This window comes from Gossypium arboreum, chromosome 5 (assembly GCF_025698485.1).
Source record: "Gossypium arboreum isolate Shixiya-1 chromosome 5, ASM2569848v2, whole genome shotgun sequence".
NCBI classification, from domain to species: domain Eukaryota; kingdom Viridiplantae; phylum Streptophyta; class Magnoliopsida; order Malvales; family Malvaceae; genus Gossypium; species Gossypium arboreum.
In genome coordinates this window covers 30,061,673-30,133,761 of record NC_069074.1, presented here as the reverse complement: position 1 = coordinate 30,133,761, position 72,089 = coordinate 30,061,673, and the positions used below count along the sequence as shown (strand labels likewise).

The following is a 72,089-nucleotide window of genomic DNA, read 5'->3' as shown; positions in this document are numbered from 1 at the left end:
TTTCTCTAGTAAAGGTTTTGTAGTGGAACCATGGTACTGAGGAAGCTACATGGGAACCCGAAGAAGCAATCCAACGACTGTATTCGTATTTGTTTAACACGGGTACAATTTCAAGACTGAAATTTCTTTTAGGGGGAGAGAGTTGTAATGCCTTAAAATTTTAGGAGTTTAATTTTGAGAATATGAAGTAATTAGATTTCTATATCACTAGTTCTGTGCTCTGGTTTTAAATTTAAAGTCTAGAGTTCGAGTTGCATTGTTAAAAAGTTTTGTGATTGTTTTTAAAACAACCTTCATCCACACGTTTCATAGTTAAGTTCAATTCTATGTAAATCAGTGTTAAGAATGAGCCTGCTAGTTCACTGGTTAAGCATCTGTCTGTATTTTGTCTAGTCCTGTAACAGCCTAATTTCAATCAAATCAGAACAGTGGTTCGGGACCACAAATCCGAGCTGAAAATTAAATTTATTTTTATTTTATTATATGGTCTGTATTATGTAAGAAATTCCATGTGAAAATTTTAAAAAGAAAATTTTATCAATTATGTGTTTAATTACGAAAAGGACCAAATCGCATAGAATGCAAAATTTGAATTCTAGTAGCTATAAGAATTAAATATCTATGGAATTCAAAACTTGAGGTCCTTATATGGTAATTAGACCATTAAAGAAAATTATGTAGATATTTTGGTGACTCATCCATGTAAATTTCGACAAGGGGTAAGAACTAAATTGGAAAGTGAAAATATTTATTTATTAAAAGATGATAAAAGAGATATCATCTTATTTTCTCATCTTCTTCCCCAAAATAATACATAGAAACCTTAGGAGCGAGAGAAGAAACTTTCATGGCCAAATTGGATAAGTTTCCTTGTCTCGTTTTTAGTAATTTGATATTTTTGAAACCGGGATAGCTTAATCTATCTACTTGGGGGATTACTTTGAAAAGTTATCAAAGTATGGAAAATGGGTCATGGATGAATATGCTGAAAATTAGAAATTTATGGTAGAAAATGAAAGGTTGTTGAAAGATAAACAACTTTTACAATGTGATTTTTAATGAAAACATGATTTAGGGACTAAAATGTAAAGTTGTGAAATTTAATGAAAAATGCTGAATTTTTATGAATGCGTTTGTTGTAAATTTTGTAATTGGATTCTTTTTACGCTTGGAATAGGGAGTAAATTGCACAAAATTTATTTTCTGAGCCTACGGACGTAATGGAAATTTATGGAAAAGTTAGGAGCGAAATGGTAATTTTGCCTAGGATGACACTTAAGTCCACTTGAACGTGAAATATAGTAAATTGATATTAAATTTACTTGTATAGATTCGGATAGACCAAATTCGGAGCTAGAACGATGAAAGAGGAAAATGTCGGATTAGTAGATTTTACATACACGAACATTGTCGAGGTAAGTTCGTGTAACTAAACTGTATATGTTTTTATGCTTGAATTAAATGTTGTGTTTGTGAATTGTATAAATGCAATAAATATGTGAAATGATCACATACACATTAAAGCCCGATAAATAAAAATGCCCAATCAATTATAATACCCGGCAAATAATAAATGATAAAAATGTTAATTTTATACTTGAGTTGATTGTGAGCATTTGAATTGCATAAATGCAAAAATGTATGAGATTGACCACATGCTTGATAATGCTTGAAAGATGCTAAATTTCGTTTAAATTAATGGAAAATTCGATGGATATGGGATTTCCCAAAATGAAAGAGGTCTTGCATTTTGTTGCCAACGGGATTTAGCCCGGATAGGTAATCCTGATATGAGTCCTCTCGAGCATATGTTATGGATTAGATTTAGTCCGGATGGGTAATCCAGATCAAGCTCTTTAGAGTATATGTCATAAAAAGGATTAAACTTACACTGGTAATCCTGTTGTATACGTGTGTGGCTCGAGAGTGTACTCTCTGAAATAGTACCTTATGAGTACCATTGAATATGAATTGATGAATTCTGATTTGTACACCTTGGGTGTACTACATGTGTATCCATCAATGTTCTAAACAAATTCAACCGATAAAAATCTTAACATGAAAGAACATGAATACGAAATGAGTTATTACATGTAGTTGTCTGAAATCCATGAAAATGATGCTACATGACAAATGATATATGAAAAAGTAAGATGATGGTATTTGTTCATGGACTTCATTTGATGAATATATGTTCATTCTTGATTATAAACTTGTACACCTTAAGTGTACTAATCGTGACCTTGATATTTCGAGTAATATGAGTAAAGTTTTGATATGAAATAATTTGAAGTTCTGATATGAAATGATTTGAACTCAAAATAAACTAGTATGAAATTATACTTGAGATATAGCAATGTGAATTATACATGTTGTGAAAAGCATATGTGCATGGAAACTTGATTGTTATTGAACCCATACATGTTTTTGATGTTATTATGGAATATATAGCTAACAAGGGCGATGAGGATATGTGTAGGACTTGAGGTCAAATTGAATGAATGTGCCTTACATAGTTACCTCAAAATAGAATGAATGGTAAGTTAAATACCATGTTATACGAACTTACTAAGTATTTTATGCTTACTTAGTTTTATTTCCCTGTTTTATAGTAAATTGGAAGCTCGTTGGATTGGAAGCTTGGCAGAGATAACTGACACTATCCATCGGCCCATGTCGGTATATTATGGTAAATCAATTGTGGTTGTAATGGCATGTATAGGTTATATTGGCCATATTGGCATGTAAATGTAAATGATGCTTGTAATCTAGCCATTAGAATGGCTAGTAATAGTTTGTTTTGATATACTTGTAATGTCAAACTATGGTAGCTACATATATGTTAAGTAGCTGATCAAATTATGTCTAACTTGAGGACTTAACTAAGGTAAGATTATAAACATGTATGCACGTAATGGTATGCCATGATGAATGATGGAATTTGTTTAATTTGAATGCTTGCAATGGTTGGTATTGGATGTGTGCTTCAAGTGCAGGTCATGGGTGGGTTTTTGGGTGAGAAATGAAGCTAGAAAAGGCTTTATTTTGTCCACATAGGCAAACACACGGGCATGTGTCTAAACCGTGTGTGACACATGGCCGGGTACATGGGAATGTAATTAGGATATGTGTCCCTTGTACCCTAAATTTTGAGAAAAAGAATGCTCAGAATTGAGCATACGGGCAGAGACACGAGGGTGTGTCTCAGCCGTGTGTGTTACACGGCCTAGAACACGAGTGTGTGTCTTGGCTGCATAAAACCTGCACCTAAATTTTAAATTAAATTAATTAACCATATGGCCTAGCACACGAACGTGTGCCATAGCCGTGTGCACAAGTCAGAGAGTTACACAAAGTCAAACACGGCCTATAGTATGGGCATGTCCCAGGGTCACACAGGCGTGCCCCTTGGACCGCACCGTTGTGTGAGCCTTGTAACTTGAAATTTTTTTTGAAATGTCATGAAAAATTCTTAGAGTTCCCGATTAAGTCCCGAATCGTTTCTAATGCTTGTATTGGACCTCGATGGTTCAATTAATGGACGTTTTAAATGATCTCGGTTAATGAAATGTAATTTACATGAATTATTTGTAAAATGTTCTGAAAGTTCCAGTAATGCTTTGAAACCCTGTTCTGACGATGAATACGGGTTAGAGGTGTTACATTCTGAGTTTGAATCCCATAGTATGCATTATAAAATAATTTTTTGCAATTGTAGGAAGGAGGTGGTTAATTTTAAATAGTCTAAAAAGTTTCTGTCGTATCTCTTTCCTTAAGTTTTTCTCTAAGTTTATTTTTTTTCAATTCTTCTTCTTTTCTTTTATTTTTCCTTCTTTGGTAGTCAATTCTGCGTTAATTGAGAGTTCCTCGTTGCCTGTAAGGTCGACTGTGCGATTATTGTAACAGTCCGGTTTTGACCCTAGTTGGAATAGTGGTTTTGGGACCACAAATTCGTGTCTGAAAAATATTTTAATATTATTTTTTGTGTCTATGATATGTGAATTTATATCTGCGAAGTTTCTGTGATTTAATTTGTCTGTTTCTGTGCTTAATTATGAAAAATGATTAAATCGCGTAAAGTGTAAAAGTTGAGTGCTAAATGTTAAAGCACCTATTTGGTTTGGCTTTTAAAATATGGGTCCTTGCATGTCAAATTTACCATTTATGTTAATGGTGGACAATTATGGACGTGTTAGGTAAGCTTTAATGAATTATAACTAAAGGGTATTTTGGTCAATTGTAAATTAAACATATGTTAAATAATTATAACATAAAATGGTATTCATTTTTACCATTCTCTTGGCCGAATGAAGCAAGAAAAAGAGTCAAATTGGGGTTTTGATATTCGGCTAGCTTAATCCTTAATTAAGGTATGAATTTTCGTCTGTTTTTTTATAATTTCTACGTTTCTGTGATCGTTGCTTTGTGTTCTTCAAAACCCATGTCTAAATTTCTATTTCTGTTAAAGACTTCATGAAATGCCAGTATTGCTATCATGAGCTTTGTGATGTTTTTGGATGAATTATGAAGGCTTGGTAAATGATTATCATGTGAGCTATTTGGGCTAAATTGTGAAAATGAGGTTTTGAAGGACTAAATTGTGAAATAAATATGTTATTTGGGCTTGTATGGAAGCCATGTATATTCGGCCAAGTTATAGTCTTGGTGAATTTTGCATATTTCTGATTTTGTGAAAAATAGACTAAATTGTCAAAGTGTGAAAATGTAAGGGCTAAAATGTAAAGTGCCCTAAATATGTGTATATGGATTAAATTGAATGAAATGAATGGTTGAATGGTTGAATTTGTATTGTATTAGATCAAGAACAAAGAAAATCGGACTTAGATCGGGGGAAGTCCAATATAGTTGAATAGACAACTCGTTTTATCCGAAATCCGTCCGAAGTAAGTCAAATTACAATTACGTGTTAATTAAACTAAATTCTGCACATATAAACTGTAATCTGTATTGGATGGCCATGAGTGCCTGATGTATATCTTTGGAGTAAAGTATGATAATATGTTAATATCTAAAAAACTCTATATGTTCTTAAGTAAAGTTGACATCTGTCTGAGACATCGTGTAAGACCGTGTCTGGGACACAGGCCTCAATTGAGATTTATGTATAAGACCATGTCTGGGACATCGGCATTGTATTTCATTTCGTGTAAGACCTGTCTGGGATAGAGGCATCGATATTGAATTACATGTAAGACCAGGTCTGGGACGTCGACATTGTACTTGTTTATAAGCATCTGTATCGTTTCTAACCCATCTAATGATGGCGTACGAAATCTGAGATTGAGTATATGAAATGTATAATCTATGCAGGTACATTTGTATCATACTAAATTCTGAATATGAAAAACTCTGTCTCTGCGAAATATGTATGGAATTGGAAATGAAGCATGACATATATGCATACAAAGGAGCATGTTTAAGTTTATGAATCTATATGGTTGAATTGTATTTGACTTACTAAGCTCTTTATAGCTTACTCTGTGTGTTTACTATCTGTTTTATAGTTATCGTAGCTACTGAAGGCTCAGGGATAGTCGAGAATCGCCACCACACTATCGATCTCATTTTAGTACTTTTGAAAGTGTAGATATATTTTTTTTAGTATGGCATGTATAGGCTAGAAAATCTATGTATATAAGTTTTCCTATGTATATATATATGTTATGCCATGTGAATTGGCTAACAAATGATAGTATGTGTATAGCTTTGGTGTATATTCTAATGTGTTTTGCTCATCTTTAAGCTTGGAATTGGTTGGAAAGTTTTGTAACACCCCCTAACCCCAAACCGTCGCCAGAACGAGGTTATGAGGCATTACCGGACATATTAGACAACTTATGAATAATTTACAATTAATAGAAATTTCATAGTATAATATAATAATTAAGTCCCTATATTGGACTCTCGAAGTTCAAACACGTATTAAAACTAGAACGGGACTTGTTCGGGTATTTCGGGAAAATTTTTTTTTATAAAAAAATTCGGCAGCATTTCTCCTTATTTTTACCTAAAACCCCCTGCAAATTCAAACCAAAACAACCAACACCAATGTTTCACATTCATATAACTAATATTTATATCATTAACATAATTTTTAACTTAATAACTATCATAGCATCATTCTAAATTGATTAAAAACTTCATTCATTTAACCATCTAAATCTTATAATTCATCCTTCACTACCCAAAGTAATATACATATTCAAGTGACTAAACAACACCTATGTACATGCCACCTTTACCCAAAAGAAAATATACATCACCAAATTTGTGTTAGAGTCGGGATTTTTCGGATCTTTGGTAGGGACACTTGACTTCTACTAACTGCATTACGGAAACAACCGTGCATTGAGTATGGATATACTCGGTGGTATTACCATAATTCAAAATATATCATCAATAATAAAAATATAGATATTAAAATACATAACAATTAATTTCTTAAATACTAATCCATACTTTATTTTTATTTTTATTTTCATCATTTCATAATAACAATTCAATTTAATTATTCGTCAATCAATGTATTTTTCACAAACTTGAATTTAAAGCACTTATGAACATTTAGCTCATACTTTTCTCTTTCTATCACAATTCCAATTTCTATTCATAATTCAATTTCTTTTCTTCTTTTTTTCTTTTTTTTTTTATTTCAATGCCTTAAATTCACATTTCAATTTTTCACCCTATTAACGTAACTCGGACTTTGGCGGATACACGGATCCAACCAAACACACCAATATGGCACCTAGTGCTTCATCGGATAGTTCGAAGTAATAGTTGACACCCAGTGTCTCATCGACCTAGCCGAAGTAAAGTTGGTACCCAGTACCTCATCGAATCTATCCGAAGAAATTTAGTGACACCCAGTGTCTCATCGACTCGAGGTCGAAGCATCCCTGAACACTTCTAATCCTATGGCATGCCAACTATATCCGACTCAGCCCAACTAGTTAATAGGGTATTCAATTCACTTTCTCAATTCTATATCACTTTCAATTCACATTTCAAATCACCATTCGTTTTTCAATCAATACACTTTTCAAATAATCACATATTCCATAATTCACTTATCCTATTCAATTTAATTCAATTTGCATCACTTTCATTTTCACTCAATATTGATATCAATTTCACATACTTACCTCAAGTCTTACTTACCATACATAACAATTAAAAATTCAGCAATCAATAATAATTAAAATTGAATTATAGTAATACACAAGTAATTCTCCGTTTTAGTCCTCGATGACTTTCTCCTTTCCTTTCGATCTTGATGCTTCAGGTTCTTTGTTGGCTACAAAATAATAGTAATTTACATTATTATTTACAACATTAATTATAATAAATAATTAAATTTCTAAACAATTCCTACCTTATTCCCAATTTAATCCTAACTAAACTTAATTATTTTCTTAATCCAATTCACTCTCTTTTCTATTCAAATTTTGTCTAAACTTATATTTAACTATAAAATTTCCTGCATATTTCCCTAATTTCGAAATTTCTTCAATTTAGTCCCCTACAACATAAAACTTACAGCCTAGTTTACAATTTAATCCATTAATCAATTCTAACTTAGAATTCATTCAATTAAATCCCTAATTCCATAATTTGTCCAACATGAACCATATTTGGAAACATATGAACTCTTGAACTATCAACTTAATTTCATCAAAATCTTGTTTCAAAGCTTCTAAAACATCAAGATTAACTAAAAAGGACTTAATTGACTTACCAAATTAACTCCAAGCTTCAAATCCTTAGTTTTCTCTTTTCTTTTTCTTTCCCTTTTTCTTTCTCTTTTTCTCCCCTGCTTCCCGTTTTCAATTCTGTTTCTATTCCCTTTTGTTTCTTTATTTCTCTTTTATATTTATTTGCTTTACTTTTTTAATTAGCATATATTATAATATATTTATTTTAAATATCTATTTTAACATCATTTACATATTTTACAATTGTACACATATTTAATTCTACATTTGTACCAATAATTTTATTACATTTGTCATTATTTAATTTGTTTCTCAAACAAAAATCTCATAATTTAATAATTTAATTATTTAATTAACAAATATCTTTTACTTAAATTAAGTAATTTAGTATTTAAATTAAAAATGTACCAATATAATTTTTACACATGTATATTTTATTACCATATATTTATCAACTATTTAATTTATTTAAAATATAATATTCATTAAATAATCATAATAATTATAAAACCATAATAATAATAATTTTAATATATATAATACATACATTCAAGAAAAATCTTGATTTTTCTTCCATTTGTCACTCAATTTATGTAAATGGCTTAATTGCCATTTTGATCCTTTTATTTTCTATTACTTTAGAATTAAACTTTTATCCCTTTTTCAATTTAGTTCTTTTTCTAATTATTCTAAATTAAGCTAATTTCACCTAATTAAATCCTAATTAGACAAACCACTAGGCTCATAAATATTTTTAATAATTATTTTCGAACTTATTTCACTAAGACGGAGGCCCTATAGCTCACTTTTCCGGTGCCCTTGGATTTTGGGTCATTACAAGTTTGGTATGAATGTTGTATATTATTGCTTGAAGGATTGGACCCAAAAAGGGGTGGCAAATTTGGCTTAAACCAAGCCTGCTTTGTGCTGTACGGACAGAGGCCACGGGCGTGCCTGGTGGCCGTGTTAGTTTGGCAGTAACCTCATAAAATTTACACGATTAGGGAACCCGGGCGTGCCTTATGGTCGTGGGCTTAAGTCAGTAGCTAGCTAAATATCACAGGTCATAGCAAACGGCCGTGTCTGTTGGCCGTGTGAAAAAGTCATATTGACCTTTTTTTAGCACGGTTGGATCACATGGGCGTGGCTTATGCCCGTGTGAGTCACAAGGCCTAGTCACACGGGCGTGTGACTTTGGCAGATTTAAAATATTTGGTTAAGTTCTGAAAATTCTGAATGAGTTTGGTTTAATCCCGACCTTTCCTAAATGTATGTTTTAGGTCTCGTAGACCATATTAAAGGTTGAATTGAGGATGAATACTTATGTATTGATATTGTATGATATCAGTAATTTTGTAATGTTCTGTAATGTTCTGTCTGATCGATGACGCCCTTTACCTATTCCGGTGACGGTTACTGGATAGAGGTGTTACAATTATTGAGTAAGTTTTGCTATTACTTTTCTCTCGTTTTACAAGTTTTATCGAGTTAACAATATTATGTTGAAACATGTTTTGCTCAGTTGTTTGAACACTTTGTTTAACCGTTCGATTGGTTACCTTTTTAGGCAAATATATTATAGAGACGTTAACCCACCGTGTTAGTCTGATTTTCCCTGTTTCATACGAGGAGAGTGTACGAATTAAGTTGGGGTTGCATCGAATCTTTCGACATGTTTTTGACAGTGGGTTGATTTTGCTAAATTATTGAAATTGATGGTATAATTGATTAGTAAATGATTATTTAGGTTTCGGGTAGTCTTACTAACGTTTCTCCATCAAAGCAAAATTAGATGCATATCAAAACTCCTAATGTTGTAAGTTTTGGTCACCAGAAATGGTGGCTGCTGACACCACACGGCCAGGCACACAGGCATGTGTCCGGGCCATGGGGGTGACTGTGTAACTCACTATTCATCGATTTAAAGCCACAAGGGCAAGGCACATGAGCGTGTGTCCAAGCCGTGTGTAGCCATGTTAGTGCAGGATTCACACGGGCATGGGATATGGGCATGTGTCTACACCGTGTAACTCACTGTTTGTAATTTAGAACCACACGGGTAAGCACACGGGCGTGTGCCCAGGCTATGTGAGTCATGCGAGCAAGGACGTGACCGTGTGTCTAAGCCATGTAACTCTCTGTTTACATTTTAGAACCACAAGGGCAGAGGGCATGGGCATATCCCAGGCCATATAAGCCACACGGGTAAGGACATGACCGTGTGTCCAGGCTGTATGGCATAGTAAAATAGGCCCAAAACCATTTTTTTAAGCCGTAACTGTTGTTTGTGACTGATAATGATTTCCCCATTGTATGAATAATCTGAATTTGACTGAATAAGAACTCTCTTATACTTTATAACAGAGGTATGAATATTATAAATGTAAACGTATTGTGGATAATTGTACTTTGTATTTGCATGGGTTAGGATGTTATGAGGAAGGAAGTAATCTACTCTGATTCAGTGGTTAAGCCACCATGTGAATTGTTTCGATTCTGGCACTTTGTCGCATTACGATCCAGCAACTAAGTTGTGTTACTATAAACATGTCAAACAGGCACTTTGTAGTGTGTAGGGTTGTATGGGCACTGAACGTCCTTAACAGTGAGTTGGGATGGTCGAAGATGGTGTGTAGTGGATGAGATTTAGGAATATATGCATCTGAATCTGATCTGCAATATATATATGAGTTTGTATATAACTGATCTGTTCTCAACCTGAACAGTAAATAGTTCTATATCGAATCAAATATCTGAATTTGAAACTACTTTACAGATGAAAATTAAATGAATAAACTTATTTTACGCACTGATTCCCAACCTTGAATGGAGCAGCGCAGCGGATGCTCGGTCAAGCATTTATCTTTCCTTAAGTAGAATATTAGGACTTTGGTAAACAATAGTAGTATGAATTTGGAAGATTATAACTTAGTCAGTTTTATGATAAAGTTGTTATGAAGCATGCTTTAACTTTATCGTATTGTTGTGTGACATTTGGTAATTGATAATACTTTAAAATGACATATTTTTATATATTAATTATATGTTTATTTTGAGTATGATCCTACTAATTTGAGTTATTTATGGTCATTTATCTTTCGAGAACTAAATTGGAGGCAAAAGGAAATTTAAGGGAAAAAATTGTGAATTTGAAGATAAAATGGGCCAACATGCAACACAGGGAAAAAGGTGGTGCCAATAATGCAAGCATGGATGACACAAGGACTAGAGTGCAAAAGAAGAGATTTTATATCACAAGACTCTATTTTAATTCCAATTATATTAGGATAATTATTAAGGATTATTATTTAGATTTATTTTTAGGATTTATTTTATTTAGCTTTCTTTATATTTAATTATTTGTATTTATCTTTTGGAATTTAAGTAGGACTAGACTATCTTTCCTAGTACTATAAATAAGGGATGGAGTAACACAAGTAGGAAGACTCATCTTTTGCTGTAACACTCTCTCCCCCATAAATTTAGTCTTTTTGTTCTTTTCATACTTCAATAAAAAATTTCCCTTTCCATTATTTTTTATTTTTCCCCAAAAATCATGAGCCACTAAATCTAATCTAGCTGAAGGCTGTCAAACTTCCCCTAAAAGGGTTTATTAGACTTAGAATCCGCGCTTAGCCTTCTCAACGAATATTCATCGCTTCTCCGCATTTTAGGGCTGACGCTTCCGTCCATATCCTTTAATAAGTGATATTTTCAACTTACGCAAGGAACGGTCATTTTGTACAATTTGGGAAGATTGCACAGTCGGTTCGTTGGCTTTCTGTATCAGAGGTTGGTGAGCTAAGAGACAAAATGGCGTGATATTCCCCATTGGGAAGTGATGATCTAGTAGAAGACATTCCCACAAAAGCGATTATTGGCTAAAGTCAGGATCCGCCAAATCTTAAGTATAAAATTCTAGAGCTGGTGGTTGTAGGCATCCTTTTCCACTATAACTGGCTTGTTCTACTTAAGAAGCATCACTTAAAATACAAGGATTAGACCCAAGGCGAATCGAGACAACCGGAGGCTGGAATCTCGCCAAAAAAGAAACTTTCTCTTTTTCCAAACTCTGTTTATTTTTATATTCTCCATTTTAATTTTCTCAATTTATTTAATTTCGTAATTTCAATTAGACTTTCAATTCTGTTTTTATTTTATTTTTCCAAATCAAAACTTTTAATTCTATTTTTTATTATTTCAGGATCGCAGGTTTTCTTGGGCACGATTCTGTCCAAGATTTTGAAAAAAAAAAAGCATTCGTGCAATCCGGTCCCTGAGGATTTGACCTTACTTCCCCTTTACTGTTCTTTTTTATTATTTTGTAGGAAATAGAATATTTTTGGTGCTCTCAACGACCGCATCAAATTTTGGTGCCGTTGCTGGGGATCAGTAACGTACTAATCTTGTTGTTTGTTTCTTATGTCCAGATTTGCTCCAGGTACTCTTGCGTTTGATTCGGAGATTGAAAAGACTGCGAGAGCTAATCGCAAGGAAACAAAGCTAAGGAAAAAGTAGTCAGCGGTGGTTGGGACTCAATGTAATCCACCGCCAGAAATTGGAATCGACGACGATGTAGAGTCTAGGCTTAATGAAAACCCTACTCAAAGATTTGAAAGCGAAAAAATAGAAGTCAATTCCCTAGAAGAAGTGCCTAACGCTAGGGTTAACGAAAACTTTACTCTAGCACCTCAACCTATGGCTCAAATCCGGTAAAACAACTGCCACTATGCATCGCATATCCTACTATAGATACTGATTTTGAATTAAAGTCAGGCTTAATCCAGCTACTACCAACTTTTCGTAAGTTGCAAAACGAAAATCCCCACAAGTATTTGAAAGAGTTCCATATGGTTTGCCTTAGTATGAAACCTCAGAAGGTAACTGAGGATCAAATTAAATTGTGCGCTTTCCCTTTTTCCCTAGCAGATTCAGCTAGGGAATGGCTATTTTACTTACCTCCTGGATCTATTACAACTTGGGCTGTTCTTTCTCATTTATTTTTCAACAGGTTTTTTCTAACATCACGAGCAGGTGAATTAAGAAGAGAGATCGTTAGAATAAGAAAAAAAGAAACAGAGTCTCTTTATGATTATTGGGAACGATTTAAGAAATTGTGTGCAAGTTGCCCACAACATGGTATAATAGAACAATCTCTCCTCCAATAGTTTTACAAAAGCTTGAAACCCATAGAGATGAATATGGTAGATGCCACTAATGGAGAAGCGTTGGTCAACATGACTCCCTAGCAAAAAAGAGACTTGATCTTCACGATGACTGTAAATACTCAGCAATTTTGAGCCAATTATGAACCCCCTATGAGGGTTCACCAACTAAGTAATTCGACCTTAAAAGATAAGGTTGATAGAATTACTAATATTTTGAATTTTTTTGTTGCAGAAAAAGTAAAACTAGTCCGGCTATGCGGAATATGTGCTACACCTAAACATACGACATATACGTGCCTTAGCTTGTGTGATAATACTATGGCCCATTTAGATGCTATAGGAAATTTTCCTGGGCCACCAAAAAAGCGATACGGCCCTTACGCTAACACCTACAACCCATGATGGAGGGACCACCCTAACTTAAGTTATGGAGCCAATCCACGATATAACCAGCCATACCAAAATTGGGTTCCACAACAGCCACAAGATTTAGGTAATTCTCTAAAAACTTTGGTTAATAAATTAGTAGCTAATATGCTTGATTTTCAACAGAAAACCAAAGCATCTATAAGAGAATTGACCATATCAATTGAGAAATTGAACTTTCAAGGGAAATTTCCAAGATATAACCAACCATACCAAAATTGGGTTCCACAACAGCCACAAGATTTAGGTAATTCTCTAGAAACTTTGGTTAATAAATTAGCAGCTAATATGCTTGATTTTCAACAGAAAACCGAAGCATCTATAAGAGAATTGACCATATCAATTGAGAAATTGAACTTTCAAGGGAAGTTGCCGCCACAAACAGAACCTAATCCAAGACAACAGGCAAATACAGTGACGTTGCAAAGTGGAAAAGTACTGTAACCAATTCCTAGTAGGAATCTTGGCCAAGAAAACGCACAGGAAAATCTGAAAACAACAAACAAGTCCAAGCGAATCCTCCATTGTCGAAAATACAACCTCCATTTCTTGGACGATTAAATTAGTGTCAGAAAGGTAAAGAAGATACGGAGATCCTCGAAACATTCAGAAATGTCGAGATCAATTTACCACTGTTGGATGCCATTAGACAAATTCCGCAGTATGCCAAGTTCCTTAAAGAACTCTGCACCAACAAATGAAAGTTAACAAGTAATAAAAAGGTAAGTGTTGGTGAAAATGTATCTGCAGTATTACAGTGGAAAATGCCAACAAAATGTAAAAATAGGGGCATGTTTGCAATACCATGCAAAATAGGTCATTTAGGTGTTATCATTCAGTTGGAAGATAGGATAATTGTGCATCCTGAATGAGTCCTCGAGGACGTATTAGTCAAAGTCAATAGGCTTATCTTACCTGCAGATTTCTATGTGATAAAAATGGAGGAGGATAACACTCTGGGTCTTCAGACATCTTGTTGGGGTAACCTTTCCTTAGTACTGTGATAAACCGTAATTTATACATATTTTTATCCCATGCTTAGCATATTTTATGGATTATTTCTCCTTAGATTTGGTGAATTCGATGCTCCTAATCTTTTAATTTCATATTTTACACTTAGATGAGCATAGAAGAGTAAAATGATAGAGAAGCGGGCCAAAAATGGAGAAAAATGGGCCAACATAGGAAAACAACACGCCTGGACTTCCTCACACTGGCGTGTCACATAGTCGTGCCAATTTGGCAGGATCAAAGCAAGACTTACACGAGTAGACCACACGTCCGTGTTTATTTAACAGCCTTAACCATGGGCTGAAATAATCGCATACGGGCATGTCCCTACCGAGCCCAAGTTGAGTCCTATTCAGAAAAGGCCAATTTTGAGGGTTCTTAGGCATTCAAAAGCCTATTTAAACACCTGAGGAGGCACTTAAAAGGGGGACGCGGAGCAGGAAGCAAGGAATTACTCGAGGGAAGCTGATTGGTCCATCTCAAAAGCTGGATTCATCATCAAGACTGAAGATCTCCCTTCAATTTCCATTCAGGGGTTTTGGGTTTTCTTTATATTTTGTATTCATTATTCTTCTGAGATGTTTTCTTTTATAATTATGAACTAAACCCCCTGAATATCTAAGGGGAATGAAACCTAAGACGGATCTTATTATTATTATCTGAATTGTACGATAAATATTTGACTTGTTCTTAATTATGTGATCTAATGCTTGTTTTAATATTCCAGGATATTGATTCAAGTTAATGCTCTTATTTAGAGGAGGAATAGACCCTTTATAAGAGTAAATTTGTCATAATTAAGCGGAGTTAATTGCGCGCCTAGAGATAGAGTGACAAGATTTTACTGATTAGGGTGAAACCTAATAAGGGAATCCATAGATCGAGTTAATGCAATTCTAGGGTATTAATTAGAAAGAGATTTCAATTAAACAACCTAGGGTTAGATGTTATTAGTCTCGAGAGAGATAATAATATAACTTAGGGATTTCTACGGATCAAGTCAAATGAATAAATAAATGCGATTGAGTCAAATAACAAGTGAAGTCTAGGTGAATTTTTACTTAGGTATTGTCTTAATCAATCGAATTTTCCCAAAAGTATTTTCCCAAATTTTCTTTCTATGCACTCTTAGTTTAGTAATTAGTTTAGATAACCAAACCTTTTAATTTTTAGGCTAGATAATAAAAAGGAAGTAAATACTAGTACTCGTGGTTCCTTTGGGTTCGACAATTCGGTCTTGCTGAACTATACTACTATTCGATAGGTACACTTGCCTTAATCGTGATATTAAGTTAGTCTCAATAACGATTCATTTATAAATTTTTAAAACCTGTCGCGAATATCACATATCATATTGCAAATACTAAGCTTGACGTACGAAGCGGAACCCTCACAATGGAGTTTGACGGGGAGATCGTGAAGTTTAACGTTTATAGCACTATTAGTCACCTAAGTGAAGTCTTGGACGTAAACCATGTCGGCATAATTGACTCATCAGTAAAAAAAACTTTTGAGTCATCTTATGGAGATAAATCTAAAATGGTGTCTGATGATTTTGAATCTGTTAATAAATTATTGGCTCCTATAGATACTAAACTTCTACCTTCTGTTGTTCAGGCACCAAATCTGAAATTAAAACCACTTCCCGAGCATCTTAAATTCACATTTTTGGGGAATGATGAGACCATTACAGACTTAAAAAGGATCAACCCCTTATAGGAAAATATGAAACCAAGGAAAGAGGCACAAGGACGATTAAATCTAAATATAGTGGATGTGATAAAAAAGGAGAAATTCCAAACCCATACGAACAAAAGAATTCAACTGGAATAGCCCTAATACTAGTCTAGGCGTCAAGCTAGCGACGTTAAACAAGCGCTTATTGGGAGGTAACCCAATTTTTATTTTTCTTTATTTTTATTATATTTTTTTATTTTATTTTATTATTTATTTATTCATTACTTTATTTTATTTTATTATTTATTACTTTATTTTGTTTGGGTGATAATTAATTTCTCTTCTTTTATCTAGGTACACCGACGCGAAAATAGGGAGAAAAAGGAGAAAAACTAAAAAAATTGGCATGAAACAGCCCTTATTCTATCCCTATTCAAACAAGAATAGCGCATCCCTATCACTGACTACCTACAACCTACAAGCAAACATTAACCCTTTAGCCAAGCAGTCCACCTATACACCTCCAAACCCTAAAAACTTATCTCATTTTTCACCCAAACTCCCATCAGCTGCCGCATCTTCCTTCTACCCCCTCCACCGCCGATTTCTCCAACACCATGGTAAGAACTTGAAGCCGAGCCGCCGCCGAATCATCCTTCACTGTGAAAAGATATCGGCGTCAATTCCCAGCGCCCCAACACATCAACTTAGCCGATGAATGCCTTTCCCTCCTCCACGCGACGTCAAACCTTCTCCTCCTTGCATCTATGCATACAATATAGTGGCGACATGGGCAGTGTTCTAAACTCTTTTTTTCAGCTTATTTATTAATATTATTTTTCACATCGAGGATAATGTGTTTTAAGTAGGGGAAATACATTCCTCATTATTTCTGTCATTTTATCTACTGATTTTCCTGTTGTGTTACTGTTGTTGTTTCCTTGTGCTCGTTTCCGCCCACATTTATTTTTTTAAGAATATTCTGCCTCTTTTCATACCCAAGATTTTTACCAGGAATTGCTCACTGTTTGACTTACAAGCATGGTTTTTGTCTTTTGAGAAAATTATGATTTTGCTATAATTGATTTCATCTCCACTGTTTTATTTATATTATGTTAAAATAATTATGATTAATAGAGTTAACCCTATTTTACTTTTAGTAAATTTGATTAAGTCTAAATACAGAGAGGACACTTAATACAATTGTATGCTTAAAATATGTTCATGACTATTAAGGTGGTTGCTGAAACTTATTTTTGACACTTGATTGTTGGTCCTAAGTCCTTCAAAATTAAATTTTCGTTTACTAATAATAATGTTTCTGTGGTTATGAGTGCAGCTTAAGACGTGACTAGCTGAGTCCAGGGTAGGGTGCTTGGGTTGTCATTCTACTTCGTCTCAAAAGGTTGTGTGACGTGTTAGGTAAAACTCCGCTAACCCGATATGTAATACCTCGAAAATTTTTACAGTAAAATATTGTCCGTAATATAGTAAAATAAAGAAATAAAGTGACAAAAAGGGAATTTTTGAGTTATGCCAATATTGGGAAGTATATTATGATATATTAATTCAATAAAGGACTAAATTGCAAAGATGAGAAAAGTCTTGTTGCACAAGAGTAAATACTCAAAATTTAAGGGGTTGAAGTGTAAATATAAAAAAGTTGAAGGACTAATGGTGCAAATATTTTAAGGGTGGAATGATCTAGAAACCAAGAAAAATTGATGAATAGGACCAGATTGAATAGGTAAAAAAATTATGAGGGACTAAATCGTAATTTTACCAAATTAAGTGATGACTCAAGGATGGAATTCTAAAATATCATGAAGGGCAAAATGGTCAATTAAGTAAGAGAGAGAATTCTAGAATGTAATGATTATGTTGATGATATTTTAAATTAATTAATTAGATAAATATTATTTTATTAATATTTTTATGAGATGTTTATTATTATTATATTATTATTTATTTAGTATAAAAGGAAGGAAAGATGAAGAATTCACATCACATTTCCTTTCCCATGCAACCAACGTTAGAAGAGAAGGAAAAGAAAGAAATTTTGTTTTCTTTACAATTTGGTCCTTCCACCAAAAATTCACCATTTTCACCTAGAAATCAAAAGAATTTCTATAGCTACTAAGAGAGAAAAATGTTAAGGAGACCATGGGGAGTTAGAATATCAAGTTGGATTCAAGAAATAGAAGCCAGAGGAGAGAGAAAATCAAGTTAAAGATTAGTATCAATAGAACAAGGTAAGTATATCAAGATTTCAATATGTTTTTAAGTTTGTTATTATTGACAAAGCATGGAAATAATGTTATAGTAGAGTTTTCTTACATAAGGTCCTATGTTCTTGATATGTTAGTGAAGAGAAAATAAGAGAAAGTGATGAGAAATGGTGTAGAAAAAGAAAATAAGGGTGTTATAACATGGTAATTAATATCTTGTACTAAAACAGTTTTAGACAGCAGTAGTAGTCTAACTTTGAAAAATCATCAAAAATTGTAGAAATCTAATTATAGGATGAATAAAATATTAAATTAAATCTTATTAAGTCTAGTTTCTTATAGAAGAAATTATGGAAGCAATGGAATTGTAACTCATGAGATATGATGAATTTTGTGAGACAAGGTCAGAATGATTTCGGGTTCCCCTGTTCTGACTTTATAAAATCATAAAAAATTGGATAGAAATAATTATGGGATTAAAATTTATATTTTTAGAATCCTGAATGAGTCTATTTTCAATATAAATAAACGGGAACATCATTCAAATTCTGTACGAGGAGATAATTAATTTTTAGTGAAGAATGGCCAGAACTGTCAGATAGCAGAACAGGGGTAACTTTAAAGAATAAACTGTACTTATTGGCTAAACCAAAAATTCTGAAAATTTTATGGTAAGAAGATATATGAGTCTAGTTTCATGGAAAATTATAGGATCTTAATTTGGAGTTCTATAGCTCCAGATATAAATAATTTAGTGACTATAACGCAGATAGACAGCTTGAATATTCATAAAAGTAAATAATAAAAATTATGGATAATGTTACTTACAAGTGTGTTATCTACATTAAGGATGTGGAATGGAGAGGAGGGGGAGGAAAAATATGTATGAATATTCATCTAGCATGGCTAATTTGTATATTTTAGGCTCAGGGACTAAATTGAAAAAAAAGTAAAACTTTATGGGTAATTTTGTAAAAATGTCAGAAATGACCAAATTGCATGACATGGATTATTTTATTATTTAAATTACAAAATTTAATGAAATTATTAATTTAGTTCAAGATCGGGGGAAAACATGTTTTAGGGATTAAATTGAAAAATGTTGAAATTATGAAAAATTCTGATATTTTATAGAATTCATGAACTGTTATCAATACATATGAGAATAATAGCTGGAAATAAGGATTAAATTGCAAGAATTTTATTTTCCCTGACCCTAAGGATGAAATCGTCATTAATTAAAAGTTTAGGGGCAAAATGGTAATTTTTCCTAGAGCATTAATTAAATGCATTAGAATATGAAATGAATGAAAATGATGATCAAATTTATTTATAAAGATCCGGACGACTCAAATATGAGACTGGATCATAGAAAAGAAAAGATATTGGATTAATGAAATTATAAACACAAACAAGCAATGAGGTAAGTTCGTGTAACTTGAATTATATTCTTAAATGCTTGAAATGTATGTTATTGATGTGAAAATAATTTGAATATTCATTGTGTGAAAATAATTTGAATATTCATTGTATGAAAATTGATGGAACATTGATATATTTGATAAAAAAGGGGAAGAAATCCCGGTTGAATAAAAGGAAATTTCGATGGATCACTGAAAAGGAATTGATGGTAAAAGGATCTAGCAGGACGGGTGATCCTATCTGATATAGCCCTCCGAAGAATACGTGTAAATGGATTTAGCCGGACGGGTAATCCAAATTAAGTGCAATTTAGCTTTGGATGGTAATTGGATCAAGCTCATTAGAGTAATTGTCGTTGCGAGGATTTAGCTTTGGTGGTAATCCGACAATACTCTATGAGTTTATATTACTGAGGATTTAGCACTGGTGGTAATCCTTTGTATGGATGAGGTTCATGGAGTGTGCTCTCGATATGAAATATTTAAGACCATGGTTGAAAGATACCATGGCAACTGATATGAAATATGTAAGACCATGGTTGAAAGATACCATGGCAACTGATATGAAATGTGTAAGACCATGGTTGAAAGATACCATGGCAACATGATTGAAATGAATAAGACCATGGTTGAAAGATACCACAGCGTGACATGAAATGAATAAGACCATGGTTGAAAGATACCATGGCAACATGACAAAAATGAGTAAGACCATAGTTGAAAGACACTATGGCATCATGTCAAAGATAAATAAGACCGTGGATGGGAGACACGATGACATCTATTAAACAATTGATATTCAGGTAATATGTATCAGATGACGAATGGTTATATGAAATAGTTGTGTGAAATGTTTGCAAGAACTGGTCATATGGAAATATATGTACAAAATAGTTGTATGAAATAATTATGAAGATAGATAAACAAAATAAGAATAAGTACATGGAATATAATTTATGTTAAGTTTGATATAAACTTTACGGAATAAATATACATAAAATATATGGAAATGATGGTGCATGAAATATTGATATAAAGAAATGATTGATATATACTTATGAAGAAGCGGTAAGAGAATGATATGTTTCATGACATGTACATATATGATTATCTTTGATATGTTGATACAAGGAAATTATGTAAGTAAAGACAATTATTAAACTCAAGTGTAACATGTCGAGAAAATAAGTATATAAATGTTGAATTTATATGAAATATATGCAAGTATACTAACAATGATGTTGTTTGACGTTTAGACAAGTGTCAAGCTATTGATTGAATGGTAACATGTTTAATTATAAGAAGTATTGAAATGGTAAGTACTTAGATGAAAATAAAATTTAAGATTTTGCAAAAAAAATTTTTATCCCGATTTAATTCTGGTTGATTTTTAATGTATGTTTGGGGCTTTGAGGGCCCAATAGAGAGACGTTATGATTATTTTCAAAATATGAATAATAAATGACTCAGAATTATCTAAAAATATTCAGTAAACTCTGATAATGCCTCGTACCTATTTTGGCAATGGATACGGGTAAGGGGTGTTACACGAGGTTATGAGTACAGCTCAGAACGTGACTGATTGAGTAACCGGGGTAGGGTGCTTGGGTTTTCATTCTACTTCGCGTCAAAAGGTTGTGTGATGTGATGGGTAAAACTCTGCTAACCGAAAATAAACAATTTTTTAGGAGTATGTTAGGCTGAGTAACCGGAGTGGGGTGCTTGGCTGTCATCTCTCTTCGCGTCAAAAGGTTTAATATATTCGTAAGTAAATAAATAATAATAACAAAAAAGAAAAAAAATTACTAATAAATTGCATTTGGGGGCTAAAGGAGGAAACAAATAGGGTGTCTTGGTAGGTTTGGTAATTTACCTAATTTTCATGAAATAATTTAAGTCGATTTTAATTTTTGTGTGTATTAATTGAAATACTTTTTCTGTTTTGCTTAAAGCAAGCTGAGGGTTCTCTTTATTTTTCATATGCATTTTTTTATTGATTTTTATAAAATTTTGGAGTGATATTTATTTCATGGCAAGTTCTAAATTTCACAATGGATAGGAACCATACTTGAGAGCAAGCATGGGCTAAGTAGGGGGAATTTGATAATACTCTAAAATGACATTTTTTTATGTATTAATTATATGTTTATTTTGCGTATGATCTTACTAATTTAAGCTATTTATGGTCTTTTATCTTTCAAGGACTAAATTGGAGGCAAAAGGAAATTTAAGGGAAAAAATAGTGAATTTGAAGATAAAATGGGCCAACATGCAACACAGGGAAAAATGTGATGTCAAAAATGCAAGCATGGACGACACAAGGACTAGAATGCAAAAGAAGAGACTTTATATCACAAGACTCTATTTTAATTCCAGTTATATTAGAATAATTATTAAGGATTATTATTTAGATTTAATTTTAGGATTTATTTTTATTTACCTTTATTTATCATTAATTATTTGTATTTATCTTTTGGAATTTAAGTAGGACTAGACTATCTTTCCTAGTACTATAAATAGGGGATGGAGTAATACAAGTAGAGAGACCCATCTTTTGCTGTAACACTCTTTCCCTAATAAATTTAGTCTTTTTGTTCTTTTCATACTTCAATAAAAAATTTCCCTTTCCATTATTTTTTGTTTTTCCCCAAAAATCATGAGCCACTAAATCTAATCTAGCCAAAGGTTGTCGAAATTCCCCCAAAAAGGGTTCATGAGGCTTAGAATCCGCACTTAGCCTTCTCAACTAGTATTCATCGCTTCTCCGCATTCCGGAGCTGACGCTTCCATCCATGTCCCTTAATAAGTGATCTTTTCAACTTGTGTAAGGAACGGCCGCTTTGTACGTTTCGGGAAGATTGCACAGTCGGGTCGTTGGCTTTCTACGTCAGAGGTTGGCGAGCCCAAGAGAAAAAATGGCGTGGTATTTTCCATTGGGAAGTGATGATCTAGCAGAAGACATTCCCACAAAAGCAATTGTTGGCTAGAGTCAGGTTCCGCCAAATCTTAAGTCTAAAATTCTAGAGCTGGTTATCGTAGGCGTCCTCTTCCACTATAACTGGCTTATTCTGCTTGAGAATGATCACTTAAAAGCCAAGGATTGGACCCAAGGCGAATCGAGACAACCGGAGGTTGGTATCTCGTTACATAAGAAACTTTCTCTTTTCCCAAACTCTGTTTATTTTTATATTCTCCATTTTAATTTTTGCAATTTATTTAATTTCGCAATTTCAATTCGACTTTCAATTCTATTTTTTATTTTATTTTTCCAGATCAAAACTTTTAATTCTATTTTTTATTTTTTTCAAGAATGCAGGTTTTCTTGGGAACGATTCTGTCCAGGATTTCGAGAAACAAGCATTCGTGTAATCCGGTCCCTAAGGATTCGACCCTTCTTCCCTTTTTACTGTTCTTTTTCATTATTTTGTAGGAAATAGGATATTTTTGGTGCTCTCAATGACCGCATCAATAATCGACGAGGTAACTCTCTAAACTTGGGCTAGACATCCAGGCAGGGTTTAGGGTGTTACAATGTCTAAGGATAGAAGAGGACTCCAATGTTGCAGAGAGGCTCAAATTGGCTCATACTCAGGGCGATGTGCCATGAATACTTGAATAAAGCAAAGATGATCCTCATTGATTTTGGCTTAGGACAATTGAGTCCAGATCAGCTTCACTTTCTCTAAAAAGGCATTCAGAGATTGTCCGGGCTCTTGCTTGAGACTGTGCAATGTACTATATAGTTAGAAATAGTAAGCAAGACCAATGGTTCAATACCAAGTAGCAAGAAAATCCCAGATCTCTTTTTTTGTTTCAAACTCATCAAACTGCGCATAAATGTTAAGAACAGAAGTATTACAAAACCAAGTGATAATTTGATAATTCTTACTATCCCAATCCACCAAACAGTCTTTGTACTTGGTAACAGTCTCATCCGTCTTACAAACAAGTTGAATATCATACCAGGTAACAATGCGCCACAATTTTCAACCAATAAGGAAGCTACGCATCTTGAAAGCCCAAAGGTTATAATTTGTTCTATCCAGAATAGCATAAATGGAACGAGAAATCTCCATTTTCTCCATGATAGAGATAGATCAGATAGAAAGACAGTGAAGAAATAAGAGCTAAATAACGAAAAACGGTGGGAGCAATTGGTCAACAGATAGAAAAAGAGGAAGAAACATGGGCGATAATGTCCAAAGTAGGACCAAAATAGTAGCGAAAAAAAAGAAGGGGAGCCTGAACTCTTGATACCATGTTATGAAACTTAGGAAAAGAAAGATGAATAAATTTCTATATATCTATTGTTGTACAAGTGCTAGGTATTTATACTAGTACCTAGGAACTATACATGGAAACAAACTAGACAAAATCCTAATTTACATGCTAGAATCATGCTCGAATTAAATTTACATGCTAGAATCATATTTACATTAATAATACAGATTTACATTAATAGAGGCTTATTCACCACCCAAATTCCCCTTGGGCCTCTATCTTCATTCGAAATATTTAAATTGTAGAAGCAATTACTCTCGTTCTTTGATTATTTGGAATGCCTTAAAAAGTGTTCAACCCCTTCTTGAAATGTGCTTTAGCTAGTTTGTTTCTACTGGATCCTCAATGTCTTTCTGGTTTGATAATTAAACCGAACTTGGTCCTCTAAGAAACCAAATTACTTAACCCTTTTTCGATAATGGATTTGCTTTAATGGTGCAAGAGTTCTTCTCTTATATTTTACATTGATATTTTGCTTGCACAAGTAGCAGTGGCATCCACTTCAACAATAATAGATCTATTATTGTTTGTTCTTTGGTTCTATATTGTAGGACTTTATTAGAGACCTTCTGATGTAGTCGTTTGCTTCATGTTTACAGAAAGGAAACTTGTGTGCTGATGCTTTAGAAAGAAAATGCAGCAACATCTTCTCTTCACTAAGTTTCTCCTCCCGTAATGCTTCTCTTGACTTTGTTGTTCATTATTATCCTCCTAGCTTAATTTTATTAATGTTGATAAGGCTGGACATTTTATATATCGTACCTTTTATTAAGTTTTTATGAATGCTCCTTTATTCTACCAAAATAAAAATAAAAATAAAGATTGAAATCGTATGACATTATGAATAGTGTATTTAAATATTTGTAGATTTATATATTGTTTTCTTTACAGCGATGATTTGAAGTCAAATTATTCTCGGAATAGATGAACACCCACCAATAAACTATAACTTAGAATTCATAAATTTATATATTATTGATCCCAATAATATTTATATTTAAATATTCTAAATATTATCTGCCATAAATTTGGAGTAAATACAAATATTAATAATTGAATATCAATTATCTAAATCACCTTTACTTTCAGGTAAATACACATTATTTGCATCAACTACAGTGGAGACCAGACCAATTCCAATGTGATTACATTAGAAATAAAATGTTTATAATTTCCACCAATTAAGTTCAATTTAAAATATTATTTAATTAACAAAAATCTTTTATAGTTGTCAAAGCATTGTCTTGTTGCTAGATTGAATTAAGAAATAAATATTAAAACTATACATAAAATTTTAATTTAATATATAATTTTAATTTAATATATAATGTTAAATATAAATTTTGATTTTGTACAATTAATTTCTTATATGAAATTTTAATTTGATTCAATTTTACAAATTATTGACAAAATTATTAAATTAGCACCATTTTATGTGATATTTTGCCCACACAGACAATTGTATTAATCCAATAGGAAGATAAAAGTATCTATTCATTTTTAAAATATGGACAGTTGAATCAAAATTAAAATTTCATGTATATATATATAATACAATTTAAATTTCATGTATATAATTATACTAAATTAAAGTTCATATATCAAATTACACATTGAAAAAATTCATATATAAATTTAATATTTATCTCTTTAATTAATTTATTTATATTTTAAATAGAGTGATTTTCATTACCCGAAGACTAAGAGCATTCTCACCTTTGGGACCAAAGGAATATACCTCTTAAATTAATCTTATTTTGAGTCAGCCAAATATTAATTTAATTATATTATTTAGGAGAAGAATATTGGTGATCTCAATTGTAAAAGGAAAAGCTGTAAGTATTTTGGATCTAATTAAGTGTGCCTCACTCACAAAATTACAGCATTAAAATTATATATTGAGCAGCCTTTGAATATTTATTGATTAAATCTGCAGTCAAGTCTGATGATGGACAAGGATTTACATCATTTGTGTTCCTTTCCTAAACCAGAATCCAAAGGAGGCACTTAGTTTTCTCTATTTTGTAATCTATTCTGTATGAATGCTATATTCTTTTTTAAAGTCCAAGCAACATCTTACATTAAAAAAAATACTAGACTATTGATTTTATTTTATTTTGGTTATTGATTTATTAATTTTTGAATTTAACCACTAAATTTCTCGAAATTAAATATTTTAATCACTCTTTCGCATTAGATGATCGATGAAAAGTTGATGTCAACTTTCTTTAATAGTATAATAATAAATTTAACCCTCTAATATTTACAATATTTTTTATTTTAATTTGAATTTTAAAAAAATTAATAAATTTAACATTCAAAATATACAAAATTTATTAATTTAGTTGTAATTCTAAAATTTTAAAAATATTAAAAAATATTTTAACCCTTTAACTCACAATTTTCTATCGATTGTGAAGACAATAAAATATTGGTGAATAGATTAAATTACATTAATAGTTAAAAAGGAAAAGATTGATTATTGCAATTGGGTGTAATTAATGTTTTCAACCATTTCATTAAGATTTGGTGTTGATGCTTTGTGGGATTCCATTTTCCAATACCAAACAAAAGTTTCCAGCATGGGACAACTACGATAAAAAAAAAAAAAAAAAACCACAAAGGGATAGCTTTAGCCTACGCCCTACAGTAAGATGTAAGAGTCTGATTGAGATCTGTCAAGTGAATGTCATAAGCCGATTGAAGACCTTCAGTTTAGTCATCTTTTCAAGTATTTCTTCCTTTTTAGATTATTATATCAACATTGTTGAAATATTAATGTTTTAATTAATATTTTGTTGAAAAAATAATTTGATTCTTTTGAAGGTTAATGATGAATTTTATTTATAAAAAAAATAAAAAGTAAAATTAATAAAAAATAAAAATACTAATGACTAAATTTGTCATTATACCTATTTAAATTTATTGTATAACTTATATATATATCAATTAAAATCACTAAATTGAAGTAGCACGTGAAACTACAAATGTGAATTTGTCATTTTGGAATAAAACAAACAAGAAGTTGGAAGATTATGATATATGAGGTTGTTTTCAATTTCATAATAAGCTGTCAATCTAATCTTACCTTATTTTCAAACTTATACACGGGGAGAAGAGAAGGGGAAAAATAGTTAATGACTGCACCATTTTCTTTTATTTAAGATTTTGGTATTATTTTTTAATATTAATTTTATTACAAGTTGTTATAATATCTATTCTTTTTTATATAAAACTTAAGACTACTCATAACTCTCAATTCTTAAATAGAAGAATAATGCGTTTTAGTGCACTCGAACCCACGTATTTCTACACTGGAAATAATGTTAATGTCAATCAAACTAATACTCAATCGGTAATTTCTCCGAGATCAAGTTTTGATTTTTTTTTTTTTGAATGGTGTAAGGTAAGTTTAAATTATTAATTAATAATAAAACATATACAAAATATAATAATACGTTTAAAACTTATGCTAAAAAGCCTTGCTACCATTCTTCGTTGGCAGTTGAGGAAGGCTCACAACTGGTTTGCCTTGTCTGACCCAATAGCAGTATAGCAGCTTTGCATTGAGAATACTTCAATGTTCCATTCAGCGTCATCATGGCATGCTCCACTGGTTGATATTGTGCTAAATGCAATGGTGACGCCTTTTTTGACCATAACGCCGGCATGTTTGGTATCGACGATGAGGCTCTAGTGGATGGATGGTTGTTTGTTGAGGTCACACAACCCCTTACTATTAGTAAGCTACAATTTTCTTTTGGATTGCAAAATCGAGCATTCAATTATCATATATATTAGAAAAATATAGAAATTGAATGGATAACAGACAATGCTACAAAATTTCAACTTAAAAAATCTATAATGTTGCAACTGTTGATAGTGGAGAGACCACAAATACTATCTTGCCGGACTTCTATGTTTGGTTACACAACTCACCCATACACCAAAATCGAATAATTAATAAAACTTTTCAGAATTGGATAGGTAATTAAATTAATTCCATAAAAAATATTAAAAAATTATAAAAAGTAAAAAAAAAAAAATTAACTTGTTCAATCACCTGTTCAACTGAAATTTTAATCAATTTAATCGATATTTACTGATTTACGAACCAATCAACCTAATCTCTTACTTTGAACCGATATTTCCATCAATTCCAAGTCTATTCTGATTCCAAAAACCATAAAGTTGAACTTACATCAAACACAAAAAAACAAAAAGTTGAACCATGTGTCGGACAGGGTTCAAAGAGAGAATTAATGGTTTTCTAGGCCCAGCCCACTTGAAATATATGCACTATTTTATGTTAATACCCTAATAATAAACAGTGATAAAGCCCGATTCATTTAAAATGTGGGGTTTTGGACTTAAGATGGATAAATATGTTCTGTCAGTTATGTCGGAATGTAATAGTAAAAACAAATGAAACTTTTAGGTACTGTTTATAAAGGTGTCTAATAATTGAATTTAGGTATAATTGTTTGGTTAACCATTAGAATTGGTGAGTTTTACTTAATTGGATGTAATTGGCGCACCTCAATTATATTTCCCAATTTATAGGGGAGGGGAAGAATTGAAATAATTACACACCTAATTACACCCAAATTCAATTTAAATGTTTTATTCAAGTTTAAGTTATAAATTTTATATTATATACATAAAAATGTATAAGTGTTTGGATGGTTATAGCCAATGATTTATTTTATTATAAATCTTAAAAGATTATATTATAAAGTAATGTATGTGTATTTTATAAAGTTATAAAAAATTATATTATTTAAATTTAATTATTTTTTAAGTTAAAATTCAAAAATTTATTGTTATAAAAGTGTTATAAAATATTTAATTATAAAAATTTATGATCGATAAATATGAACAAAACTTATTTATATGTACATGCTATATATTTTCAAAGTAATATGCTTATTTAACTTATTTGTAAAAAAAAAATTCTAATTTATGAAAAAAATATTATTTATAAAAGTGTTATATAAAAGTTGTAGGACACTTTATAATTTTTCTATCTATTATAAATTTTATATTATTTTTTACTTAATTTTCATATTATAAAAAATTATAACTTTGTATAATTCTTTCTTAAAATCAAGTTTATATAATTTTTATAATTAAAGTTACGGATTTTTTGCACCATGAACTCAAATATTATATGATAGATGCTAATTATGTATATACAAAAGAATTTTTTACACTATATCATGAGATATGATACCATTTGAGATAATGGAGTTACACACAAATACCGACACGACTCACTAACTCTTTAATTTGAGACATTTAAGGTTTTGACATATGATTAAGTGAATATTTATTATTCTAAAAAATATTTCTCATATTAACAACATATAGTTTGTTCTTTAATTTAAGGTATATAAACTACTTTACCCATTTTAATAGAGAAAACAAAATGTAATCCAACTTTTGATATAAGATACATCTTATATTTTGGAAGGGTTGAAAATTTTATTATGTTAGAAAATAACTTAGGAAATAATGTTTCAACATTCAAGACACAAACTTTGTCCTATTTTTCAATTATGTATTTTACTTTTTATGGATTGTTATTCGTGAGTATGGGTGTTTTTCAACTCTACAATTAAGTTAAAAATTGTTATGTGTTTTTTATTTAGGATTTATTTTTATAAAATCTTGGCAAAATATTTTAAAAATTAATTAAGTCCTTTTAAATTTTTACATCTAATTGAACATTTTAATTGAAAAATTGGTCAAATAAACAATTTGTTGATGTGATAGTTAATAAATGATGATTCAACGGCCTTTGTACATGTGGCAGTTCACATAGATGAATTTTTTGCACTTGAATTCATTACGAATAATTTATAATATATATAGCGTAATTTAATTAATTATTTTGTAGATAAATTGAATGGTAAATTGTTTATTGTTAATAAATTTATTTAGATTGTTTGAACGAGAACAATAAAATAACATATAATTATAATTCAAAAATAAAATATATTCTAAAATAAAAAAATTATTGTATAAAAATAATTTTTAAAACTTAAATCAAGTATGAGTATGTTCAAAATTCATATGTTAATTGGATTTTTTTTTTGAAGATAACAGTTTGGACTTTATTAAAATAAGGGTAAATTGCACCAATAGTCACTCAATTTTGGGTAATTGACAAATCAATTATCTTAGTTTTATTTCAGTCACTCAGCTTTATAAAAATAACAAAACAACCATTTTAATCGTTTTTCATTACAAATGTAACAGTAAAGTGAAGAAGAAGAAGAAGAAGAAGAAGAAGAAGAAGAAGAAGAAGAAGAAGAAGAAGAAGAAGAAGAAGAAGAAGAAAAATGGAGATGCCTCCACTTTTCAAATCAATCCCATACTGCATCTCTACAAATGAGTCCTCTAAACTCTGAATGTAACGAATCGTCATCCTTATCCCCCACATTCATCCTCCTTTCTAAAATCAACATTCTCTCATCTAATTTTTGAAGCTTCAGTCTCTAATCTATGTTTATTCAACTCCACTTCCCATTTGACTCCTCCTGAACTCAAATTCATAGTGTTGTTTTATTATTATTTCTCCCTCAAACCTTTTCTCACTTTTTTTATGTCAACTGTATTTTCAATCATTATCTATATCAATTAAAAAAAATTTAGCTTTTTGGGCTTTAAAGAACAATGGTTCGGTATAGGTTAAGGTTAAGCCAACCACTGTTCCTCTTGGAGAAAAGGTTGTAGATTCCTCGTTGTCAAGTAGCTTATCTGCTGTTGAAAAGGTTAGGTCCTTCAAACCTTCAATTCTAGCTAGCAAGATTAGCTTATCTCAGGCTCAAAAGGACTTGGATGCTTGTCAGGGGAGCACTGTACAACAACCAGAACTTGGAACTGAATCTTTAACATCTAAGTTGTTATTAGCTACAGCTAAACATTCCGGGGTGGTTCCAACAACTAACTTGGATGAAAGCCTGCCATTTAACTCTGTATCTTCTGCCCTAGCTGCCACATATGAGGAATCTACGCTAGTCATTGCCAGTAATTAAGGTAGGAAGGAAAGTTTGGTTAAGTCCATCTCTATAAAAGATCATCAGAAGAAAACGAGCAAAAAGGGACTTATTCAGCCATCAAATCAAGTTTTTTTTCTTGTTTTTTTCTTCTAGTTCTTTTTTAACCATATGTATGTTTTGTTTGCATGTATTTATCTGCTCTTTCACAAATTGATGGAGATAAGCTCCAGGTTATTCAAAGGACTTTCAAAGGGACTTGGATGCTTGTCCAATGTGGCTTTCTCTTGCAAAACTAGCTCCAGGTTCAATGGTCTGTTTTTGTAATGGAGATAAGCTACTCCTATTTTCCTTTCCTTTCCTCTCCTATTCTTTTTCTTCTTCTTCTACATTTCTCTTATTTTTCTTTTACCATTAACTAATCATCTTCTCTTTTCTTATTGACCCTATGACTACTTGTCCAACGTGAAAAGTTAGTTGGTCACATTAACTAGTTAATTTGTCACATTAGTGGTCTCGTAAAGACAGTAATAAAAAATATTAGTAAATGATTGATCACTTTTTGATAATGTTAGCGACTGTTTTGTTATTTTTTTAAAGTTGAGTGACTAAAATAAAACTAATGTGATTGATTTGTTAATAACCCAAAATTAAGTGGCTGTATATTTAATAATAAATTTTAATTTTAATATAATATTATATTCCTAAAAATACTAAAAAGCTAAAAGAGAAGATGAAATCCAAAACATCTATTTAAATTAAATATAACTTAGATAATATAATATTTAAATCTTAATAAAATAATTCCTAGAAAAATATAAATAATCACAAAAAATATTAATGATTCTTTAAAAAAAGTAGTTAAAAAGAAGAGGTTGTGAGGAGGATATTGAATGAGTGGCTAACATAATTATAATTACTTTTAAAAACACTTCATCGCTCCTACTTTTGGAAAGCACAGATGACAAGATATATTTTTAGAAATTGTTTCAATCAGATGGTCACAAATCTCTCTATCTACCTACCTCAAGTGACCAAAGATTTGCGTCTGATCAATCCCTTTCTCACCCTTCACTTCCTCTACATTCAAACAAGTCAAACACTGTTGGTTCTTTAGAACCGGTCGATTAAAGTCCCATAGGAGGTGTGAAGGATACAGCTCTCTCATTAAGTAGGAGCTGCTCCACCGTCTGATAGATGTAGGAGAGCCGCACGCGTGGCACCCATGTAGAGATTGTGATTAATATTTCATCTTTAATGGCATCTATTTATTATTTTTCAAAAAAAAAAAAACAAGTCAATACTCAAGCAAGTAACTTACGCACTCAAGCAGAGGAGAAGCCTGGAGAGAGTTCTGAGAAATTACAGAGCAATGGAAGCCATGGCAGCAGCGAAACCAGTGATCAAAGTAGCTGCCCTTTGTGGGTCTTTAAGGGAAGGCTCTTACAATAGAGGCTTACTTCGTTATGGTAAGGTTCTTTTGCAAATTGACGTCCAAATGGATGTTCTTGTTTTGGTTTCTGGGAAATACTCTTTTGGGTTTTTGTTTTTTTTACCCCCTTCAGCTATTGACGTCTAAAGGAATATTCTTGTTTTAGTTTCTGGGAAAAAAATATTGATTTGGGTTTTGTGTTTTTTTGTTTCAGCAATGGAGCTAACTAAGGAAGAGATTGATGGGATTCAGATTGATTACATTGACATTTCGCCACTTCCTATGCTCAACACTGACCTCGAGGTTAATGGAAAGTATCCGCCTGTTGTCGAGGCTTTCAGGCAGAGGATTTTGGCGGCTGATAGCATCCTATTTGCTTCCCCTGAGTACAACTACTCTGTTACTGGTATTAAGCATTCAAAAGTATTTCTTGGCCACTAAAGTATTTTGGGATTTCATTTATTTAAATTTTCTATAATTTATGCTATGATATACGCACAACTTCCTCCACAATGTTCAAAGTTGTCACCATGAATGTTAATTTTGGCGAGTTGGAAACACTTTTGACATTTCATCAAAAGTTCTAAAAAGAAAAGCTTAATTTTGACAATGTGGGGGAATTGTGAGTTAGTCAGGGTGTATTAAAGTGTAAAATAGAGAATCTTTTTTGAGCTGAAAATATGGTATATGTGAGGTTGGGGTGATTGTTCATTTAATTTCATAGGTGGAAGAAGGCGTAAATTTTATTTTATTTTATTTTATCAATACAAAGTTCAAAATTTTTTAGCTGAAGATGTAAAGAGTGAAATGTTTTAGTCTATCTTGATTTTAAAAGGATCTATTCATGTTTTTCACAGTAATCAGTTGGTTTGGAGTATATTGAATTTTCTCTTATTTAACACAGAATAAGGTTTATTGGATTTTCTTTTCTGTTCAGAATAGGTGGGGTGTGAATATGATGCATCTTAAGAAGAGTGCCTCAAAGTATTAAATACTCAAACAGTAGAATAAACACCCTAAATTTAATTTCACTTCCTTGGAATTCTTATATGTGAAGAATTTTGATTAGATGTAAGCCTTTCGAGGTCCCGTAGTTTGAAACCACTCTACACTGCAAGCTGATAGAAGGCTGCTTGCCTTGCTTGGTTAGAAACTCCAATCAGTTGGGTACTTTTGTCATGTGTAAGGCAATTAAATGTCAGGTTTTGAATACTGTAGATGGTTTAGTCTGTTCTCCCAATTTTGGATTTCATCCCATTAACGTGGTTACAAGCTTATTAACTGGTTTGACCTTTTTGTTTTTATGTGATATTTGTAAGTCAGCATTGAAAGTTTTACATAAACAATCTTGTTAAAACTATATTGTTATCTGCTCTATTCTAGGACCCCTGAAGAATGCAATTGACTGGGCTTCTCGATCACCAAATGTTTTTGCCAATAAAGCTGCTGCCATTGTAAGTGTTGCAGGAAGCTTAGGTGGTGCGCGAGCACAATATCATTATCGCCAGATTGGGGTTTATCTTGATCTTCATTTTATAAACAAACCTGAGTTTTTCTTGAATGCATATGAGTCTCCAGCGAAGTTTGATAGTGATGGCAACCTTATTGATCCAGCATCCAAGAAGAGAATGAAAAATGTTCTTCTTGCATTGCAAGCCTTTACTCTGCAACTCCGAGGTAAGTGCTGAGTAATCGAGTCACTTAGGCTTTTCTTGATTGTTTTACTGTTATTATGATGGATAAGAATTTGCTGTTCCAGTAATAGTAATAATATGCATTGGACCATTGTTACTATCCACTGCCTTTCAAACAGCTACCGATTTGGTGAAGTCATACACTTTGCCAGTGTGATGTCGGTTATTTCTAAGCCTTTGTTTAAGTCATAAAATTCTCGTTTATAAAAGATGCTGACCTGAATACTGCCACTATTTTCCTCGATCTGTTTTCAAACTTTGGTTAAAACTTAAATCACTGAAAGCAATGGTTGGAAAGTAATGTGAATTAAACAAAAGCATCCAAGAGGTAAAGATTCTGTTTATGCATTTAGTCTTGTGTTTTTTGGTTTCTAAGGTGACATTTGTCAAGCCTTCTTTCACTCGCTAATTGACCTCTATTGATGCAGGCTGCAATTTCAATCTCTCAACAACATCCGAGTTCCCAAGGCAGATTGGCAGATTATCTGAGGAAGGACATGTCTTAACACCATGCACCGAAGGAAGCCTTGCTCCACCATTCCCTGCTAGCACAAGGTACAAGCTTGGAAGAACATCTGAAACATATGATTGGTATGATTTGGAGACCTGCAACAACGAAAGAAGTGTTCTTAGTCAGTTTCAAAACGAGAATTTCAGTCTCAAGAATAAAAGGTACACTCCTAATGTAAGGGAAAGGATGTATAAATTGGGATTGGTTGCATCTTGGGTGTTTTTCCTTATCGTAATCATGCTCAATAATTGGGTTAATAGCATCGAGGATGCTTGCTGCAAGAGGAATGTGTTTGGCAGGAGCCTTGATCTCTGGGTGGCCCATAGTTAAGAATGTTACGGACAGTCACCATTTTAGATTCTCGGGTTCATATGCAGTCGATTTCGAAATAGAAGCATGCATGAAAGCATTGCTAGAATTAAGCCAATCTATGAAACTTGGTTTAAGTTGAGATGCTGTTTGTAAGTAGAAGCATTGTTGCTGCTTTTGGCCTGTGCTTTAATGGAAGTCAACTTTTATAATTCCAAAAGTGGTAACTTTTCATGGTCAGCGCAATAAATACCTTCGTTTTCATTTAAATTTTCTCTTTTTAGTGTAACTAAGAATTTTTTCCCACAATGAAATCAACTCCTATTGTGACTGAAGCTCAAGAATTAGGCTTAATTTGATTGACAAATAGTTATATAGTCAAGATATTAAAATGATTGAATTTCATGTGCTAACTTGATGGTGTTCATTGTGGTTTGGGGTTCGAATTGCGTCCTATTCTTATTAGGATTTAATGAAAAAGTTGAGTAAACTTTTGCTGTTATATACGACATTGTAGCTATTGTTCCTCTTTTGCAGTAAATTTGTTTTCACCCGAAATCATTGCAAAACAAACTCCTCTCTTTAACTAAATGCCCACTATTTTTTTTTTTATCTTAAATCATTCTCCTAATTTTTCTTTTATCCATATTTGATGAAGTTTTATAAAAATTAATTAATTTAAAATTTTATGATTTTGGTAACGTGTTGAAGTGCTTTCTTATCCTTTTTACAAATCTAGATTGAATAATAACAAGGGGTTAATTGCTTTAGCAAATTAAAATTGTGTTTAAAATTATGAGCAAATTGCATAAAATGTAACATATAAATATGAATACCAAGAATATTTACACAACTTGATTTTATTCTACGTTTGTGTGTAATGATTCACTATGTTTCTCACAGTATAATTAATGTTTTAAGTCATAATATTAGTCTAACATTCACCAATTCACTAATTTAGTGACCTCACTATTATATAAATACTAGATTACTCTCTCACTAAATTTCTCACTCGAAATCTTAGTTTTGCAACTCGAGAGACTCTCACGATTGCTTAAAAAGATAAAATATAAATATAGATTCCTAACTTGTCCAAATTTGTACCCTAACAAACTCTCAAAGTCTTGGGTTACTCTCTTAACCTTTCTTTAACCCATAATTTATACCATACTTTTAATTTTTATTTATATAAGAATTATAATATAATCAATTTTCTATAAAATAAAGTTAAAATCAACTTTTAAATTTTTATAAAAGTCTTGATGTAACTATAAATAATGATTTTACTTATTCCAAGAGACTAATATCTAAGCCTTCAATTGGTTTTCATATTTTGAGTTTTAACTCATTCAAATATGTTGAAAGCAAATAGCCCAATACATTTTTTTTCTAATGTTTACCAGCTCTTAAGTATGGTAATAAAACAATGTCTATTATGTCCACTGTTTCAACTATAGAAAAACCACAAAATTCACATTACCTGTCTGACATAGATATTTCATTTCAAAATTTTATTAATAATTAATGGAATTTAATATTTTAATCTCTTGATTTTATATTAACAAAAATAGTGAAGTCAAAGGTAAACAATATTTAAACCTAAAATACATGTATTGACTTTTGTACTTTATGTTTTTAAGAAGATAAATGATTACAATTAATATACAATTTAGACAACCTAAGAGGAAAACACGATTAAGACATAAAGAACTAAAATTAGTCATAATTGGGAGGTTTTGAACAGTCTAAAAATGGCAATTGCATTCATCAGTTCACCTTATCACCATTACAATTTATAATCTCCCACCAATTGTTTGGTTTCCTAGACATTTTAGGAGCTAAATCCGGAAATCACACGAAAAATTTTTTGTTTGTTTTTTTGCTCTACCCCATCCAAACCAACCCAAAAAGAAAAAAAAGAAAAGAAAAATTTCCCAGAAACAAAGAGAGAAAAAGAAAAATGAATCCATTCCTCTCCAATCCAACAGCTCCCATTTCTTTGTAATTTTATTTTTCATTATTTGAAAAATACTCATTTCTTAAAGCCAACTTGACAATCCAAAAAGGAAAAAAAAGAAAAGATTGGATTTTTGGGTTGGGTTTTTTGTATTTCCCTCCATTTTCTCTCTTCGGGGGTCAATTTAGTGCTTTTCTTTGTTTCTTAAAATTTTCAAGTTCCCACATTGATGCAATAGGAAGACAGAAGAACAGAGATAGTTATAAATTTTTGATCTTTGGGTTTATTAGTGGTTAAAGGAAGGAAAATAGGAATTTGTAGTTTGAAAAAGGATAATAACCTTTTTATTTCTTTTATATATAGAATGAACAGATGAGCAAAAAACTTGGCTTTAGAAAGGCCTTGGAAACTAGACTAAAGAAATCACAAGTTGCTGCAAAGAAGAAAGCAATCAGCATATTTACAGCTATGTCTGTAGCTCATGTTGATGATGAAGAGTTAACCCCTGGTGAAGTTCGCAATATTGAAAAAGCCCTTCCAAGAGGTGATATTTATACAGGCCAATGGTGTGATAATTTGCCCCATGGTGATGGTAAGTTTTTATGGACGGATGGATGTATGTATGTGGGTGAATGGTATAAAGGAAAGATGACGGGGAAAGGCAAATTCTCTTGGCCTTCAGGTGCTACCTATGAAGGTGAATTCAAGAGTGGTTTCATGGATGGCAAAGGGACTTACACGGGTTGTTCAGGGGATACATACAAAGGGTCTTGGGTTATGAACTTCAAACAAGGAGAAGGGGCACATAGTTTTTCCAGTGGGGATCGGTATGAAGGCGAATGGCGCCGTGGGTTGCCAGATGGACAAGGGAGGTACCAATGGAAGAATGGGAACCATTACATGGGTCAATGGAGGAATGGATTGATGCATGGCAATGGAACCATGATTTGGAGAAATGGGAACAGATATGATGGTACCTGGGAAGATGGTTTTCCTAGAGGAAATGGTAATTTCAAATGGCCAGATGGGAGCCTTTATGTTGGTATTTGGACTAAAGATGGTAAGGATCAAAATGGAACCTATTATCCAGCTGGTTCTCCATCTGAGAATCTAGATTGGGATCCTCAGCAAGTGTTTTTAGAGGATTTGAAAGATGCCAAGATATGCACCGGTGAAAATGTGTCCATTTTGCCATCACAAAAGATGCCAAATTGGTCCGCCATGGCTAAGAGGAGTGAAGGGAGGCAAAGGAGAATGGTTGATAGGAAGTCCAAAAATCTTAGTTATGGTTCCGATATAACTGATGTTTCAACTGCAGGTGAAGGGGATTCAAAGGTTCAAGATGTAGTTGTAAGAAATCCTAACCCTGAAAATTCAGATATAAGACAGAGTAGGCCACAGTTTAAGAAGATAATGAAAAAGCAAGGCCAGACCATATCCAAAGGCCACAAGCATTATGATCTAATGCTCAATTTGCAACTAGGTATCAGGTACTAGTGATTTCTTTTACCTCTATTGTTGCATTGTCTTATAGCTTATGCCGATGCTTGTACGGAGTTTACGTCCTAATTATGTTTTGTTTTCTCTGTTTACACTGTAGACACTCTGTTGGAAGGCCTGGTCCGGTTGTATCCCTTGATCTAAGGCCTTCGGCTTTTGATCCGAAAGAAAAAGTATGGACCAAATTTCCGCCCGAAGGATCCAAGCACACTCCACCACATCAGTCTTGTGATTTCAGGTGGAAGGATTACTGTCCACTTGTGTTCAGGTTAGAAACATGACCATCTACCGTAGCTTAATTGTGAAATTAGTTGTAAGCAAATGTAAAAAAACCAATTTGTTAGATGATAGTAGTATTTCCTGACATCATATTGTTTTGTACATTTCCAGGACCCTTAGGAAATTGTTCAATGTGGATGCAGCTGATTACATGCTTTCGATATGTGGGAACGATGCCCTTCGGGAATTATCATCCCCCGGAAAAAGTGGAATGTTCTTTTACTTGACCAATGATGACAGATACATGATAAAGACAATGAAGAAGGCAGAAGTAAAAGTGTGTTGTATTTGTTTCTTTTGCATTTTTGTAGTTGAATTTGGAAACTATAAGCTAGCTTTGCAGTATGAACTATAAATTGACTAAATTTCCGTAGATGACAATAGTTGGTCCTCACCAATCAGAAGTTCATGAATTTTCTGATTTCCAGGAACTGTTTGTATAAATTATAAACTGCACTAATTACTCTTAATGATTCATGTTGCAGGTTCTCATAAGGATGCTCCCAGCCTACTATAATCATGTTCGGTCGTTTCAGAACACTTTAGTCACCAAATTTTTTGGTCTTCACTGTGTGAAACTGACCGGGACATCCCAGAAGAAGGTAATATCAATGTTACACAATTTTCAACATCAAACATAAACATGCTTCAAAGTTGTAAGATTTTAGAAACCAATCTCATACTTTCTTCATTTGGGATCGATGAGTCAGGTGCGCTTTGTTATAATGGAGAATCTGTTCTGTACTCACTATGCCATTCATAGGCGCTTTGACTTGAAAGGTTCGTCACATGGTCGCACATCTTCTAAACCTGAATCAGAAGTTGATCCGACAACAACCCTCAAAGACCTTGATCTCAATTATATATTTCGATTGCAGAAACTATGGTTCCAAGAGTTTTGCAGGTGATTATCTTTTCTATTAACCTCTTTCTAGTACTATGTCAATATTCCCCTCTTGTTCGTTCCATAACATTTGTTTTGTAACATGCATCTGAATTGATACTCGGTTTAATTTTATCGACAATCTCTAAAGGACGCAGTTAGAGGCCAAACCATTGTTTGAATCAATTGTGCCTTCAAAGTTTGATCAGATTTGTTGAATGAAAATATAATCTTCTTTGTGGTTGTTTTGGGTGATTTTCATGCAGGCAAGTCGACCGAGATTGTGACTTTCTCGAACAGGAGAGAATTATGGACTATAGTCTGCTGATTGGTTTTCATTTTCGAGAAGTTTCCTCACCTTGTGGTTCTGATGTTCCCACGCCTACTGGTGATTTCTAGTGTTCTTTGGAACTTAAATTTTCCTTGACTATGTTATCAGGGATTTCTTATCTGATTAAGATATGTTTTGGACTTAACTTGCAGGAAATCAAGATCCTCTAACCGAAGACGCTCCTCGGCTATCTCAAGCTAGCAAGGATCAGTTTCCTAGTGATCAGTAATATGAATATCTTCATGTTTTACCTGTGTTTGTTTGTGTTCTTCCTTTTCTTTGTTCAACAAAAAGAAAAAAAAAAAAAACAGAGAAAAGTCGAATTTGATGATCTTTCAATATGATTGCAGGTGGTCTTCTGTTAGGTTAGGTACTAACATGCCTGCTCGGGCTGAAAAGACGGTGAGAAAATCGGATTCTGATTCTCAGCTAGTTGGAGAACCAACTGGTGTATTCTATGATGTAATCCTCTTCTTCGGTATAATCGACATTCTACAAGACTACGATATTACCAAGAAGCTCGAGCACGCATATAAATCGATGCAGTATGATCCGACATCGATTTCAGCCGTTGATCCTAAGCAATATTCAAAACGCTTTCGGGACTTTATTTTCAAAGTTTTTGTAGAGGACACTTGAGAAAAGAGTTATATTTCAACCAGATCTTCAACTTCGAAAAACGGTGTCCTTTCATGCACATTCAATCAGTTTTATGAAGGTTTGAGTGTTTAGATGAAGAAGATTATCACCTCGGTCATTGACATGGCTATGGAGGACGATTCATGGCGGCACTGGACACAATTCAGGGTTAGTTTCTCACTACACTTTCTTCATCTCACTCACTTAACAGTTGAAGATATATGATAGGTTATTGTCGAGTTCTATTTTACTCGAACTCTGACATGAGCGTCGGATACGGGTATGTTCAACTTTCCTAAGATTTTCTTTTATGTATTGGAGGGTTTTTGGAGGGTGATATCCTCGTACCCATATCCAGATATGTGTTGGCTCAGAAAAACAAAGAGTCGGGGCGACATAAATCAAATTGTATGTTTACCCTTGTAACAAGACTCACTAAAGATTGCTTCCAATGTGTCAATGAATTGGGCAAAAATATGAATTTGATTCATTTTGCATCAAACCTTTCTTCTTTGTTTTTTTCTTAGTAGGTGAGGAGACCTTGAGTTCGGCTTGAGATAGTAATGTAGAGAAAGAGATCTAACATTTAATTGCTTACTGAAGATGGAAATTTTTTGTTGCATCTTGTATATAGGGTGTAAACGAAATTCTTTATCAATTTATTCGATTTCGATTCGAGAAATTAAAAATTGAGCTTTTGAGCTTTAAATTTGTATATTTTAATGTTTGATTTGAGTGATTTGATTATGTTTTAGCAATTTAATGATTCAATTTCATAAATAAAAATATTTTTATTAAGTAGATGAGTTTAATCTATGAATTTGAACAATTCGAACTATGTTTGAATTTAAAACCTTGTTCTATAAAATAGACTTGAGTGGAATCCAAAAGTTTCAAACCTCAAATTCAGAGTTGGAAAACTACTTTCATTATGGATCGATAATTTAAGTCCTAAATTTTGATCATATAAATTATTAATTTAAAAATAAGTTTACACCTATAACTACAGATACAATCACAAGTAATAAATTGAAAATTGAAAATTGAATTGAAAATTAAAATAAATCCGGACTTATGCTAGAATAAATATGCATTTATGTATGATGGAAATCATATTTGATCACTCAAAATTTTACGACTTACGGAAAGTAAAAATAAAGTAGATAAATTTGAAGTGAATGGATACTTAGAAATAAAATAAGAAAAATTGAATTTGATTAATTCAACTAACAAGGTTTTGAAACAATTAAAAAATTTTAAAAATGAAACCATTTATTATGAGCAACAAAGAATGATTAATCAAGTCCAACAATGAATATTTTATTTTGTGACAAGAATATAATTAAAAAACTAGCTACAAGAACTTAAACCCTTTCCCCAAACGGGAGATCTTCTAACAGTTGCACTCCATGCCTTCTCTCATGGACCATCTTTACCAATTTATCCACATATTGATTATCTTCTTTAGATATGTGTATAATACTCCAACGACTAAATCGGAATAGCATTTGTTGAATTCTCCTACACAGAGCGGAATTGGAACCCTCCAAAGAACTATCCTACAAGTCCTTAACCGTCTCAAGACTATTAGACTGGATTAACACATTATCATAACCTCGATTGAGTAAAAGGGTCAACCCATACAAGATGACCCACAACTCCGCGTAAAAAACTGAACAACTCCACAAGTATTTGTTAAACCCAAATATCCACTCCTCATAATGATCCCACACAATTCCCCCTGTTGCAGCAAAACTCGCGTCATGATTAACTGAACCATCAGTGTACAAACGAACCCAATTCCCGACAAAATTTTGACAAGGTAACGCTCATTTCAACTCAATCGCCATCTCTCTATCTATCGATATATACTGTTTAGCCCAACTATAGGAGGCTTTAATGATATCACTACCGCTCCCGGATGTGCCTTGAAAAATGAAGAGATTCTAATTCTTCAAGATAAGCTATGTTATAATCCCAAAAAGGCAATTCCAATCAACACCATCCAGGGAAAAATCATGACAATCTTGTAAATTGGCATTAACCCATTCCTACAAATTTCCATAATAAAATCGATCCTGCCTTACAGGGATTAACTGATTCCAAATATTCCGCACGGTAAGACAATCTCTTATAACATGTAACACGCCCTTAGAACTATGCCAACAATAAATTTTCCAACAAGCATTACAAAAAGTTCTAAGAACTTTGAATAGTTCTTTAATAAAAGTTACGTTTACACACCATTAATACTAATATTGGCATTTTTAAGTGATGAGAGAAATAACTAATTAGAATTATTTTTTTTACCTTGTAGGCATTATTTTTCTTCCAAAAATAATTAAAAAATACTCATGGTTGAAAGTTAATTAATATTATCAATTCAAAATTAATATTATCAATTCAAACATTAAATTTATTAATATTATTGCACATTATAAAATATTATATATATTAATATTTTATTTCAATGGTTGAAAATATTTTTATAAAAAATTAATTTATATCAAATTTTACGTGCATTATTTATATAATTGGAATATAAAATATTATAAAAACTGTAATTTTATTAAAGTAATAAATTTTATCAAATACATTTCAAAGGCTTTTTTATTATTTAAATAATACAAAAAATAAAATTAATAACTGGCTTACCATAATGGTATGGTTTTACTGGTGTCACCTGTTAAATTGGCGACATCGGATTGGTGTCGTCTATCAAATTAGCGGCACCAGACTGGTGCAGCCTTTTAAATTGGCAGCACCGAATTGAAATGTAATGGTCTAAAGTATTCAGGGATTTGATATGCAATATTTCCATTTTGAGTGGTTGTTGAAAAAAAAGTGAAAGGGTGCGGCCTCACAGTGTGGCGACACCAAACGTTAAATGTGGCTAATTGTCTTGTAAGCCCTTCTTATTTATTATTTTATTTTTATTATTTTATTTTTCAAAATAAGTAAAATTTTGGAGGTCGTTAGTTTATAGAAAGAAAATCAATTACAATCGTGACTTTAAATACATTATTAGAGTTGTGTGATTTGAATCATTCACTTGTTAAAGAAATAAAATACAGGGACAAAACATGGAAATCATATAGAACTACACTTATTCTATTTGACATTGATTAGAATAGAATTTTTCAACCTTTAATTAGATTAAGTCGATTTCCTCTTATATTATTCGGTTTTCAACATTAGTGAATTTCTCCTTCTCTTCCAGTGATTTTTTCCCGAGAGGGTTTTCACGTAAAATTTATGTGTTTTATTTTTCTTTTCTTATTGTTTTGCGATCGTTCTATTGCCATATTGACGTTTATTATAACAATCGTAATATGGAATTTAATTATTACTATTTAGAATTATTATTGTAAAGAGATTTTCAATGGATTTAATCTATCTTCTCTTGGGTACGATCCTTAGAATGCTTTCTTGTATTCCGTTGTAACACAAATACTATATTATAATTTGACTCGTATACTTGTATATTTTTAGTATAATAATTTTCAGTCAAATGTTTACACATTTGACAATGGTCATACATAAACTAATTAAATAAGCTCCCATAATTATAAATTTATAAAAATTACATGAAATTAAGTTAATTACCTTATAATTTGAATAGGCCGAATGTACGAGAAGTTTGAAGTTTTTCTTCTTTTCTTCTTAAGGAAGACGGTGGAACAAGATGATATTTTACCTTTCATCTACTAAGGTAATATTTATATTTAATTTAATCTTTAATTAAACTAATTAATCTATTTTTATTCTTTAAAGATTATTAGATGATTGTTATCTACATGTCCAATCATTTTGTAAATTAAAATTCAATAGCGATTGGACTTTTACAATTTAGTCTCTAAGTTTTAATTAACTATTTTTTGCCTAAATTACTTAATCGATATTTATTTTATTTTAATTTTAACTCTGTAAATATTCCTATTTAATATTTATGGACTCAATTTATAGAAATGAGGTTCTGAAACCACATATTTCAACACCACTAATAATCGAATCATTACAATTCTCACCCTTAAAAAAATTTCTTCCTCAAAATTTACCATATTTCAGATGATGTACTGCTATATCAATTTCTCTTCTTTGACTATCCCTTACAATTGAACCACCACTAGGGGCGTAGCCAGGGAGGCTGGCATGGCCCCGGCCCCCCCTAAAATGGAAAATTTCATTTTAGGCTTTTGAAATTTTTTAAAATTTTAAATTAGTAAAGGTAAAATTGCACTTTGGCCCCTAAAATTATAAAAATTCAATTTAATCCTTTACAAATTATAAAAATATAAACTATAAAAAATTAAAATTTTATTCGATCCCCTAAAAAAAATTTTCTGGCTTCGCCCTTGACCACCACTGATAATTCCCTTACCTCTAACTACAGAAGTAGATCTCATAGCAGCAGAAACGTTGTTAATTATCTATTAGATTATCAGTAGAATCGCAGTATGGTGTTCTTAGTATTATGTTGATAATAAAAATACATATATATTATAATGCATGTGTTTATATTATTTATTAATTAATATGAGGTGAATGTTGTTATATATATATATATATATTAATTTAATTTCTGATATTCTAATCAAAGAAAAGATTGTATGAAACTGTGATTCCACGTCATTCATATCCCTTTCTGATAGGAAGATGACAACTTAAATTTTTCTCCTAATTTTTAACTTTTTCAGTTGTATTTGAAATTTTCAGGAAGAAAAAGCTAAGAATTAAGAGAAAAAATCTAATTTGTCATCTTCCTATTAAAATGGATATGAATAATTTGAATCCTTTCTCTTCTAATCTAAGATTGATGTGAGTGTATTTGGCTTGCTATTCGCTTCATATTATTATGTATGTACTTGGATATTGGTTTTAATCAATTTTAAAAATAAACTAACATTTTCTAAGTTAATGTAATTCATGATTCTTTCATTTTGTGAGGATTATAATTAAAAACGAAATATCCTTCACAAAATCAAATAAATATAAATAATTAAAATATAAATTTTTTAAATTTCCTCAATTTAAGAGACATGAGAAAGTATTATTTATTTATTTAGAAAATCCAATTCACTAAAAACCTTCCTAAATGTTTTAACTAGGGATTATAATTAAATCTTGAATTTTGAACTTCTATTTTAAAAGACTTGAGACAACAGGTAGTTAAAAGTACCAATTTTAAGCTACTTTCCTCACGTGTAATTTACTTTCGAACTCAATTTCATTTCACTCTGGTTTCTAAATGCAAATAAAAAATTATCTTAATTTAAGAAAGGTTTAAAAATTTCTTCTTAAAATGATAATTTCATAGATTACTAATTGCACCTAGCATAAAGATTAATGACGACTCTTATATTCTTAATTAAAAATTCAATGTTTTAAAAATTAAAAGTACATCTTCTTTTAAAATTATCGCTTCAAACTTGACTCGGGACAGGACCAAACAAAATTTAGTTATTACATTTTTTATTTTATATAGTTTAATAATCAAAATAATAAAAATTAAAATTCAGTGACCAAAATAAAACATAAATATTACTTTAATAACCATTTATGTACTTTACCCTACAAAATTATGCCTTTCTTAAAATTAATTTGACAAAGTGTTGGTTCGTGCAGACGGTGGCCATTAAGTTGTTTTAATTGGATATGTAAATTTGTGAAATTAAAAAAAGGGATAATGTATTATTTCCAGTTAACAAGAAAAAGGAAACAAGACGGAATTAAACACTGTTAATACTTGGAAAAAGAAACCTTTTATTATTGAAAAATTTCATTATTATAATGTATTCATAAATAAGGTTGAGATGATGAAATAGTGGGATTGTGTGAACTCAACCAATAGTAGGGATATTGGTTACATTGCCATGAGTGTCGACAATTACAAAAACACGATTGCAGCAAAAATTAGGAGGTCCAACTCTTCCTGATGTCAGTATTTCAGCTGTTACTTCTGGATTTTCTTTTTCGATTGTTGCTTTAGCCGCTGCTCCATTTTTACCCAACAGTTCAGGCCACCTCAATTTATGTCCTACAACATTCAAACAAATACACACACATATACATACATAATTGAGATTGCAACTTCAAAGGGGGAAAAATAGGAATTGAAAAGAGCGGATCGAATGTACCATGAGCGCAGCAAACAACATCAGCGCAAGTAACACTTGTTTTCTCCTTTCTAGGTACCCTTTGTTATGTTCAGATTCAACAGGTTTCTCTCTTATTTATACTACAATGTTACTATACTTGCTTACAGAAAGAAATATATTTATTTTGAATTTGTGGAATAATTTCTGAATAATTTAATCCTTCGGTTTCATTCCTAAACCTTTTTGTGTAAACGCATTTAGGTTACTCTAAACTAAATTAAACTTGCATTGATTCTTATCAAACTGATAGCGTTGAAGTAAAATCATTTTAATAAATGCACTTTTTAAATTTCCAGTCTATATGGAAAGCTTGATATCTCCGCTTTAGAATGCCTTTTTTAGCAATAGACAGATCTATGATACTGTGATTGTAGGAGTCGAAATTCTGAACACAATTTGGAGGAAAAAAAGTTAAGAAACATTTTAAATCAATTATGTAAATAACTAAATCATAAGAAAATTCGCGACACATGAAATGCACAATGAATATAAGCACCCATCTCATGGTTGCAGATCCATTAACAAAAGAGTTTGGGGGTTGGGCAGAACCAAAACAGACAATGTTGAGCATTCGATTATAGAGATTGAAGAAAGATAATTGAGAGTAGGGAAGTGGGTGAGACAGAAAAATTTTATGTGCAGATTAAGTGTGGTGTCCAAGCTTATGCATCTATTATTCTATTGGTATGGTTTTCGGATAACTTAGTTTGCCCATTCTGGTGGTCGCTTTTTGTTTCAAGATGAAATTAAATTTTAGGATGTGATGTATATAATAATTAGGTCGGTATGTGATTTAATTGTGACTTTGTGTGGTTATGGTTATTCTGGGGTGGCTTTAACTTGGGATGATAGAATGGGCTGTGGAGAGTTAAGTGATTGAAGGTGTTTGCATCACTTGCCAGTTTTGTTGTTCGACTTTAGTTGAAGTGTGTTTGATGTGAAGTCAATTTTGAATTTGAGTTTACTGATATAGTTAGAAATTAAGAGGATTGTGAGATCAATTTTTATTCAATTTGAATTGATTAGTTTTGGTAAAGTGGGATTTTAATTTTTGAAAGTGTGCTACTTACTTTATCTTCAGGTTGTGGTTCTTGATGCGGTCGTTGAGAGCACCAAAAATATCCTATCCCTATAAAATATTAAAAATAATAAAAATAATAGTATAAGGGAAGTAGAGTCAAATCTTCAGGGACTGGATTTGCACAATTGCTTGTTCCTCGAAATCCTGGTCAGAATCGTGGCCAAAAAAACTGCGTACCTGGAAAAGAAAAAAAAACAGAATTAAAAGTTTTGATCTGGAAAAATAAAATAAAAATAGAATTAAAAGTTTTGATTGGAATTTGAAAAATTTAAAATAATAGAAATAAATAAAGTTGAGGAAAATGTGTTCTTATAGAGAGATTCCAACCTCCGGTTGTCTCGATCCGCCTTGAGTTCTATCCTCAACTTGTAAGTAATCCTTCTCATACAGAATAAGCCAATTATATTGGAAGAGGACGCCTACGACCACCAGCTCCAAGAATTTAGGCTTACAATTTAGCAGAACTTGACTCTAGCCAAAGTCGCTTTTGTGGGATCATCTTATGCTAGATCATCACTTCTCAATGGCGAATCCCCCACTATTTTGTCTCTTGGGCTCGCCAACCTCTGATGCAGTAAGCTAACAAACCGACTGTGCAACCTTCCCAAAACATACAAAGCGGCCGCCTTTGCACATGTTGAAAAAATCACCTTTTAAGGGACATGGACAGAAGCGTCAGCCCTGTAATGTGGAGAAGCGATGAATATTCGTCGAGAAGGCTAAGTACGAATTTTAAGCCTCATGAACCCTTTTTGGGAACTTTGACAACCTTCGGCTAGATAGATTTAGTGGCTCATGATTTTTGGGGAAAAACAAATAAATATAATGGGAATGAAATTTTTATTGAAAGAAAATATGAAAAGAACAAAAGAGTTAAACTTTATGGGGAGAGAGTGTTTACGGGACAGATGATGTTCAATTTGAGTCACTCCATCCCCTATTTATAGTACTAGGAAATCTAGTTTAGTCCTACTTAAATTCTAAAAGATAAATACAGATAAATAAAGATAATTAAAGATAATTAAAGATAAATCCTAAAATTAAATGTAAATAATAATCCTTAATAATTATTCTAATATAATTAAACATTAAATAGAGTCTTATGCTATAAAATCTCTTCTTTTGCACTTTTGCCCTTATGTCTTCCATTCTTGCATTTTTGGCGCCACCTTTTTTCCTATGTCACATGTTGGCCCATTTTATCTTCAAATTTGCACTTTTTGCCTTTAAATTTTCTTTTTACCTCTAATTTAGTCCATGAAAGATAAAAGACCATAAATAGCTCAAATTAGTAGTGTCATACTCAAAATAAACATGCAATTAACACATAAAAATATGTCATTCTAGAGTATTATCAAATTCCCCCTACTTAGCCCATGCTTACCGTCAAGTATGGTTCCTATCCACTGTGAAATTTAGATCCTGGTATAAATGAAATACCATTCCAAAGTTTTATAAAAATTAGTCAAAATGCATATGAAAAATAAAGAGAACCCTTAGCTTGCTTTAAGCAAAATTGAAAAAGTATTCCAATTAACACACACAAAAATTAAGATTGGCTTGGATTATTTCATGAAAATTAGTTAATTTACCAAACCTATCAAGACACCCTATTTGTTTCTACCTTTAGTCCCCAAATTTTATTAACACGTCTTTTTTTTTAATTAATTAATTAATTAATTATTATTTTTTTAAGAATATATGGAACCTTTTGACGCGAAGAGAGATGACAACCAAGCACCCCACCCCGGTTACTCAGCCCAACATACTCTTAATTTTTATTTTTCTTAAGAACATATCGAACCTTTTGACGTGAAAAAAGATTACTGCCAAGCACCTCACCCCGATTACTTAGCCCAACACATTCTTAAAAATTAATTCTAGTTAGCGGAGTTTTACCTAACACGTCACACAACCTTTTGACGCAAAATAGGATGACAACCCAAGCACCCTACCCCGGTTACTCAGCTAGTCACGTCTTAAGTTGCGCTCATAATCACGAAAACATTATTATTAAATGAAATTTTAATTTTGGAGGACTTAGGAGCAACAATTAAGTGTCAAAAATAAGTTTCAGCAACAACCTTAATAGTCATGAACATATTTTAAGCATACAATTGCATTAAGTGTCCTTTTTGTATTTAGACTTAATCAAATTTACTAAAAGCAAAATAGGGTTAACCCTATTAATCATAATTATTTAACATAATATAAATAAAACAATGGAGATGAAATCAATTAGGCAAAATCATAACTAACTCAGTAGACAAAAAGCATGCATGTGGGTAAAACATTGGGCAATTCGTGGTCAAATTCTTGGGCATGAAAAGAGGCAAAATATTCTTAAAAAAATATATATGGGCAGCAATAACCAAAGTAGTAGCAACAATAACAAAAATAGCATCTAAAACGACAGGAATAATGATGAATGTCTCCCCCTACTCAAAACACATAGTCCTTCATGTGGAATAAATAAATAAATAGGTGGAAGAAAAGTTTAGAAGAACTCCCTGTGTAATTACTGTCGTTCGCGTATAATGACAATGAGTTCGGCTAGCTGCTGGCCAAAAGTGTCGAGTCGAGCCTCAATGCGCTCTAAGCGTTGCTCAATGGTCATCGAAGGTTGGGCTTGAGTGGGTATTTCGTTCTGATTTTGTAGTCGAAAGACTTGTTCAGCCGGTGTGGAGCGAACGCTTGGAGCGACAAAACAAAAAGAAGATGGAGTGCCAAGAAGCAGTCCCATCAAGTCAAGGTATCGAGCATCCAAAAGATCAACCTGACAAGCAACATACAAATCTGAAATAGAAGCATTAGAGCCATGCAGAGAAAATAACAATTGTGTAATAAATGAGCTTAAAATTAGAGGATGCTTTGCATTTATAACATGTTCGAATTGAAGGGCATACCAATAAGCCAAATTACTGGACGACCGATATACATACACCATAAGAATAATTCCGTCTTTGAGACGATAGCCGGAGTATCTTGACGGCCTAAAAAATTGTAAGCCAAATAACGGTGTATGTAAAATAAGGCAGGGTTACGAAACCATAAATCCTTTGATGTTTTTGGGCTATACATGGGTTCGGCATTATTAGTTAACAAAGCAAAGGCCTTGACAGCCTTAAAATCTACAAGAAAAGTACATAGGCTATTTTTATAATCAGTAGACATGGTATATTCCTCAGTCACAAAATATAATGCAATATTAAAATTAGTGAGGGACAAACTATGCATGGTACCAAGTAACCAAAATTTGACAACACCAGGTGTATCTAATGAGATTTGAATGTGTCGCTGAAAATGAAATGCTGAATAGAATTCCAAAACTAACTCATAATAGGCACAGTGAGCAATATCAAAATTTCCAATCCAACCACTATTGCGAAAATAAGTAGTAACAACAGTTGCAAGATGTAAAACATCCAAAACAGGTAATGACAAACATTTGTAAGGCACGAGTTGTTTATGGCGTAAACGATCATACCTGTTTCGACCGGTAGGAGTATTAAATACTAAGTTACCGTGTCAATAACACTCGGGTGGTAAAACAGTTGCGCGAGATCGGTAGGTTTGTCCACGAGGGGGCAGCGGTCGTTAGTGGTCACGACTCTCCGAGGTATTGGAGCGTGCGGGCTGGTCGTAGATGCTGGTGTCAAAGTTGTGCGAAGAACTCATGAGTGCCTCGATTGGTTGGGCTGAGCGGTGTGGTTGACGTCGTCGGCGTCAGCGTCTGATAAATCGTAATTTATACATATTTTTATCCCATGCTTAGCACATTTTATGGATGATTTTTCCTTAGACTTGGTGAATTCGATGCTCCTAATGACTTAATTTCATGTTTTATACTTAGGTGAGTATAGGAGAGTAAAAGGAATGAGAAATGGACCAAAAACAGAGAAAATGGGCTAACGTACGAAATCAACACGGCCTGGACTTCCTCACATGGGTAGACCACACGGCCATGTCAATTTGGCAGAATCGAAGCACAACTCACACGGGTAGACCACAAGCCCGTGCCTATTTAACAGGCTTGACCACGGCCTGAAGTAATCGCACACGGGCGTGTCCCTGTCGAGCCCAACCGGAGTCCTATTTGGAAAAGACCATTTTTGAGGGCTCTTAGGCATTCTAAAGGCTATAAATACACCTTAGAAAAGGAGAAAGGGGGGGGGGACGCATAGGAGGAGGCAAGAAATTGCTCAAGGAAAGCCGATCGATCCATCTTAGAAGTCGGATTCACCATCAAGACTGAAGATCTCCCTTCAAATTTCCTCATGACTTTTTGGGTTTTCTTATGTTTTATTATTTTTATTCTTTTGAGATGTTTTCTTTCATTAGTATGAACTAAAACCCTAAATACCTAAGGATAATAAAACCTAAGACGGATCTTGTTATTATTATCTGAATTGTACGATAAATATTTGACTTGTTCTAAATTATGTGTTCTTAATTCTTGTTTTCATATTCCAAGATATTGATTCAAGTTAAGCTCTTATTCAGAGGAGGAATAGACCCTGTCTAAGAGTAAATTTGTCATAATTAAGCGGATTTGGTTGCGCGCCTAGAGATAGGGTGACAAGATTTTGTCAGATTAGGGTGAAACCTAATAAGGGGATCCATAGATCAAGTTAATGCAACCCTAGGGCATTAATTAGAAAGAGATTTCAATTATTCAATCTAGGGTTAGACGTTGTTAGTCTCGGGAGAGATAATAATATAACTTAGGGATCTCTACGGAACAAGTTGAATGAATAAATCGTTTGATTCAGAGTCAAATAACAAGTGAAGTCTTGGTGGATTTTTCCTTAGGTATTGTCTCAATCAATCGAGTTTTCCCAAAAGTATTTTCCCCAAATTTCTTTTCTGTGATTTCTTAGTTTAATTAATTAGTTAGATAAACAAAACCCTTTTATTTTTTAAGCTAGATAATAAAAAGAAAGTTGATACTAGTACTTTTAGTTCCTTTGGGTTCGATAATCCGATCTTGCTAAAGCTATACTACTATTCGATAGTTACACTTGCCTTCATCGTGACAATAGTTAGTTTCAAGAACGATTCATTATAAATATTTAAAACCTGTCACAAATATCACGTATCAAGTTTTTGGCACCATTGCCGGGGAACTAAGATATTAGGAATACTCGATTTTTATTACTTTAGCCATTTACTTTTACTGCAATTTAAATTTTATTTTAATTTTTATTAATAATTCTTCTTTTTCCCTTTTTCTGGCAGGTTCTTATAGTTTATGACTAGAAGAAACTCGTCAGGACCATTACGTTTTGACAGTGAGATTGATCGCACAATTCGCAGAAACCAAAGAGAAATAAGGTGAAGCTTAAGATACACAGCGGATGAGTAAGAGGACGATACTTCAACCACCACCGAGGAGATGGTTGAAAACCAAGAAAATCCGCTACCTCTTGCGATTGCTGTTAATCAGAATCCTGCTCCGCGCACTATGTATGATTATGCTAAACCTTCTTTAACAGGAACTGAATCAAGCATAGTTAGACCTATTGTAGCTGCAAATACTTTTGAACTGAAACCTAACACAATTCAAATGATACAGCAATTTGTTCAGTTTGATGGTTTGCAGGACGAAGATCCCGACGCTCACTTGGCAAAATTTTTAGAACTATGTGATACATTTAAAATTAATGGCGTTTCTGATGACACAATTCGCCTTCAGTTATTTTCTTTTTCATTGAGAAACAAAGCTAAACAGTGGTTAAATTCGTTACCACGGGGGTCAATCACTATTTGGGAACAAACGACCGAAAAGTTTTTATTAAAATATTTTTCGCCGGCTAAAATGACTAAATTACATAATGATATCTCTTCTTTTGTGCAGATGGATTTAGAAACACTCTACGATACAGCTACTGCGAAGATGCCTTTTGCGAAGATGCCCTTACCATGGGTTACGACTCTGGCTACAGGTTCAAACTTTTCATAATGGCTTGAATCATTCGACTCGACAAATGGTTGACGCAGCTGCTGGTGGAACCATCAATAATAAAACACCTGAAGATACCTATGAATTTATAGAGGAGATGTCACTGAATAACTATCAGTGGCAAGTCATGAGGACAAAGCCAACCAAAACAACCAGTTTTTATAACGTCGATTCAGTCACCATGCTCTCTAATTAGGTAGAACTCTTAAATAAGAAAATTAATGGTTTTTTTAGTTCTTCACAGGTTCACCCAGTAATACAGTGCGAAGCAAATGGAGGTGGCTTGAGCAATTCAGAATACCCATCTTATGGCCACAACATGGGGAACGAGAAGTTAAATTACATAGGTAATAATCCTCGATCTCAAAACAATCTTTATAGCAATACTTACAATGCAAGTTGGAGGAATCACTCAAATTTTTCATAGGGAGGTCAAGGAAATCAAAAACCACCACCCCCTCTAGGCTTTCAGCAACCACCATATCAGCAGGAGAAAAAATCGAACCTTGAGGAGATGCTAACCAAATTCATCTCGGTGTCAGAAACTCGTTTTTAGAATATTGAGACGGTACTCAAAAATCAACAAGCATCAATCCAAGGGCTCGAAACTCAAATTAGACAGCTAGCCAAGTTGATTTCCGAACGACCACAAGGTAGCCTGCCAAGCAACACTGAATCTAACCTAAGGGAACAACTCAACGCAATTGCCTTCAAGATGAGGAAGGGTTAATGGCAAAACCAAGGCCAGAACTGGTGGTAAGCGAAGGTAAGAATGAGGTAAGCCAAAACGAACAAAAATCAGTAAGTCCAGAATATAAACCTCGTGTGCCATACCTCAATACGACAAGGAAAGACCGCTCAGATGAATAATTTGGTAAATTCCTTAAACTTTTAAAGAAACTACATATTAACTTACTGTTTATTGAAGCACTTTCGCAGATGCCAAACGCAGTCAAATTTTTAAAGGAGCTTCTAGCAAATAAACGAAGGTTAGATGAAAGGTCGCATGTGGAGCTGAACGCGGTTTTCTCAGCTATTCTTTAGAATAAGCTACCCAACAAACTAAAAGATCCAAGGAGTTTTACGATTCCTTGTTTAATTGGTAGTTTAGATGTTAATAATGCGTTGGCTGATGTAGGGGCTAGTATCAATGTTATGCCTTACAAATTATTTAAGCAACTAGGTCTAGGAAAACCCAAACAAACTAGGATGAGGATTTAATTAGCAGATAAAACTGTCAGATTTCCTAGGTGTATTATTGAAGACGTACTCGTTAAAATTGAAAAAATTATATTTCTAGTTGATTTTTTTGTTTTAGACATAGAAGAGGATAGTAACGTTCCTTTAATTTTGGGATTAAAGGCCCTTTTTAGCAATTGCTAGAACAATTATTGACGTTGGCACAAGTGAACTCACACTTCGTGTAGGAGACGAAATAATCATCCTTCAAGCTCGCAACCCGAACAACACATCAAAAATTGAAGGTGATTGTACAAATTGTTCTACTAAGATTGATTATACGGTGTAACCTATTTTTCAGGAAATAAGTTCGAAGGGCACACATGAGCCATGTTCAATCCATAATAAAGGATCTACACATGAAGAACGAATGTTACAAATCGAGGAGTTAGATGATTGGCTGACATTTAAACCGAGAAAACACGATGAACCAAAACTACGCCAGAACGAGCTTAATGCCTCACCAAATCAACTTAAGGTTAGAGATAAAGTTTCATTAGATGCTGCAGATCCTCACATTGACACTGCCAAACCGAATAAAAAAATTCCCCTTACGGTACTTAGCATTTTCCCATTTGGTATAGTCGAGGTAAATCATCCCAAATTCGACACTTTTAAGGTAAAAACACGTCTAAAACCTTATTTTGATGAGATTGATAGTAGGGATGAGGAGTATAAACTCCTCGAACCACTATGATCACACACCAGAGAGGTAAGTCAAACTTAGACTATAAATAAGCGCTTCTAGGGAGGCACCCAGAGTACTAACAGTGCTAACTTCTTTCAATTTTAGTTTTTAACACCTAACATACTCACTGAATCATGGAACCGAGGCTTTCTAAAGACAACAAGGCCTGGAACACGGGCATGCTGTAGACTGTGTGAAAATAGGGCAAAATTTTTCCTCAACACGGGAAGCGATAAGTCACCACGAGCGTGCGACATGGCCGTGGGTGAGTCTGCCAAAATAACATGGACGTGCGACACGCCCGTGCCTTGAAACCTGGCCAAACCTGTCAAATTAACACAGGCGTGCGACACGCCTGTGCCAAGCAACAGTGTTCAAACCTGTCAGATTAACACGGGCGTGAGCCTACACACACAGGAGTGGGAGAAGCGAACGAAGACAGACACGACCGTGCGACACGGCCGTGTACACCCACATGCCCAAGGAACACGAGCGTGGGGAAAATGTCAAACGCATACAAATTCAAAATTCGCGAACCACACGAGCAAAAATTGGGGAACACGGGCGTGCCCCCTGGCCGTGTGTCCCAAAATCTATAAATACCCTTCACTACTCATCATATTCTTCACCCAAAATCCCTAACCCTAGCCGTTGCAAGTCTACACGACCTCTCTACCACTCCCATGCGTCGCCTTCAACTCCATTTTCGACACCAATTCTCTTATCTTTTTAGCGTTTGTTTACTCTTTTCTCTCTAGTTTCTTCATCTCTTTTACTAATTTTATGATTTTGATGGTGTTATTTGGCAGATTTTTATTTATATTCATAGTTCTCACTATAGTCATGCTTATACGTTTATTCTTTGCCATTTTAGTCAATACTTTCTGATACATTCATTCTTTTCGTGTGTTCCCATAAGAGTCTAGTTCAGTAATTTTATGTTGAAAATAATCATGTTTTTATTATGTCAATTGCTATATAAACTTCTATCATTTAGATTAAACTACTGAGTATTGTTGGTTGGACTGTTTAGTTTAACTATATTCATGATTACTTCTTGAGTTAGTTAGTTATGTTATATTCTTTGTTCTTCCTACAGGTATACCATGTCAAGCTCATGTGGCAAGAAAACTGCTGTTCCCGCTTCGAAAAAGTAAAAAGGGGCGTCTTCCTTGGGCCCTACCGTGGAAATTCGCCACCCATACCTCCAATTTCCACCCGGCAATCAGGAGGAACTATTCTAAATCCTACAGGCCCGACCTTTAGGTGTGGGCCACTGCATTGATTGGACAACACTTGAACAAGTCCAGTTGGCTGACGATGTACGAGCACTCCTGACAACCTATCCATGGACCTCTTCTTTGCGATTATCGAGCCGACGTACCATGAGCTCACACTTGAACTTTGCTCGATATTCCATGTTCAAGATGTCATGACCAACTTTGATGATCTTGGAACAGTCTAGTTCCGTCTCGGCAGTTTAGTCCACCAGTTGAGTGTGCCCTAGTTCGGTATAGCTTTGGGCCTGTACACAGAGGAGTTCATGGATGAGAACGACCTTGACACTCTCCATCGCCATATCTAGTACTCTTCCTCGAAGTGTTGGTACGCTTTGGTCCCTGCTTCAGCCACCTACGACCCGAGCCGCTCCAAGGCATCAACTCTCTCTCTCTCCTTGAGGTACCTACACACCATCTTGGCACACACTTTGACAGGACGTCGAGAGAGCACCAGCGTCATCAACACTCACGACGCCTACTTTCTATGAAGCATGGAGAATAGGCATGTACTCAACCTCGCCTACTTTATTACCCTCGCTATTCGCCACTAGACGGAGCGGCATCGGAGGGGGTTCATTTCCATTGGCTTCTATATGACTCGACTGGCACGACACTTCAGGCTCCTCAACACAGCAGCCCAATCATCCTCCCTTACTCTTATTGGCCAGATGTCTCCACAAGGCATCTCGAGCATGTTTTGTATGAGGATGATTGAGAAGCGCCGAGGAACCCACCCTCCTCAGTATCGCCTAGCCAAATCATCTAAGGAGGGAGACCCTGAGGACATTACTGATGATGTCCCTCTATGTCATGAGGACCCACCGTCTCATCCGCCACCACCCTCTTGTCCAGTTCATGCGGCGGCTTCATACGCTGACATCTCTGAGCGCCTTACTCGGTTGAGCAATAGTGTTTTCAGTGCTTCAATAGCATTGATGCTACTCTACAGCAGATTTGTCAGCACTTCCACTTCTTATCGCCACCCTCACCTCGCGAACCATCTAGCGATGAAAATGTTTAAAAACTATTATTTTTTTAAGACTACTTTTTATTTATCTTTAAGCTTATTTTTATTAGATTTTATAATTTTTATTTTACAATTATCAATTTCAGCTATTCCATTATGAGTAATTATGCTTCCTTATATTTCCTAAAAAGTTCTTAATTCTGTCACAGTTATAAAGAGATCCTAAGCTTATCATCGCATAAGAACTAAAAACTCCACCAGGAAAGGTTCTCTACGACTGTCATGTCCTGCTCGACCATGACCATAGCTACCACCAGATATAATATTCTTTTGGCGCAGGACTTATGGACTAATGAACCTCTACCACCATCGGAGTATCCTCCTCCACTCTCACGCTGATTACTCTTCAAAACTCCAGTTCAAGGAATTCATTCATCATTCAGGAAGTTTCACTTCTCTCCCTATCTTATGATTATAAATTTATCTTTTTCAATATATCTACCTTTGTACATTGAGAGCAATGTACATATTAAGTGTGGGGGGTCTTTTATATCACCATTAGAAATTCCTGAATATTGTCTTATTCTCACGTGAATTACTCATATCACTATTTGAATGGATTTTAATTAACTTATGATTTTTATTGATATGTCTTGAATGAAAACATAGGCATTTATGCATTGATTGTTTAAACTTTAAGGCATTAGGGAATCAAGCATGATAAGTTGATTTTTGAAGAATTAAAAACTTTTAGGTTGTTTCCCCAAGTTTAAGTATTATCTTGAGTTGGAATTCACAAGTTTAAACATCAAAAAGCCATAATTTTTGTGAGATCTTGATCCTTTAGAGCAACTACTATTTCTTTCATGCTCACTTTCATTATGAGTGGGTCAGTAGTGAATTGTTATTCTAGAACTTGCTTGATTATGCATGTCAAGACCACACCATTTGATTTGATATGTCAAAATGATAAAGACACTTAGGTTTAACCCACTCACTCCATAAAAGCCAACTTTCGCAATTAACCCTTAGTGAAACCCCTTGAGCCTAATAACTCATTCATTAATTTACCCTCAATATTAACCCATAACTCATTATTGTTAAAATCCCCTAAATTAATTTGATCCCTATTATTGTCGAGATTTGAGTTGGAATAGTTGCATAGCTATGTTTTATTCTATTTTTTAATTTGACTTGTTCTTAAAAAAAATACATGTATACATATTAGTAGTAGTGATCTTCTAAGCTAAAGAAGTTAAATTCCATATTCTGAGAAAAAGCTCTGTTGTACGCAATTGATGACTAGTCATTTTTCTAGTTAGGCAATTTTCCAATTCAATCTCGATTCTAACCCTTTCTTTCAGCTTGTGACTACACCCCAAAGCTATGTTACAATCCTCTAAAGACCTTCTGATTGATGTTTCATCTCAATTTATAGTTGTGGAGATTTGATTTTCATGCAAGCCTATGGTAATAACTTTTCATTATTGACTATTGAGTGCTTCATTTATTGTCCTTAAACACCTCGAGTGATTTGAGTGAATCTTTAGTGAGGATGTGAAACTCTTTGATATTTTGAATTAAAGGTAATTACTTAGATGAGGGGAAACAACTATATTTTCGTGCTAAAATGCTTAACTTGGAATGTTTGAAACTTTGATGTTCTTTCAATTGAATTTTTAATGTATGATTACCTATGGATTTTTTTGAGATATTATCGATAGAAATTATAAGTTGAGAAGAATTTATTTTGATTATAAGTTGAGGATTTTTCTTGAGGACAAGCAAATGCTTAAGTGTGGGGGTATTTGATAAACCGTAATTTATACATATTTTTATCCCGTGCTTAGCTCATTTTATGGATGATTTTTCCTTAGACTTGGTGAATTCGATGCTCCTAATGCCTTAATTTCATGTTTTATACTTAGGTGAGCATAGAAGAGTAAAAAGAACGAGAAACAGGCCAAAAACGGAGAAAATGGGCCAATGTATAAAATTAACACGGCCTGGACTTCCTCACACGGGCAGACGACACGGCCGTGTCAATTTGGCAGAATCGAAGCACGACTCACACGGGTAGATACACGCCCGTGCTTATTTAACAGGCTTGACCACGGCCTAAAGTAATCGCACACGGGCGTGTCACACGGGTGTGTCCCTGTCGAGCCCAACCAGAGTCCTATTTGGAAAAGGCCACTTTTGGGGGATCTTAGGCATTCCAAAGGCTATAAATACACCCTAGAAGAGGAGAAAAAGGGGGACGCATAGGAGGAACAAAAGAATTGCTCAAGGAAAGCCGATTGATCCATCTCAGAAGCCGAATTCACCATCAAGACTGAAGATCTCCCTTCAAATTCCCTCAGGAGTTTTGGGTTTTCTTATGTTTTGTTATTTTTATTCTTTTGAGATGTTTTCTTTCATTAGTATGAACTAAAACCCCTAAATACCTAAGGGGAATGAAACCTAAGAAGGATCTTGTTATTATTATCTGAATTGTATGATAAATATTTGACTTGTTCTTAATTATGTGTTCTTAATTCTTTTTTTGTTATTCTAGGATATTGATTCAAGTTAAGCTCTTATTCAGAGGAGGAATAGACCCTGTCTAAGAGTAAATTTGTCATAATTAAGTGGAGTTGGTTGCGCGCCTAGAGATAGGGTGACAAGATTTTACCAGATTAGGGTGAAACCTAATAAAGGGATCCATAGATCAAGTTAATACAACCCTAGGGCCTTAATTAGAAAGAGATTTCAATTATTCAATATAGGGTTAGATGTTGTTAGTCTCGAGAGAGATAATAATATAACTTAGGGATCTCTACGAAACAAGTTGAATGAATAAATCGTCCGATTCAGAGTCAAATAACAAGTAAAGTCTTAGTGGATTTTTCCTTAGATATTTTCTTAATCAATCGAGTTTTCCCAAAAGTATTTTCCCCAAATTTCTTTTCTGTGATTTCTTAGTTTAATTAATTAGTTAGATAAACAAAACCCTTTTATTTTTTAAGCTAGATAATAAAAAGAAAGTTGATACTAGTACTTTTAGTTCCTTTGGGTTTAATAATCCGGTCTTGCTATAACTATACTACTATTCGATAGGTACACTTGCCTTCATCGTGATAATAGTTAGTTTTAAGAATGATTCATTATAAATATTTAAAACCTGTCATGAATATCACGTATCAGCGTCAGCGCCGCATCGGTTCAGGAGCCATGTCCGAGGGTGGAGATGGCGCGTGTGTGGCAAGGGGTGGGGGCGATGGTGGTGGAAGGCAAAGAAGAGGGGTTGAGGTTGGCGGTGTGTGGTCGGCGTATGGAGGGGAAGATGAAAAAAGGGTGAATCATAAGGAGAAAAATAGAGAGGGGGACGAGTTGTTGCTTGTGGCCGAAAAGAGGAAGAAGAAGGGGGTGACTTACTCAGTGGAGAGAAGGACGAGGAGGAAGTTGAGTCGTGCAGTGGCGATGGGGGAGGCGTGCGAAGAAAACGAGGACGACACTCCGTCGGTCAAATCGATGGCTTGGAGAGCAGAGAAGAGACACTAGCAAGAGTTGACGATGAAATAAGGCTCGGCGACGGCGTGGCTGCGATTTCTCACAATGGCGTGTGGTGATCAGTGATGGGTGGAGAAGTATCAGCGGCTAAGGAGAAAAGAAAGGAGGAAAATTGGTAAAAAAAATTTAGGTTTTGTGGTTTTATTTGGTTGAAAGGGGGTGTTGGACTGTAGGTTTTAGGGAGTCTAGAGCAGGAACGCACTATTCCTGGCTGGAATAAGGATGAAATAAAGGTTGTTTGGCGGTAGGTTTTTTGTTTCTGCTTTTTTTTTTCTCCACTTTTTTGGCTTCGGTTTACCTAGATAAAAGAAGAGAATTTTATTAACATTCAAAAATAAAATAGTAAATAATAAAATAAAATAAGAATAAAACAAAAAAATTAATAAAGATAAAAATAAAAATAAAAATAAAAATAAAAATTGAGTTGCAACCCAACAAGTGCTTGTTTAACGTCGTTAGCTCGACGCCGTGAATAAATACTCGTAAAACGGTTTCGACCGTTGGCCATTAACTATGAACGACTTTCCTAATTCTTCACTTTCTATTTCAACCGCACCATGTATACATACTTCGGTTACAATAAAAGGTCCTTGCCATCGAGATCGAAGCTTACATGGAAATAGCTTTAAGACGGAGGTATAAAGCAAAACTTTTTGTCCTACCGAAAAATGCTTCTGAGCTATTTTCTTATCACAAAACAACTTTGTCCTGTCTTTATAAATACGAGCATTCTCGTAGGCTGATGCGTCGTTGAGAGCACAGTAAATATCCTATTCCCTGTAAAATAATAAAAATAACAATAAAGGGGAAGTAGGGTCGAATCCTCAGGGATCGGATTGTACGAATGCTCGTTTCTTTAAATCCTATTCAATTTCTTGGCCAAGAGACTTGTGTTCCTGAAAAATAAAATAAAAAACAGAATTAAGAATTTTGAATTGGAAAAATAAAAATAGAATTTAAAGTAAATTGAAATTGCGAAATTAAATAAATGGCGGAAATTAAAATGAGGATTATAAAAATAAACAGAGTTTGGGGAAGAGAAAGTTTCTTATGTGGCAATATTCCAACCTCCGGTTGTCTCGTTCCACCTCGGGTTCAATCCTTGGCTTTTAAGTAACCCTTCTCGAGCAAAATAAGCCAGTTATAGTGGAAGAGGACTCCTACAACCACCAGCTCCAAGGATTCATACTTAAAATTTGGTGGAGCCTAACTCTAGCTAATAATCGCTTTTGTGGGACTATCTTCTGCTAGATCATCACTTCCCAACGGCGAATACCACGCCGTTTTGTCTATTGGATTCGCCAATCTTTGCCACAGAATGCCAATGAACCGACTGTGTAACCTTTTCAAAACTTACAAAGTGGTCGTTCCTTGCACAAGTTGAAAAGATCACCTATTAAGGGACATGGATGGAAGCGTCAGCCCCGTAATGCGGAGAAGCGATGAATACCCTGTTGAGAAGGCTAAGCGCGGATTCTAAGCCTCATGAACCTTTTTTGGGGAATCCTGACAACCTTCGGCTAGATTGGTTTAGTGGTTCATGATTTTTGGGAAAGAAATAAATAAAATAGATATGGGATTTTTATTGAAGAAAATATGGAGAGAACAAAAGACAGGGTTTTTGGGAGAGAGAGTGTTTAGAAGAAAAAGAGATGTCAAATATGTGCCACTCCATCCCCTATTTATAGTACTAGAAAACCTAGTCTATTCCTAATGAAATTCTAAAAGATAAATAATAAATAATTAAAGATAAATAAAGATAAATAAAAATAAATCCTAAAATTAAATCTAAATGAAAATCCTTAATAATTATCCTAATATATAGAGCTGATCATGGGCTGGGCGGCCCGCCCAAAAAATGGGAGGGTTTGGGTAAAAATATAAGCTCGAAAAATGGGCTTGGGCAAAAAAACGAGGCCCGTTTAAAAAATAGGCCGGGCCTCGGGTAAGAGTTTTTTGGTCCGAGTCTAGCCTACCAATTATATATTAATATATATTTTTATTTTATTTTTAATTATTTTAAATTTTTAATATAACTATTTTTTATTATATTATTAATTTGTGTATTGTTTTAAGAATTATTTTAGTATTATTTTTATTTGTTTTAATATTTGTTTTTATGTTTTTAAATATATTTGATTTATTATATTTTTAAATTTTTTATTTAATTAAATAAAAAAATTTAATATGGGTCGGGCCTGTAGAGCTCAAGCTTAGTAATTTTATTTCGAACTGGCTTGGGCAAAATTTTAGGCCCATATTTTGGGTAGGCCAGGCTCGGGCCTAGTAGATGGGCCTAAAAATTTGTATGGGCCCGGCCCGGCCCATGATCACCTCTACTAATATAATTGAAATTAAAATAGAGTCTTGTGCTATAAAATCTCTTCTTTTGCATTTTTGTCCTTTGGTCTTCCATGTTTGCATTTTTGGCACCACTTCTCTCTTTGTTTGCATGTTGGCCCATTATATCTTCAAATTCTCACTTTTGCCTTTAAATTTCCTCTTGCCTCCAATTTAGTCCCTAAAAGATAAAATACCACAAAATAATCCAAATTAGTAGGATCATACTCAAAATAAGCATGCAATTAGCACATAAAATATGTCGTTCTAGAGTATTATCAAATTCCCCCTACTTAGCCCATGCTTGCCCTCAAGTATGGTTCGTATTTACTGTGAAAATTTAATCCTGCCATGAAAGAAATACTACTTCAAAGTTTTATAAAAATTAGAAAAAATGCATACGAAAAATAAAGAGAACCCTTAGCTTGATTTAAGTAAAATTGAAAAAGTGTTCCAATTAACACACACAAAAATTAGGACCGACTTGGATTATTTCATGAAAATTAGGTAATTTACCAAACCTATCAAGAATCCTTATTTATTTCTCCCTTTAGTTTCCAAATTTTATTAATGCATCTTTTTTTTCTTTTTTTTTTCAATTTTATTTATTTACTTTCACTTAGGGATATACTGAACCTTTTGACGCGAAGAGTGATGACAACTCAAGCACCCCACCCCGGTTACTCAGCCCAGCACATTCCTAATTTTATTATTCCTAAGAACATATTGAACCTTTTGACGCGAAGAGAGATGACAACCAAGCACCTCACCCCAGTTACTCAGCCCAACACATTCTTAGAAATTAATTTCGGTCAGTGGAGTTTTACCTAACACATCACACAACCTTTTGACGTGAAATAGGATGACAACCCAAGCACCCTACCCCAGTTACTCAGCTAGTCACGTCTTAAGCTGCACTCATAACCACTGAAAGATTATTATTATTAAACGAAATTTTAATTTTGGAGGACTTAGGAAAAATAATCAAGTGTCAAAAATATGTTTCTGTAACCACCTTAATAGTCATGAACATATTTTAAGCATGCAATTGTATTAAGTGTCTTCTTTGTATTTAGACTTAACCAAAGTTACTAAAAGCAAAACAGAGTTAACTCTATTAATCATAATTATTTTAACTAAAAGAAATAAAATAGTGGAGATGAAATCTATCAAGCAAAATCATAATTAACTCAATAGATAAGAATCATGCATGGAGGTCAAATAGTGGCCAAGTCATGGTTAAATTTTTGGGCATGAAAAGAAGCAAAATATTTGAAAAAAATAAATATGGGTAGAAACGAGCATAAGGCAACAACAACAGTAACACAACAGTAAAAGCAACAGATAAAACGACAAAAATAATGAGGAATACCTCCCCCTACTTAAAACACATTGTCCTTGATGTGGAATAAATTAATGAATGGGTGGAAGAAAAGTTTAGAAGAACTCCCCGTGTAATTATTGTCAGAGAGGACGGCGCACGAGGAGAAAAGGGCGATGGGGCGGTGGTTTATGATGAAGGAGAGCTCAGCGGCGGGACGGCAACAAATCGGCTGTGAGGGGGTGGATGAGATGATTTCGGCGGCTAAGGTGGTTTTTTGTGAAAAAGATGGGAAAAACTTAAGTTTTGGGGTTTTTAGTTGGCTGAAAGGTGGTGTTTGGTTCCAGGAGTAGGGCTATTTGGCTGCAGGATTAGGGTGGTCCAGGGCAGGGATGAGGCATTCTGGGCTAGAATTGTAACACCCTGATTTTGGGCTTAGTCGGAACAGTGGTTTCTGGACCACAAATCCGACTATGAAAATTTTATTTTTTATTATATTTTTTTGGTCTACGATTTCACAGAATAATTTCGTGAAAATTTCGTTCGAAAATTTTGACATTCGGGCACTTAATTTAATCAAAAGGACTAAATTGTAAAAAGTGCAAAAGTTGAGATCTACATACTAGAGGTGTCCAATTGTTATGAAATTTTAAATTGAGGGTCCTTAAATGGTAATTAGACCATAGGTTAATTTCTGGACAAAAATAGACATGAAATGGGTGTAATAAAATATTTTTGAGTTAGGGGTATTTTCGTAAACTAATAATTAAAAGAATTAAAAAGGGAAATAAGCCAAATTAGCTATCATCTTCTTCATTCAACCGTTTCTACCAGCAGAAGCCATGGTTAAGGTTTGTTCAATCTCTCAAACTAGATTGTAAGTGCTCCTTAGCCCGGTTTTTAAAGTTCTTTACATTTTTGAAATCCCGGTAACTTGGTTAAGCTTATTCTAGTAATAATTTAACCTAGGGTTCATATTTGAAAAAATACCCATAGGTGAAATGTGTTTATTTTGATGTTTTATGGTAGAATATGAAGGTTGAAATTGTATTAAACAACTTTTACTAAGCAATTTTACGTGAAAACGAGTAAAACGACATAATCGGCAAAAATACCTAATGTTCATAAGTACATGTTAGAGTGTGAATTTGATGTTGCTATAGAAGGGAAAAATGATTAGCATGTCATAAAAAATAAGAAAATAGGATGAAGTTTAATTTACGAGCCTAGGGGCAAAAATGTAATTTTGACAAAGTTTGGGGGCAAAATTTTAATTTTTCCAAAATATGATTTTGGGTCAATTTGAATAATGTGAGTCCTAATTAGGCTATATTTGTAATGATAGAGTAAGGAAAATTGAAATTCGGGCTAAAATCGACAAAATACCAAGTTGTGGACAAAATGGTAAAAATGGTCATTTTCGTATACGAGGTAAGTTCGTGTGTTAATAATAATGCAATACCATACTTGAATTGTAATTTTCTATTGTTTTGGCATAAATTGTATGATTTAATATGTTTAGGAGAAGTTGATGGATGGTATGTATGATATGGAAAATGTGATGCTTGTTGTGTCATGGGAAATTGAATGACAAATTATTGTTACATGAATTGAATGTTAAATTACTATTACATGGGTTGTACCTGATGAGATTTTGACAAGTTTGTACGTAAATAATTTATCGATTCTTTTTATTTTATTATATTTTGTTATCATATGAAATGTAGCTGCCTATAGAATGATTATTTGTTGTAAATTGCAAATTGAAAAAGGACTATGAATAACATGTTGGAAAGTGAAGAATTTCCCAGTTGAGCCTTCGGAATAGAAACGATACGAATGATCTATTGTGAGATCACGTGTGTAGTACTAAGTGCAGGCTACTACGTGTACCGGATAATTGGTCGCATGTGTAGTACTAAGTGCAGGCTACTATGCGTACCCGATAACTTCGATCACGTGTGTAGTACTAAGTGCAGGCTACTACGTGTGTCAGATGGTTAGGTCACGTGTGTAGTACTAAGTGCAGGCTACTACGTGTACCGGATAATTGGTCACATGTGTAGTCTAAGTGCAGGCTACTATGCGTACCAGATAGCCTTGTCTACAAGTGTGAAAATATGTGCAGGCAACTGAGTGTCAGTTATTATTTCGAAGAGTTCAACGGGAAAATCGATTAAGTAAAAATACATGTGAACATGATTATATGATGAATAAGTGCAGGTATATGTTTATGAAAATTATGAGCAATGTGCTCGATATTTGAGTGAACTTCGATAAGACAAAATGGATTAAGTGAAATTATGTAAGAGTGAATTTTAGTAGTAAAACAGTGTTGGACAGCAGCAGTTGTGTGACTTTGAAAATTCACCAAAAATTGTGTAAGTTGAATTAAATTTCAAAAAAGTTATGGAATTAAAGATTAATGAGTCTGTTTTCATATAAAAGAAACAGGGGAGCAAAAGAGTTCTATATTATGTTAAATTCTAATTTTTGTGAGACAGTGTTAGAATAAATTCGAGATCCCCTTTTCTGAATTGGAAAAATTGTTAAAAATTGTAAAAAAATAATTATGAGTTATAATTTAAATTAATAGAATCCTAAATGAGTATACATTCAGGAAGAATGTATGGTAACATCATCCGAGTCCCGAAATATGAGATAAATAATTTTTAGTGAAGAGATGTCAGAACTGTTGGACAGCAAAATAGGGGAAATTTAATGAATAAAATGTACTAATTGGCTGAACCAAAAATTATATAAATTTTATGGAAGAAAGGTATATGAGTCTAGTTTCAATTAAAATTAACGAAACTAAATTTGGAGTTTTGTAGCTCCAAATATGAATGATTTCGTAACTGTAACTCGATAAAACAGCTTAACCTGAACATGTGTAATTGTACAGTTATAGTGTTTTATCTTGAAAAGCATGTTAGTAATTGCTTATTAATTTCATATGGACTTACTAAGCGTAAAGCTTACCCATCCTCTCCATTTCTTTAGTATTGGCAGGTCGGCTCGGGGTTGGAGATCGTCGGAGGCAAAATCACACTATCAAACTATCATTTTTGGGAGAATTAATTCAAAAATTAGAAATATCAAGTGAGTGGCATGTATAGGAAGTTGGTTTGTGATATGTATTATTATTATGACTTTGACCATAAGTATCAGTCTGCATTAAATTATTGTATATGATCATGAGATGTGGTCCTTATCCATTATGGTTTATAAGTTTAATTAATCATGCCATGTCCTATGTTTTGATGTGATGATATAGTTAGCTTTGTTTGTTATGCATGATTGGAAATGCCTCGTACCCTGTTCTAGCCTTGGATACGGGTAAGGGGTGTTACAGGAATAGGAGTGGAACAAGGACTGGAATAGGAGCTGTTTGGCTACAGGTTTGTCTTTCCTCCTTTCTCCCTATCTTCGTTTCGGTTTACCTAAAAGAAGAGAATTTTATTAATATCTGGAAATAATAAATAATAAAATAATAAGATAAAATAAATAAAATAAAATAAATTAAAAATTAAAAAATAAAATTAAAAATTAAAAATTGGATTGCCTCCCAATAAGTGCTTGTTTAACGTCGTTAGCTCGACGACTTAAATGGTTCTATGGTGGCTCTAACTGGATTTTTTTGACCGCGTGAGCCTGAAAATTTTCGTAAAATGGCTTCAACCGTTGGCCATTGACTATGAAACGCTTTCCTGATCTTCACTTTTTATTTCAACCGCGCCATGCGTAAATACTTCAGTCACAATGAAAGGTCCTTGCCACCGAGATCGAAGCTTACCTGGAAATAGCTTTAATACGGAGTTATAAAGAAAAACTTTTTGTTCTACCTAAAAATGCTTCTGAGCTATTTTTTTTATCATGAAACAGCTTTGTTTTGTCTTTATAAATGCGAGCATTCTCGTAGGCATCATTACGAATTTCCTCCAATTCTTGAATGTCCAATTTCCTTGCCTTCCCGGCGGGCTCTAACTCCATGTTACATTGTCGAATAGTCCAATAAGCTTTATGCTCCAATTCTACTGGGAGATGACACGTTTTTCCAAAAACAAGTCGATATGGGGTCATGCCAATCGGTCCCTTATACGCCCTCCGATAGGCCCAAAGAGCGTCATTAAGCCGAAGACTCCAATCCTTTCGGTTGGGCCAAACTATTTTTTCCAAAATGGACTTGATCTCCTTGTTCGAAATTTCTGCTAGGCTATTCGTTTGGGGATAGTAGGTTTTGCTATATGATGATGAACTCCATATTTTGATAATAGTGCCTCCATGACCTTGTTGCAAAAGTGGGTACCACGATCACTGATCAAAGCTCGAGGTGTGCCAAAGCTAGAAAAAATAGTTCGCTTTAAAAACTTTACAGCAATTTTAGCATTATCATTGCGAGTAGGCTTTGCTTCTATCCACTTAGAAACATAGTCTACTGCAAGAAGTATATATTCGTTTCCAAATGAAGAAATAAAGGGGCCTATGAAATCTATGCCCCATACATAAAAAATCTCACATACATGAATCGGGGATAGGGGCATTTGATTTCGTTTAGTGATGTTACCTGTATGTTGGCATTTATCGCAAGACTTACAGAAGTTATATGCGTCTCGAAAAATTGTGGGCCAACATAGCCCACACTCCAATACTTTGTGAGCTGTTCGTTTAGGGCAAAAGTGACCTCCACAAGCTTTTGTATGACAAAAAGTAAGGATAGAGGTTACCTCAGTTTCTGGAACACATTGTCTTATTATCTGATTTGAACAATGTTTCCACAAGTATGGGTTGTCCCAAATGTAATATCGAGCTTCTCGTCTAAGCTTGTCCTTCACAGAACGTGCTAACTCAGTGGGTAACGATCTGTGGTTAAAATATTAACTATATCTGCATACTATGGATAGTGGGCCTTGGTCGAAAATAAGCTTTCATCAAGGAACTCATTCTTTATAGGAATATTATCAAATGGAGTTTTTATCCTACTCAAGTGATCAGCTACCAGGTTTTCACATCCCTTTTTGTCACGAATTTTGATGTCAAATTCTTGGAGCAGTAGAATCCATCTAATGAGTCTTGGTTTCGCCTCCTTCTTTGCGATCAAGTACCTAAGAGCTGCATTGGTCAGAAAAAATAATCACTTTAGATCCCAATAAATAAGATCGAAATTTATCTAAAGCAAATACAACTGCTAAGAGTTCTTTTTCCGTAGTGTTGTAGTTGCTTTGTGCAGCATCTAGGGTTTTTGAGGCATAGCAAATGACATGAGGCTCTTTGTCTATCTTTTGCCTTAACACGGCCCCCACTCTGCGTTTGCTTGCATCGCACATAATTTCAAAAGGGTATTTCCAATCTGACACTTGTACTATAAGAGCGGTTACCAACTTCTGCTTGAGTGTATCAAAAGCCTTCTTACATTTTGGGCCAAACTCAAATTTCTTATCCTTCTGTAATAACTCGCATAGTGGTTCAACTATTTTCGAGAAGTTCTTTATAAAACAGCTGTAGAACCCTGCATGGCCAAGGAAAGAACGAATTTCCCTTACAGTGGAGGGATATGGAAAATAATTAATAATGTCAATTTTGGCCTTATCGACCTCAATTCCCTTGGCAGAGACTATATGACTTGAAATCAGACCTTTGTCAACCATAAAATGACACTTTTCATAGTTCAAGACAATATTAAATTCTATACACCTTTTCAAAATTATCGTGAGGTTTTTAAGGCATTCATCAAAACAATTTCCATACACAGTAAAATCATCCATAAAAACTTCAATAATTTTTTTTACATATTCAGAAAATATACATATCATGCATCTCTGGAATGTGCCTGGTGTTGTAACACATTGAATTTGGGCCTAGTCGAAACAGTGGTTTCGGGACCACAAATCCGACGATGAAAATTTTATTTTTATTATATTTTTATGGTCTATGATTTCACGGAATAATTTCGTGAAAATTTTGTTCGAAAATTTTGACGTTTGGGCACTTAATTTAGTCAAAAGGACTAAATCGTAAAAAGTGCAAAAGTTGAGTTCTATATACTAGAGGTGTCCAATTGTTATGAAATTTTAAATTGATGGTCCTTAAATGGTAATTAGACCATTGATTAACTGCTGGACAAAAATAGACATGAAATGGGTGTAATAAAATATTTTTAAGTTAGGGGTATTTTGGTAAACTAATAATTAAAAGAAATAAAAAGGGAAATAAGCCAAATTAGCTATCATCTTCTCCATTCAACCGTTTCTACCAGCATCAGCCATGGTTAAGGTTTGTTCAAACTCCCAAGCTCAATTGTAAGTGCTCTCTAGCCCCATATTTAAAGTTCTTTACATTTTTGAAATCTCGGTAACTTGGTTAAGCTTATTCTAGCAATAATTTAACCTAGGGTTTATATTTGGAAAAATACCCTTAGGTGAAATGTGTTTACTTTGATGTTTTATGGTAGAATATGTAGCTTGAAATTGTGTTAAACAACTTTTACTAAGCGATTTTACGTGAAAATGAGTAAAATTACATAATCGGTAAAAATATCTAATGTTCAAAAGTACATGCTAGAGTGCAAATTTGATGTTGATATAGAAGGGAAAAATGATCAACATGTCATAAAATATAAGGAAATAGGATGAAGTTTTATTTATGAGCCTAGGGGCAAAAATGTAATTTTGACAAAGTTTAAGGGAAAAATTGTAATTTTTCCAAAATATGATTTTGGGTTAATTTGAATAACGTGAGTCTTAATTAGGCTATATTTGAAATGATAGAGTAAGGAAAAATCAAAATTCGGGCTAAAACCGGAAAATATCAGGTTGTGGACAAAATGTTAAAAATGACCATTTTCGCATACGAGGTAAGTTCATATGATTTTTAATAATGCAATGTGTAATTTAATGTTATTGCCTTGATATTAAATGAGATGTAAGTTCTGGTGTAAATGTAGTAACATAATCGTCATTTTAAGTAATTTAATGTTATTTATATGATATGATGATTATTATCATGAAATATTATGCT

The 72,089-nt window shown here is 33.3% G+C and overlaps 2 protein-coding genes and 2 long non-coding RNA genes across 5 annotated transcripts; 3 read left to right on the top strand and 1 right to left on the bottom strand.

Moving 5' to 3' along the window:
* Window positions 1-30,103: 30,103 nt before the first annotated feature.
* On the top strand, window positions 30,104-30,997 carry LOC108452682 (uncharacterized). Its single transcript, XR_008283316.1, has 2 exons — window positions 30,104-30,363; window positions 30,641-30,997. It is a non-coding gene; the product is annotated as an uncharacterized LOC108452682 (long non-coding RNA).
* An 822-nt stretch (window positions 30,998-31,819) lies between these two features.
* Window positions 31,820-35,165, top strand: LOC108450026 (NADPH:quinone oxidoreductase-like). Its single transcript, XM_017747454.2, has 4 exons — window positions 31,820-32,418; window positions 32,596-32,787; window positions 33,765-34,058; window positions 34,504-35,165. Exons 1-4 carry the CDS (start codon window positions 32,322-32,324, stop codon window positions 34,914-34,916), a joined length of 996 nt encoding a protein of 331 aa, XP_017602943.1. The 5' UTR covers window positions 31,820-32,321; the 3' UTR covers window positions 34,917-35,165.
* A 1,411-nt stretch (window positions 35,166-36,576) lies between these two features.
* On the top strand, window positions 36,577-41,173 carry LOC108452362 (phosphatidylinositol 4-phosphate 5-kinase 6-like). Of its 2 annotated transcripts, XM_053028681.1 has the most exons (9): window positions 36,577-38,342; window positions 38,453-38,620; window positions 38,743-38,902; window positions 39,117-39,233; window positions 39,342-39,535; window positions 39,781-39,902; window positions 39,998-40,070; window positions 40,196-40,652; window positions 41,015-41,173. In XM_053028681.1, the coding sequence occupies exons 1-8, from the start codon at window positions 37,225-37,227 to the stop codon at window positions 40,482-40,484; spliced, it is 2,241 nt and encodes a 746-aa protein (XP_052884641.1). In that variant the 5' UTR covers window positions 36,577-37,224; the 3' UTR covers window positions 40,485-40,652; window positions 41,015-41,173. The 2 variants fall into 2 exon arrangements, with proteins under 2 accessions (XP_052884641.1, XP_017605627.2); XM_017750138.2 differs by having other exon boundaries at window positions 38,743-38,908; window positions 40,196-41,173.
* A 5,057-nt stretch (window positions 41,174-46,230) lies between these two features.
* On the bottom strand, window positions 46,231-46,825 carry LOC128292871 (uncharacterized). The gene is made up of 2 exons (XR_008282835.1): window positions 46,622-46,825; window positions 46,231-46,521 (listed from the first exon to the last, which is right to left on the bottom strand). It is a non-coding gene; the product is annotated as an uncharacterized LOC128292871 (long non-coding RNA).
* Window positions 46,826-72,089: the final 25,264 nt, after the last annotated feature.

Coding starts and splice junctions, on each gene's coding strand:
- LOC108450026 (XM_017747454.2), top strand. CDS start 32,322: ATGGAAGCCATGGCAGCAGCGAAACCAGTGATCAAAGTAGCTGCCCTT. Junction 32,419..32,595: donor TAGAGGCTTACTTCGTTATG/GTAAGGTTCTTT, acceptor TTTTTGTTTCAG/CAATGGAGCTAACTAAGGAA. Junction 32,788..33,764: donor GTACAACTACTCTGTTACTG/GTATTAAGCATT, acceptor GCTCTATTCTAG/GACCCCTGAAGAATGCAATT.
- LOC108452362 (XM_017750138.2), top strand. CDS start 37,225: ATGAGCAAAAAACTTGGCTTTAGAAAGGCCTTGGAAACTAGACTAAAG. Junction 39,234..39,341: donor CCGGGACATCCCAGAAGAAG/GTAATATCAATG, acceptor TCGATGAGTCAG/GTGCGCTTTGTTATAATGGA. Junction 40,071..40,195: donor GATCAGTTTCCTAGTGATCA/GTAATATGAATA, acceptor ATATGATTGCAG/GTGGTCTTCTGTTAGGTTAG.